Here is a 72,089-nt window from a genome sequence, read left to right on the forward strand (position 1 = left end):
GCTAAGGCACTGTGTAAGGGAACTTTGGGGCAAACATATCGCCATCTCAGTCAGATTAGTCTTATTAATATGTCATTTAGAGGAAGAGCTAAGAAAGATATTCAGGATAAAGTGCTGACCAAAAGCAGGAAGGGACTGTGAGCACAAGGACAATTAGTTAAATTCTAAGGGGTCAGCACACACATGCAGCTTTTGTAGAAATGCTCAAGGAATGTCTTTGTAGGAGGTATGCTTCTTTCTGTCTTCAGATTCCCAATCTACAAAAAAAAAAAAAAAAAGAGCAAAATAACAATTGCTGAAGCATGAGGGTTAGGTAACTGCTCAGGTTGCAAGAAGGCAATGCTCCATTTTGGAGAGAAGAAACAGCAAGTGAGCTAATGGCTGATTTTGGCTGGGAGGCTACAACAAGATTTTTAAGTATCTGTTCTGTTTAAATGTTCTAAATCAGATAAGTAGTTGATTTTACTTGAATAATGTAGGTGATAAATGCTAGCAAGATCAAATGAATAGGTTCTTTTAATTGTTTTTTCTTTTTTATCAGAAAGAAAGAAAGAAAGGTGGCTGATGATTGATCTAAAATACATATTGCAGATTTTTATTAATAATTTCAATAGAACCAGCACCCAGGTATGGTCTTCACACTGGACTAGCACTCTCTCTTTATAGTGTGGAAATACCTCATGAACTTCATCCTTAAAGTTTACTAATCCAAAAAAATAGAAAACTTTCACACCTGCTACAAGCCAAAAACAACTCAGGATTGTGATGGTAGTTTGGGGGTTTTCTCATGATTTTTTTTCTTCCTACATCATTGCAACTAGGACACAGGACTTGATTTAAGCCAGGAAAAAGGAACACTGTATCTGTTCTACCCAAAGAAGAGGTCATACTTTAGGTAAGAACAAAAGGAGTATTGGATAGTTAGTGTCATCTAAAGCCAAATAGGAAATGCCAAATAAAAACATCAAAGCTCACTGGAAATTAAGTGTTTTTAAGTGTGGAAGTTCTAAGTAAAAAAAAAAAAAAAAAAAAAAAAAAAAAGGGAAAAAAAGAATCAATTGCACCTCCTTGTGGTGTACCAAAAAAGTGATGAGTCAGACACATGGTTGTTGTAGAGCTTTCTGAATCAGATTACTGCAAGCGTGCAAGCGTGGTGAGGCACTGGCACAGGGCTGTGGAAGTGTTCATGGCCAGACTGGACAGGGGTTTCAAAAACCTGCTCTAGTGAAAGGTGTCCCTGTCCACCACAGGGACACAGTGGTTGGAATGGGGTGAACTTCAAGGTCCCTTCCAACAAAAGCCATTCTATGATTCTATTGCAAAAAATACATGAAATAGCCATCTGTAGTTTATTTGCTATTTGCATAGGAATTGGCCCACAGAAGGTATATTTTTGAGCAGTATGAATATATGAAAGTCAAAAATAAAATATTGTTACTATTACATAGAACTGTGACTGAAATGCTGGCCACTGCATCTCTCCATTATTCACCCATTTCAAGGGCATGTCTGGGTCTTTTTTTCCCCTTTTCTTCTTCCTGCTTTCAAATATCTTGCAGCAGACTATCTGCTAGAGATTGTTTAACTATACTGACAGCCACAGGTGACTGTAGAGCATTCAAAACTATAGTTGGGCTCCTTATGCATTCCTAGAATCTTCAAGGATCCACTAATTTTACCTTGCTCTCCCTTAGAGACTGTATCTACTACAGTCATGGTTTTGTTATGGTTTCACCTTCCAATCTGTGGACAAAACAAACATTTAATAAAACACCTCCATTCCTTCCTTTCAATGTCCTGCAGCACCTGAGCAGTATTCACCAAACCAGGTGTTTCCCTGGAGTTGTACGGGAGAGACTTTTACTTGGAAATCAAAAATTTCCACTTGTAAAGATGGATATTAAGATCTCTAAATTTATCAGTAAAAATTGAAATAAAATAAAATAAAATAATAAAATAAAATAAACAAAAATAAAATAAATAAAATAATAAAATCCTCAAACCCCAAAAAAATCAAACCAAACATCCAACCAGAAAAAAAATCATAAAAATACAGTTCTCTAAAGACTGAGTATGAAATCAAAGACAAATAAGACAAAGACAAATAAGAAAACAAAAGTATCAGTAGCTTTAAATTTAACTTTTATACATTTTTGTGTTAGGAACATTTAGGAAGACTATGGTGATTTTCTATTCTCTGCTTGCTTACTCCACTTGAGATCATGTGCATATGTGCATACAGAGTCATTTGTAAATCTATAATATGGTCTTAGTTTGAGTAGTCTCCTTATTGTTTGTTATTTTCAGATTAAAATGTATCTATCAAATAATAAATTCAGATTTTCTGAAATTGATTTCTGAATTTATAGAAACTTTATTGTGTGAAGGTTGGTTCCATGGACTAGGAAACAAATAAGGAATTATTAAAGATCTTGTTCTTTCATTACTGTTAAATATTGTTATCTGGAAAAGTACAGAATGTATTTCAGAATACTCTGTTTTTTTCTGAACCATCCTCTTATTTATAAAATACTGCAAAATAATTTTTCCAGCAGAAGTAAATAATATAGGTCCATTTTTAGAAAACACCTGCATGACCTCTCTATTCTCTTTAATCTGAAATGCTTATTTAAAAATAAACTTTTCTGTCATTTCTCATTCCCTGACCAGAAAACGTGAGGAAAGCCTAATTTCCACAAACAATATCCATTGAAAGCATGGCATAGCATTACTTGTTTAACATAAAAGGTGAAAAAAGGCTTGAACTCCCTTGAACTATCAGTCTTTGTGTCCAAAGTGGGAATGAAACAGCTTAGTATTAAAAATCTTGAAATATTTGATGTTCATAGCCACACTTTCATTGTCAACTCACAGCCATAGGATGCTAGCTTTTTTGCTGTTAGGACAATGAGACAGAGAATTACTTGTTCTGCAGAGGGCAAAACTTGTTCTTGCAGACAGAGAAATTTATAATCCATCGGTAACCCCTGGTTGTTGTTGCCTTTAGCACTGGTCACAGACTGTGACAGGAATTGTTTAGCTACTGTGGAGCAACTCTGTTCAGCTCTCCTGAAGCTGTTCAGAACTCCTATCTGGAAGTTGCAATTGTCATCAGGCTTCTTGGGAGTGGTGCGGGCAAAGTCTCTCATATCTTGCCTAGGCATGAGATTCAGTTTATCGTGACCTGACATAATTTCCAGAAAGACCATGGTAGGATTTGGTACTCCAGTACACCTGGAAATACAGGTTTTACCCAGGTAATCATGGGAGCTTTCAATTGAAACACTGGGACATTTAGAAATGCCTTAATTAATTGTGGGCTCTTAAATTTTCCAAATTAGTGTCTTTTCTTGCTTTGATAGATTGCTACTTTAATAGATGCAGCAATTCACTCTCTGTAGCACTTATTTTTGTATTTTTGTGTCTGCAGCCCCTTGTGTGAACTGGGTCATTTCTACATTAAAGAATGAAACACTTATGTGTGTAAAAAACCCTCTGCATTCAAAGTTCATCACACAATAAAAATTTTGGAAGAAAGTCAATGTCAGGGTGCCTCTTGAATATATAATCTTCAACCCACTGTAGTGGCTGGGTGCATGGCTGGGTGCCAGGCACCCACCAAAGCAGCTCTCTCACTCCCTTCCACAGCTGCAAAGGGAGAGAAAATATACTGAAAGGTCCAAGGATTGAGATAAGGACTGGGAGAGATCACTCATCAAATGACATCATGGGGAAACAGATTAAAATTAGAGATACGAATTGGATTTATTACTAACAAAATAGTAAAATAAGATCTTAAAAATACATCTGGAGTGAGTTGCAACCTGCTCCATGAAAAGCATGGATAGGTTGGTAGACAAGAGGCCAGAAGTCAGGGGCTCCAGTCAGCCATGCCTCCTGCTGCAGTGGGGAGCTGCTACCAGAATGAAAAACTGTGACAGCTGAACTCACTCATTCACTCAAGGATTTATTTGCTTGGATGCTGTTCAATTATTTATTAGTGCTTGCGACTGGCCAAGACTTGCCTAGGTGAGGTTGCTGATCTTCTGTCAGCGTTTCTGTTCTTTAAATGGCACCGGCTGTTGTATGAAGTGGGAAGGCCATGGTACTGGGTATGACAGATAAATTTTACATGAAAATATCTCTCATTTTAAAAACAGATTTATTCAGGGTGCTAACATTGCTGGTAGCAAGTCAGAGAACAAACGGTGTGTGCAAATTAAGTACAGATTCTCACAGCAAACATCTGATCTTTCTGCAGTCTGATCAAAGTTTGTCCCCATAGATTCAGCAATGTTTGTTTTTGGAAGACACTTCTGCCTCTATGAGTATCTGCGTAAAAGAAAGCTCATGAGGCATGCAAACTAGAAGGGAACAGACTCTTCCTGTAAAGAACATAAATTTGCTAAAACAGACTGGTTCTACTGAGGAGAGTCTCTTGGTTATCAGTAGCAATCTAAATGACTTTAAATACAAATTCTGATACTTGTACTTCAGGTCCCAGAGAGCCATCAAAATTTTAATGGCTCTCCTGAAACTGAACAGCCTGGACAGCATCTTTTGCTGATGGTTTGGAATATGTCATCCTTTTTTCCTCAGCTGGGACATTTTTCCTCCAGTTGGGGTCATGGGTTAGTTTTGTTTCCTTTCAAAAATAAAAGATTTTGGTGTTTAATGGAATACACATACATAAATACTGGGTGAGCATGTTTAGTTTCAAACTCAAATGGTTAAAGTGTAAAGTGCACACTATTCACTCATTCTCACAGAAGTACAAATCCCCTGACTTTAGGGAGAGACAAAGCCTTTCTGAAAATGGCTGTTGTTACAGCTGGATTGCACAAAAAGTGATACACAAATAGGCCATGGTTTAATTTGGCATCAAGCACACATTGATATTTTGTTTACGGTTTGAAAGTAGGGTTTGTTGAAGTTTTACAGCCTCTCATTTCTGCCATAGAGGTAAATTTTGCTTGTGTCCAATTTAAAAAATCACCCCATATTGAGTTTTGACAAGTTAAAATATCTCTTCAAGCAGATTAATCTCTTCTGATATCTATCTATCTATCTATCTATCTATCTATCTATCTATCTATCTATCTATCTATCTATCTATCTATCTATCTATCATCTATCTATCTAATCTATCTATCTATCTGCAGATATCTCTTGGGACTCTACCTGGTTGTTTGGACTGAGGCACAGTTCAGGGGTTATAATTTAGACAACTTTCCTGCCTCAGGGTCCCTTGGCACAATGACATTTACTCATATATGCCAAGCACAGCTCTATTGCCGCAAAATATCCATGAGACTTTGCAGATTTTGTGTTTTGTCCTGGTTTTGCATATGGTCTGTGTCTGTAGACTGACTTATTAAGCATTTAGACTGGGGATTTTTGAAAGTCAATATTCTCTTTAATATAGAGGGGGAAAATGAGAAAACTAAACAAGGAGATACATTAGTTTATATTTTCATTCTTTCTGTGAAAGAAAGTTTAATATGGCTTGCTTGTCTAGAACTATTTATGTCAAATGTTATGTTGGTGCGGCGTCTATACATGCCTGTCTCAAATGAGCCATTTATGGTCACTTAAAGTATCTCTGTCAAAAATATTAGCAGAAATGGTTTTAATATAAATTTATAAAATGCAGTTTAACAAAGTTGGATGGCAAGGCTCACGCTATTACTTACTGTATGGATGAAACATACAATGCAAATCGAGTCAGATTTGACTTAGAATGAGACTAATGCATAAAGGTAAGGAGACTCTCCCATTGGATGATGGATGAACTTCACAGTGGACACCTTGCTTTCTAAACTCCTGATAGAACTTAGTCTCATGGATGAACAATGGTTTATGCCTACAGATATCAACTATATGGATTTCATTAATATTAATTCAGCTAGTTATCAGTCATTTACCCAGGATTTGTTCTAAGTAAGAACTCTCTCTGCCTTGGGTAAGAAAGGATATCCCAGTCTCAAGTAAGGAATCTCAAAGTCTGGGAGGCGTGCTGCCTTACAGGGAGAGTCACTGGAATGTTGTCCTGATGCAGCTTTAGAGAGGGCTCAGATTTGACTTACCCCAGAGACCTGTTATCAGTAGAAAGTCTGTTAGCCTTGAGGAGCAACCTTAAGAGCTGTCTCGGCTCAACGGGAGGTTACTGTCATGCAGCCATGTTTCCTTGCAGGCAGAGCTCAAAGAAGGCTCACTAAGCGTTTTGTGGGATAAAGTGGTTGGATCAAAGTCAAAACACATACAATGGGAAAGGAGGTTCACTGCTGCAGCAGGGCTCAGGGCTCTGCAGCAGGACCATGACTGCCCAGGGTATTGTACCACCGGCCTCGGCCGTGCAGCACTGGCCACCCTGTGCACACTGACCCCACCACACCTGCAGGGTGGCTGCAGCAGCACTGACCACCCTGTGCACACTGACCCCACCACACCTGCAGCAGCACTGACCACCCTGTGCACACTGACCCCACCACACCTGCAGGGTGGCTGCAGCAGCACCGAAAGCCAGATTCCCCAGGCAATGATGTGACTGTACTGACGAGTTTTGGCTATGCAGAGTCCCACCAGAGAGCCTCTGGGGTCACTCCTTCTCTCAGCAGTGGATCTGCAGTTGCGAACTCTTCCTTTGGGCGGGAAGGCCACCCAGAGGAACCTCTGAAGGCTGAGACACCTTGTCATCTTAAAAGGAGGAATTGTGCATTTCCGGTTACCCTTCTAAATTTCAGAATTTTTTAGTCAGCTATTTAAAAGCATTTTTTTTGACATCCCATATCTATAATCAGCTAATAACGGAGATTTAACTGGTTTTGTAAAATGAAATTTTGTTTGGTTAATTATTTTCCTCAATTGATAAGTCTCTGCTACAGTTAATTGTACACACATATAGTGGAGGTGAAGCCTCAGCAAAGCTCTCACCTCACTTAGTTGAATACGTTTGCTGAGACAGAACAGAATCAGGAATAACACGTTTTGAGTCTTATGGAATTAATAGTCATAGTCTGCAAAAAACCCCCCACATTAGCCCGGGTAAGATAAACTTCATATAAAGAATTGTGCATATACAGATAATCTATTCATATTTTTACAATTATTTGGTTTTAATAACTTGTTTATCTCTGGATAAACTATTGATCAGAGTTCTTAAATGCTATATAGTTGTATCATTTTGTTTCTTGATAGTATATTAATTAAGAAATATTCATATAAAAACATTCAGTTAGAGAAAAGAATATTTCAGGAATTTTATAATTTCATTTGTTTCATAACAGTATATTAAATCATAAATGTTCGCATAAAAACATTCAGAGAAAATAATGTTTCAAGAAGATTTTTTTATGTTTTTAAAGGCTTAATTCTGTAATGGTATGCTATTTGAATTTCCTGGGGTTTTTTACTGAACTGTTATATACTAATACATCACATCCTGCATATGTTTTTTGATAAGAACAATATTGTGATGGCAATGAAAACCAATGTTAGTTAACATTTTCAAAGAAAGGAGAAAAATAAAAAGCATAAAATATGTCTTGTGGGGGGCAATTTTTGATAGGAACAGACTATATTTCTGCTGTGAATTTCAGAGTTACAAAGTGGAAAAAGATTAAAGCAAATTGTTTGTTAATAAATGGATATTGTTAGATCACCTTAGATGTGAGGGTAGCTGAAAAATTCTTAAAATGTGTTACTGAGGATCAATTTTTCTTTTTCAGGTGCTTGCATAGTGTTGCAGGAGAAAACCAGATAAAAATGAAAAAGATAACATCTGCAAATTCAGGTATTACTTTAAATCCGCAATTTACCTGTATAATAGCTTCTGCTTCATTTCTTTTTCCAAAAATGAAAATTTTGAATTTCATATTTTTGTTAAGCCTGTGTACCTGCTGAAGTATCTCCAGAGGTGAAAGTTGTTCACTTTTCAAAACATGGAATGTACCTTTTTTCTTGTTTAGGATGCAGCGGCATGCGCCAGGGCAGAAACCACTCCATGCACCAGCACAGGCTGGGGCTGACCTGCTGCAGAGCTGCTCTGTGGAAAGGGACCTGGGGATCCCAGTGGACAAGTTGTCCATGAGCCAGCAGTGTGTCTGTGTGGCCAGGAAGGCCAATGGTGTCCTGGGGTGCTTCAGGAAGAGCACTGCCGGCAGCTTGAGGGAGGTGATCCTGCCCCTCTGCTCAGCCCTGCTGAGGCTCCTCTGGAGTGCTGTGTCCAGTTCTGGCCTCCTCAGCACAACAGGGACATGGAGCTCCGGGAATGGGCCCAGGGGAGGGGTACAAAGATGGTTAAGGGACCAAAGCATCACTCTTATGAGGAAAGGCTGAGGGAGCTGGGCCTGTTCAGCCTCAAGAAGAGACAACGGAGAGGGGTCCTCATCAGTGTGAGTATCTGCAGAGAGGATGCCAAGGGCACGGAGCCAGGCTCTTCTTGGTGGAGCTGAACAGTAGGACAAGGGGCAAGGGGCAGAAACTGATGCGCAGGAAATTCCACCTGAACATGAAGGAATAACCTGTGTAGGAGATCATGCACTGGAACAGATTGCCCAGGGAGGCTATGGAGTCTTCCTCAGTGGAGATATTTAGAAACCATCTGGACACAATCCTGTGCCATGTGCTCTGGGATGACCCAGCTTGAGCTGGAAGGTTGGATCAGATGGACCCACAGTGGTCCCTTCCAGCCTTACCCATTCTGTGAATCTGGGATTTAACCCCGAATTATTCTGAATATGACTTTAACCTACCACATTTAAAAGAGAAATATCTTCAATGGAAGTTATGGATTTGCAGGTTAATTTTATTGTGTGCTTCAGCTTTTGAAAGATATCATAAATAAGGAGGCAATAAAGGAGTGCTAACCCACAGAAACTGCCTGGCAGAATTTTCCATTAAAAGAGGAAGTTGCTACTGTTGGCAACTTCTCTTTGAAACATTATGTGCAGATTCAATCTTCAGTAAGTTATGATTTTTTTTGTGTGTGTGTGTGATTTCGGATGTAAAGAAATGGTGAAATAAAAACAACAAGCCCATTTTAGCACTAATTGTTGGACAGTGCAAAAGTCTTTTGTCATGGAAGTAAAATTAACATGTGAACATCTGGTATGAGCTTTATTTTAATATTTTCAGTATATTCCTTATTACTAGTTCATGCAAATACAATTACACAATGTCAAGAAGGCACTACAGTAACTTTTAATTTTACACAAAGAGAAAAATTTAATAAATTTAGCCATTATAATGGAATCATATATTTATAAATATTAGCTGCCAGTTTTTAATATAATATCAATGTCTATTTTAAAGAAAAGAACTCATGCCTCTATGATCAAGCATGATTTCACATCAGAAAACCTATTAAAAATAGCTTCTTAAGTAATTTATACTGTAGAAAATCAAACATAATTACATTCAGTTGGCCTCTTTGTACCATAAAATACATTTAAAAATAAACTTGGGTCTTAAAATATATCCTATTGCAGTCTCTGTGTATTCTAGTACATTTCTTATTAAGGCCATTAAAATGACACTTGAAAGCAAAAAAACCTCATTAAAACTATTTTTTAACAACTAATTCCATAACTTACTTCAACCATGATAGTTTGTTGTCTTTAACTGATAGATGATGTTTAATGTCTTTAATTAATCATCAAATTTGTAAATATGATTATAGCTAATGAGACATATAAAGTGCTTACATAGGAGTTCTTCTTTTATTCTGCATCATGATGAATTTAGCCATATTATTTTCATGCAAAACAAACAAGATTTGCATACCAGTAATTTTTAAATTTTATTGTTATTTCAACTTTTTTGAAACACCTACTGAACAGTTTCTAATTGTCAAGATGAATTGGTACAGAGCATGATATTTATTGAAAATTCTCATCAGGCTGAAAAACGACCAATATTGGGTAATTCTTGTGCTTTTATTATACACTACATTTTACTATATTTAGATCTGGCAACTAGCCCATAGTTCACACTCGAAAGCTGTTGTCTAAGTCCTTAAATCTTACAATACTTTTCCTCAAAAGTGGTGTCTAACAAATCCTTATTTTTTTATAGTACATTACTTTAAATAAGATTTCAACTCCACCAGCAAACTGCTCAACTTTGCTGGTTAACCAGCTAAAACACAAAACCACTAACTCTCTACTCCCACAACAAGGTTCAGTACAGAGTATGGGGTAGAATACAACAACCATGCTTAGGGGAGACAGAATTAAAGGCAAAAGAGAGAGAGAGAGAGGTAAGCTCACAAGTGCTTAGATCCCATATTAGTCCTGCTGCTAAGATGGTCCTGGGCTGAGGTAGTGAGGAAGAAAGCAAAAGAGGAATAGTGGAAAAAGAAAGGGGGCCTGATCTGCTTCCTTTACAGTTAACCTCCTGCAGCCTGCGATGTAAACTATTCTTGTTCTGCCATTTCATCCTCAGAAACACAGCCAGCCTCATGAACCCTCTTCCAGGGAGTGAGTCAGGAATCACAATGATCAATGACAAGGATGACAACAGAACACAGGTCTCCGGGTGGAAAAGGAAGTTGGTTCAGCACAGCACTGCCCCACGTCCAAGACAGGGTTTGGGACGCTCTCTTCCAAACACAGCTTTTGTGTAGCAACAGTCAAAATGTTTGAGAAAAAAACATGCCTATGCCTGGTCCTCCACACTGATCATTGACATTGTAAGTGTAATTTTAATTAAAGGTGCAATATAGGATTCTATATCCAAGTCTGACTTTGTGAGATACTTTTCTGATATGTAGAACACTCTGTTCCATACCAAAACCATGCTTTCCATATAAAAAGCTACCTACAGGTTAAATATCAAAGTTCAATATGTTAGCCATATCCATAAATGCAAATTTGGATAGTAAAGTTACAATGTAAAGTCACTAAAAGGGACAAATTTCTTCTTCTCTTTCTTTTCCACTTCCACCGTATTTGCATTGCACAGGTAATATAATGTCTATGAAATTTGCATTATTTTTATTTTTTCCTGTATATGTGTTGGGTTTTGTTTACATGCATGAAACTGATTTCTGTATTGCTAGCCAAATAAAATTTTTTTAACAAAATAACTGTAGCAATATATCTAATGTAAAATATAATGCTTAATTTTATAGGTTTGGATTCTACTACAGCTAGATGTATTCTGGTGCTTAATTAATTTTTTTTTTCAAACTCAGAGGACTCTACAGCAGGAAACTTGTAAATGGTCTGAAAACTTTTCTCTAAAAAAATATTTTAGACATAGATGAGGTATGATCTCTTTAATTTGGGAACTTCACTTAGACATATGATTTAAATATGCAGTAAATTCCTTCTGAAGCATGCCCCTCATTTCTCTTATTTCTCAGTGGAGAAAAGTTAACAATTTTAAAGGACTCCAGAGGCAGAACTCCAGACAGAAGACTTTAACACATTCTTTTTGAAACTTGTCTGTGACCTGTCCATGGCCTTTTGTAGAATAGCATTGTGTGAGCAGAAGAAAAATGGGGAATGAAATGCATATCCTGCATGTGATGCTGTGGTTGTGGTCAAATGGTAACAATGCATAGTAAGTGGTATACATAATAATGTATTTTTATACTAGAGTATAAGTACCAAAGAATACAGGGGGAAAAAAAAGAGAGATTCATTTGGTGAAGCTATGTATCTGGAAGAGGCAATCAAAGATACCTAAAAGGATTGGCGCTAAAAGTCAGCAAAAAATGCAGTTGTCACAGCAAAAGACCTGTAATTTAGAACAGACACATGCCATCTCTGGGAGCACTCAAGAAAGCAGTTCCACCAAGAATCCTTTGTCTGCTCTGTGGGGGATTTGCTGGACTTGCAGAGTGTACTACTAAGGTCCTCACACGTCAATAGGATGGGGTGGGTTTAACTGCCAAGTGCCTCTAGACAATTTCAAATCAGGTTAAGTTTTGTCTGTTTCAATGAATTAAAAATTACTCATACTGCCAAAGCTGCATGTATGTCCTTTGCAGAAGGGATGGTGAAATGCAGAAACAGGAAAATAAAATGCCCGGTGAAAATGAAATAGAGACAACAGTAGGAACTTGGTAAATAAGGAGAAGGCAAATAGCTCAGACGCTGAAACAATGAGATAAAGACAAAGGAGGTAATAGGAACAGAGGTTTCCAATGCACTCATATTGCATTCATTGCACAAGTGAGGACTGGGAGGATTAACCTCTGGCATTGACCTTGAACATGCCAAAAAAATTACCACAAGCAGAAGCACAGAGTCTTCAGTAAGCAGTAGCCTCAGCTGTATTAAACCACAGAGAAGGCTCAGGCTGCCCTGTCAGCTAGGTGCTCAGGGAATGAGAGGATGTTCCAGTCTCAGCCCATGGCCACACTGCCTCACTCTGCCACCAGCAGTGAGGGAGCGGGCACAGGCAAGCCTGAATTTGGCCCAAATGTGGTAGGGATGCAACTGGCTGCTCTGTTTGTTGAGGTCAGCCCAACACTGGAAACACTGCAGGTACATGAGCAAAAAGTGAGGCAAAAACTGCCACTCACTTTAGGATTATATTTGTAATAAAGAAAATATTATGCTTGCAGCCTTTGGACAGGCTAATCTGCCTGATAATAATTTTCAATTATGCACCTTTGTCTACAGCTGCCATTTTGAGAGTAGATAAATAATAGTGCATGTATAAGGCACTATATGACACTGCTGATGTAGCCTGTAAAAAATCCTCATAACTATTACTTGAATTTGCTGGGATACAATAGATCCAACTGTGCTGAATGAAATCAGGAGGCTATGCTTTCTCATTTATTAGCAATCTGGGGTTTCAATATTTATTTCATATCATAACCGAGTAATAATTTAATAATTTTTTTCCCTGAAAAAGTATATGCTAATTTATTCAGCTTAGAGCATCCCACATGAAGCAGAGGTCCTGGAAGGCTTGGGAAAACACCTGAACACAGCCTAGACCAGTGCACTTGCAAGAATTTCCTTAACAGAAATGTCCAGAGTTCTTGCAGCCCCAAGTCCCATATACCTCAGATTGAAGTGAAGCCTACTAGTTATAATGCTTAGGATGTCATGAGAAAGATTTTTGGATGAAAATGTATCCCTTTTAAAATTTTTTTAAAACAATTTCAGTGACATTTCTAATTTTCTAAATATTGGCAATATAAAACCCACAATTAAAACAAAAATTCCAGATTTATCAAATAGTAATAGAAAGACATTTTTTGAGCTGTTAGGCATTGATAAAGTAATTCTGTTTTAAATTGGTGTTCATGAGAATGTCCTTATTTTAGAATAGGGAGTTTTAGCCGGCATTTTTGTGGGTTTTTTTGTGTGTGTTTTTGTATGTTGTTTGGTTGGTTGATTTTGTTTTTTGTTTTGTGTTTTTGTGCTGGTTTGGTTTTGTTTATTTTTGGGATTTTTTTTTGTTTTGTTTCTTTTTTTTCCTGTTTATATAAAGAATCATTACAGCACATTCAAATAAAATTTCAATAATAAGTTCATGTGATTATATTTTACTTAAGAAAATGTCATTATTTTATGGACAAGATAAAAAAATTCTATTTGATTTTTTTTTTTTGCAAGACAAAATAATAGATGTGCTAATTAGAGCTATACGGAAGTTTTCTTAATGAGTACTTGACTTGTACAGCTAAGATTCTTCCCTGATGAGGGAAAATAATTTTTAAATTAAGTTTCTGAAAGTGATTTTTCTAAATAATTATTTTTTGTTGTACTCTTCTGCAATTTAATTAAATTACTTTTTAAGCTTTTTATTGTTTGTTTCCATACACCAGAGGAATAGTGAAGTAAAATTATTAGGGAGAGTGCCAAGTGCTTTGCATAAATCCAGGTAGAAGGTGTCAGTTGCCCTGCCCCTATCCAGTACTCTGTCCCCATCACAGAAGATCCCTAAATTTGTCAGGCATCATTTCCCCTTTGTAAAGCCATCTTGGCTGATACCAAGCACCTCTTCATTGTCTGTGTGCCTTAGCACAGCTCCCAGGAGAATCTGCTCCATGACCTTGCCTGGCACTAAGGTGGGACTGACCAGCCAGTGGTCCCATGGGTTTTCTCCTTTCCCCCTTTTATAAATGGGGGCCGTTTTTTGCTTTTTCCAGTTACTGAGGACTTCACCTGCCTCTCACAATTTTTCAAAATCGATGGAAAATGACTTAGCAACTATGACAGTTCCCTTGGGACCCTTGGATGAATCCCACCAGATCCTCCCATGGAGGTGTACATATTCGGGTTCCTTAGGTGGTCTCAAACATGATCCCTTCCCATAGTGGTCTTGGGGCCATCATTCTCCCAGTTCCTGATTTTGAGTTTGTTCTCAACTCTAGCAGTGTGGCGGGAGCACTTCCTGCTGAAGACTGAGATAGAGCACTCATTGGGAACCTCGCCCTTTTCTTTGTTCAGGGCAGTCAGGTCTCCTGTTTCCTTCTGCAGAGGGCCTGCGTTACCTCTAGACTTCCTTTTGTTTGCAACACACCTATAGAAGCCCTCTCTTTTACCCTCAATATCCTTGGGGTTCTATTCTAACTGGGCCTTAGCTTCCTTAACCTTGTCCCTAGCTTCTTTTGCAATTCCCCTGTATTCCTCCCAGGTCACTTGTCCTTCTTTCTACTTCCTGAAAGCCTCTTTTTTGCTCTGCATTTCCTCACCAACTCCTTTGCCTTCCATGAGGCTTCCTGTCATTTTTGCCCAATTTCCTCCGTGTTGGGGTCCATTGCTTCTGGACTATGATTCTAAAACAAAATGACACTGTTTTCTTATTTTTGTCACTTATTCTTTATTGATTCAACTAATTATATCTGAAGTATGTAATGACTGGTATATAAAACTATATTTTTGGGATAATTTTAAATACAATCTAGTTCCCAGCCTTAATGTTGACATTATAAGTAAGTAAAGGCCAATAGCCTATAAGAGAAATCATTCCTTTTCTCTTTGTCACATAATTAAAAACAGATATAAAAGCCAACAGCTTGCACTTGACACTATGAAATTGCTTCAGAAAACTTGCATAGACATGAGATTAGGTGAGGGAAGGAGCTGAATTATTAGCTTTGGAGTCAGGCATTCAGAAAGGTTAAGAAAGGATAATAATTGTGCCAAAATTTCTTCATAGTTTAAATATTTTCACATGAGGACTCTAAATAGCTAACATAGCTAAACAATAAAGTTAATAAAAAAATTTTAAAATTTTTTTGAATATTTTATTTTACACTTCTATACATAAATGTTCAATTACTTTGCATTATACAGTTCGATAGCTGAACCACACCTCAAAAATCTCCTTTCACTTAAAACAGTGTTCTGGCTTACTACATGACTTCCATTCTTCAAAGCTGATTTAAAACTGCCCTTAACTGTCTCATTACCAAAAAATCAAAATTCTAACAGCCGTAAAAGTCAAACAGCGTCTATGTGTATATCCTGCATATAGATTGTATATAGCTTTTATAAATATTTTGATTTTATCTCTGTCTCTGTGGTGGACAGGCTCAGTCCTGTCTAAACCTGGGGCCGATCAATGTTGATGCATCTTGGAGTGGCATGTTCAAGCAAAGCACTCAAGATCACCCTCCCTCTCCACTCTAGCTGTTTTTCTCTACAGCATCTTCACCATAATACATCTACATTTCAGCGACGTCTAAGTCCTTGTTTCTTTTCTCTTGCATTCCCATCAGATAGTTTCACAGTGCACTCTAAGATTCAAATGCAAAATGCCCTGAGAACAGTAATGGCACTCAGAAACAAACATCGTGTTCCCAGTACCACAGTTCCCAGAAGGACAGTTCCCACAAGGACAGTGACAAGTACACCTCAATTTGTTTGCACAAAAGCACTGTCATAGGGATGTTTCATCCATACAGAGTGTTCTTTCTGGATAGGTAATTCAAACCTAGAAGATGCACCTTATGAACTGACAGGCAGTAAAGAAAAAAAATAAAGCTTGTGGATGTTACTATTTGAATTATAGATCAGTGCTTGAATACAACATTTTTTCAACTTATGATATGGTACATGATGCAGCTAAGTAGTTCAAATAAACCACTCAGCTCCAGGTACACATGCTTAACAGACAACAAAATAATCTCAACCCAACTCTAAAAGCACATATTTGGGATTTAAATTTCCAGTGTGCATTTACTTCCAGGAACTTAGCATTATCATCTTCAACAACTGCTTGTTAGAGACAAGTTGTTGTGTTCCACAACCATCATCATCTTCACATTCATTTGCCTCTTATTAACATGACATTTTAGAAGTTCATATTTTTAAAGTTTTCTTCCTATCTATGACTTTTTTATTCTAATCTTTTATTTAAGCAAGCAAATAAACCAAAAAATTAAACAAACAAAAGAGAAAGTGTGAACAGTTGGAACACATACCACGATATAAAAGGCAGCACTTTAAAACAATGGCTAAATAATTTGAAGTAGGACAGAGCAAAGTTAATTTTGGAGGTTTGTGCTTCACAGGTACCCTTTGGGGCACCTCTCTGCAGTATTGCTTGTGGGGGCATGTTAAATGCCCTAGTTTAGACAGCAAAAACTTATATACCCCATCCACTTGCAACAGAACTGTACCTGTTTGACTCAAATAATCCGTTGCTTAGTCACAGACTTTCAGGTCATTGCTATGCTGGTTTTTTTTGTTAATTTCCTATAGAAGATTTCTTAAAAATGTTTATTAAAAAGCATAAAATTTTTAAAACTTAAATGCCTGCACAAGTTTTCTGATTTTTAGTGAACCACATGTATTGAATGCTTCCAATTTTTTGGAAGCATTCAAAAAATACTGCAGAAAGTGCTTTTGTGTGTCAAGCTTTCTCTCCAGTGCTTCTCTCTAAAACAGGGAGCTTGTTTCAGTGTTGGTATCTTCAGTGGTTCTTCATTACCTGGTAAACCTACAAACTCAAAACAAAACCAAGCATAAAAATGCAACAGACAGCAAAATTAAAAATTAGTAAAAAATATAATTTACAATTTTTATTCTATATTTACCAATTGAGAACTTCTCTACAAGAACTTGACATGATGGATGTTGTCTTAGTGTCTATGTAGTGTAAGCAATTATTTAATGTAATTTTGAACCTATTCACTTTGGAATTCAACAACTGAAATATCATAAATGCATTAGTGCACTCTGGCTTTTGATGCATTTTAACATATATATTTGGGTCAATTTCAGCAGAGAATCACAGAATGAGCCAGATTGGAAGGGACCACAATGGGTCATCTGGTCTAGCCACCCTGCTCAAGCAGAGTTACCACACAGCACATGGCACAGGATTGTGTCCAGATGGTTTCTAAATATCTCCACTGAGGAAGACTCCATAGCCTCCCTGGGCAATCTGTTCCAGTGCATGATCTCCTACACAGGTTATTCCTTCATGTTCAGGTGGAATTTCCTGCGCATCAGTTTCTGCCCCTTGCCCCTTGTCCTACTGTTCAGCTCCACCAAGAAGAGCCTGGCTCCGTGCCCTTGGCATCCTCTCTGCAGATACTCACACTGATGAGGACCCCTCTCCGTTGTCTCTTCTTGAGGCTGAACAGGCCCAGCTCCCTCAGCCTTTCCTCATAAGAGGAAATTGAAATAGATATCAAGGGCCTCCGAGATGAACAAAGACTTGTACACAAACAACACAATAGATATACAGGTGCAAAATACAATATGGGAATCCTTTCTTACACAGAAAACTGTAACCCTGTAATTCACTGGTTAGCAAAACTATGTCATTCTTGGATGTAAATGTGCTTAGACATCATGGAAAAAGAGCAAATCTCAAATCCCTTAAGAATAGCTAGAAAAATGATCACATTATTAATAACTTATTTAAAACCATGTGGAGGGATACATTGTAAGGTATTACCTTGATTTCCATTTTAAACTTCAGCATGAGTTTCTCGGAATGGTGACTCTATCTCCTCAGAGCATATTGCAGGGTCTTCGGGAGAGTTCCCATAATTATATAATAACACAGGATCAATACATAACCCAGTAAATCTTCTAAATTAGAAATAATATTTTTTTTCAAATACAAGAACACATCTGCCTTCCTTTCCCTAAGTCACTAGATCAGACTTTGTGTTGCAGAATCATAGAAAAAGCAAATCAAATATTTGAAAAAGATTTTCTGCTAGTCCCACTGGGAGAGAACAGTGTGTTAAATGCATGCAACGGGTGTTTTTAAGTTTTCGTGAAAGGGGGTTACTGCCTTGTGAATTCCACATTTTTTATGTCATTCAGTGCATGTTTGCCAAATCTGGGCAGATTCTGGGTGCATCTACCTAGAGCATGCACTGAGATATTTAGACACAATATAAAAAGACATCTAGTATCAAAATGATAAAGATACCAAAGAAAAGATGCATGGTGGAGTATAAATTCAGAAGCTCTGTGTTTACAAGCCATTACCCATTATTACAATTCATACAGTAGCTCACTAAAACACACAAAATGGAAGATGTGGCATAGAAACCCTTAAGGCATGGCAACAACATGCTTTTTACTGCTGCACTGTTGTTTTATGTATTCAAAAATTAGTTGGGTGAGGATAGTTAAGCTTCTGTGATTTGACAAAAGGATTTCTCACCTGACCAGGTTACATAAAGACAATCACTCGTAATCCAGTTGGGGATTTCTCCTGTCCGGATACACTCAAACACAATTTTTTCTGTTTCAACATATTCTAAATCAGACTCTGCTTTCCCAATGTTTCTGAAAAGCTTTGTTGGGAGGTGTGTCCTATCATTAAAAAGAAAAAAAAAAAAAAAAAGAAAAAAAGAAAAAAAAAAGAAAAATAGTAATTAAAAAAACCCCTTAGAAGTTATCTGTAAGGAAGTTAATTTGTAAAAAGGCTAATTTTAAAGGAACTTTCTGTAGAAAAAGTAGGAAGAAAAGATGATGATGTTGTAGCACAGGGCTGTCAAATAAGCTTATTCCAGCATATTTTATAATACAATGGAAAAAACTTGCACAAGCCAGTTAAGTTGAGATGTTTTTCTGCTTTTTATACAAGGTATTTCTAAGTTATTTATTTATTTCAAAATATAGATGTAGACCCTACTTCAATACTTTCCCCCTATAAATAGACATAAAAACTGTAACAGCAGTCTTAAAAATACATTTTTCTCTCTGTGAAAATAGCTCATTACTTTTCTATGTTATTTCTACCTTTGTTTTATTAACTATTCAATATACCTTGTGTCATCCATATGTTCATTTCCACAAAATATTTCATAGGACAGAATGTCAGCCTGAGCATTATTAAAAACTTCTTCCAGATCAGGTCTTTCATCCTCATTCTGCCTGATAAGCTGATGGATGCATTGCTGTGCCCCGGGAACATCACAATATATGGTGTGAACCTAACATGGATAAAAAGTTGTAGTTCATGCAGTTCACATAATTGAAAGGCTAGGAAAACACGTTTTTTCCATGATAGCATTCTCATGCTTCATTACCTTTAAAATTTATCTTTAAATAAATTAATTTATAAAGACAAACCAAATTTATCTGTAAAAAAAAGCCAACTAACGAGTATTCAAGTTGGTCTTTAATTATGTGAAATAGTCTGAAAGTCTTACCAGTAAATTAACGTATACAAAATAACATTTTGCCATTTTTAAGACTATGACATTGATAGATTAAACTGCATTCTTTTTCTTTAATTAAGTTTTTAGAAAGCCCATTAAATAAATAAAATTTTATCTTTGCCGAAACCATATTCTTACCATCTTAATAAGAGATTTCAAGAGTATTAGCACAGTCACTTGAGGTTTCATTGCCTTGTTAAATCTCCTTTCACTTTGTAAGAGCTCAGTGACTTCCCTCTCTCGTTTCTGTAAAGATTCTTGTATCTCTTGCAGGATGGTGTGTGCTTGCCAAAGATATTGCTTTTCCACTGACCAGTCAGTCTTCCTTTCCTCATCAGCTGCCTGCAGGCACAAAAGAGAACTCTTATACACTAAACCAAGATCTAAACTTTGATTGCTTTCATACAAAACTACCGAGAATTTAATGAGTAAGGTGGAGCAGAAATGAAGAAAAGCAAATGAAATACTGAATAAGATTATTTCTTTGGTTCCAATGTTTAGAATATAGTCATTTTACATCAAAGAAGTGGATACTTAAAAGTATTTTGTGTCAACTATCAAATATATAATGACAACCATAGCACACTACTGGTGATTCCAGATCCAATGAGTTTGTTTCATTATTGTGATGTTTTAATCATTCATTATAAATGTATCATTCTCAAGCCATGTATATGTTTGCACACCTTAATTACTTTCAGTTAGATCCATGGTTGATTTCAGTTTTTGAAAAAATCAGCCTGATTGACTTAGAAATACCTGCTATAATCCCATAAACCGCCAGTTAAAATTACATTTTTGTGCTCACTTGGTCTGTTTTTAATACTAAAACCTCTGATATATCTGAATTTTCTCCTCCTGCCTTTTCAGACTTTTGCTGAAGATTTTTTATCTGGAAATTCATGAGGTCTTGCAATCTTTCCACGTGTAAATTGATGTTGTGTAGTTCCTGTAAAGCTGAATTGAAAACAATAGAAAACCAGGTAAGAATAACTTCAGCATTTCTAATCTGCAGTTCCAACAATACTGTCTCTGTAAAATTATCTCTCTTTAGAAATCAAGAATTTGTCACAAGCCAATATTTTTTAATAATTAATATTTCATTTTCATCAATAACTCATTTTTATTTATTTAAACTCAAAGAATTTTTAAGCACTCATGCTTTGTTTTGCTTTACATTTCAAAAGAAAGGCTATAAGTGTTGAAATAAACCTACTGAGAAATTATGCTGACTGTAAAAAGCAAGGTGTGCTAAGCAGTTTGGAGTCACTACAGGCAGTATTTGTAGTTTCAGCATTCTTTTATTATTCCACCTGCACACACAGTATGGAAAAGAAAATAGTTATATTGACTTCAGCAAGTATGCAGCTTAGTTAGTGCAAACAAAAGAGCAAACAGGGAAGAAACAGAAACAGATCAAGAAACTCTGCATCTGAAACACTTACTCAGTCTGTGCTGTGCATAAAGGTAATCTAGCTTTTTACACAAATTTTCTATAATCCAGACCTGCAAGACAAGAAAAGAAGAATAGCAGGAAATAACACTCTACCAATTTTCATTATATTTCCTTGGGGAGCATAATCAATGATAAGGAAATAATGTTGTTTCTGCTTATGTGTAGAACCAACAAAAATGGGCTACTGAGCAGTAAAATTGGATGTCGCTGGACAAGAAAATACGGAAATAAACCAGAGACAGCTCAGGCACCAGAGTTTTCTCATGAGCCTCAGTCAAGGGGTCCTCTGCTTATACTTTCTTAGGCCTTTGTCCACACTGCTTAAATGATAAGAGTGACAAAATGATTGATTCTCCTGAAACAGTTGAATCACAAAAGCTTTTGGAAGGATTCCTACGGCAACCCTGAAGAAAAGGTTGTGTGGGCTAACACAAAACATTCCTTCTTCCCACAAGCCTTAGTACATGGTATCCTCATCACTTTTAACGCTTCATTATAATACTTTTGCTACATTTCCTAGACACATAATAATTAGGTCAAAAGATTTGTAAGCCCCGCAGGTTTTATGCAGTTTCTCCATAAGGCACAGGATATTACAGCGGTGGGCACGGCTCAATGTGTTTGGAAAGTGAAAACCCTCACTATAAATACTGGTGCCATGCAGAATTCAAACGGAAGGTGGTGCTAGGACACTTGAGAAGAGAAACTAAAAATCTCGCCCGAGATCTTCGCTCAGAAATCACACAGAGCTCTGCATTCAGTTTCACAAATTAAAGAAGAATCTACCTGGCAGACCGGGCCCCCAGAACCCTGCCAAGCCCAAGGCTGGGTAAGATCTTCCTGAATTCGTGTCTTGGAGAACTGCAACAAAAGCTGTCTGTAACAGGGCAGCGTTGCAAAACTATGGAGAACTGCAACAAAAGCTGTCTGTAACAGGGCAGCGTTGCAAAAGTAAAGGGAGAGTTGCACATATTGAACAGAGCAGGGCCCTGGGCAAAATAACAAATATCAGGCCATGCTTACCAACGCTATCTATCTACGACAAACCCAACAAATTTCTTTTTGTTTTTTACACCTAGGCGATTAATGAATTGGAGTGTCATTACTACAGATAAATTTGGAAAGCTTCAGGAACTTTGAGTTTTTAACAAGAAACACTAAATAAGGTAGTTTTGCTGCTATCAGCCAGCTGAAATGCAATATTGCAGTAATGTAGACAATGACATGCTTTTGTTGTTTTTAAATTTTAATTGCTAAACAAGGAAGAAGCAACGTGCTGTATTGTAATTTCAAAATTCTTCAAAAAAAGACATAAAATATGGAATGCAGGAGAAATTACCATCTAATAATTTTAAGTGGAAAGAAAAATATAGTAAGACAAAACAACATATGCCATCTTTTTTGCTGTTTAGGACAAAAACATAAAGTTTTTATCCAAAAAGAATAAAGCATGTGCATAGTAGTTTAATCTTCACCAGTTTAGATGTACATATCTAAAAGTATACATGCAGGTAAACAGCACACCCTGGAAACAATAGCAAGAACACCATCTGACTCCAAAAAGAAAAAGAAAACACAAACTCTGTTTCTTTACCTTTTCTTTTCTCCAGTTCTCTGTTCTTTGTTTCATTTCGTAAAGAATATCTTCATTCTCTTGGATCAGTTGTCTGTTTTTTTCTCTTAGGTTCTGAAGGCAGTAAAATAGGGCAAAAGGGATGAGAATTGCAACACTATTTTTCAGAAAGGCATCCAGTTTCATTTTTTTTGTTCTACGCCTTGAAAAGTCATAATATTTGGACCAGGCTGCTAAGGCCTGTGGATTTAAAAAAATTAAAATTCCTCATTTAGCAATGACCATCCATGGCCAGAGGTAGTGTGTTTCTAAAGACTCTTTCTAAATGCTTGAGGACTCTGAACCTTTTCCTTAGTAGCAAAACAGAAATGAGGAATAGGATAAACCTTAATATCTATTCATCACCAAATAAGCAGCACACATCCTAAATTTTCTAGGAATATCCTTCAAACATTATTTACATGACAGCAAAGCTACTTCCAAGTGCATAGCACAGCTAGGCCAAGCTATGAAAACTGATTTGAAAGTATACTGTGCAAAGCTGTATTCATCTCCAGAATGAGAAAACCATAGCTTATTTTAAAATAAAATTTTACAATTTTACAAACTGCATGTCTTCATTTAACTGTCTGTCCCTAACAGAGCATTAATTATAAGGCCTGTTCCTGCAACCTCTGTAAATACCTGCTGTGCTTATCCTCATGTGAAACAGAAATACTTGTTTACCTTAACTGTATCTTGCCAGTGTATGTTGCTCTGGTTCATCAGCTCTTGGTAAGCTTCTAAGTGGGATTTCAGACACCTCATTTTCTCACTGTAATGTTTCTTTATAGTAGTTATAGTCTCCTCCTTTATAACAAAATATTATTGAGAAAATTAATAGTGAATGAGAACAGAAAGTCAGGCACAATAAAGGAAACAGTTTCCATTTTGGGTTCTCTTTTTTTCTTCATTCAATGTTTTTTATTGTCTGCAAACATTTACCAGTGATCACAGGAGGTTTGTACTGTCATTCATTGCAGACTTCAAGCAAACCTTTCTGCTAAAATAATATATATTCTATGTATTTTTCTGCAGAAATAAAAAAACAAAGCCTTTCTCAGAGCAGATCAGAATGTATTTGCCTAAGCAAAGTTAAGCAATTTTAAAGAAATTAAACTTAGCTCAGACAGGGAAAGTGTTGAAGTAGCATTAAAAAAATTCCACACAGCAACCAAAATGACAGCAGTTCTGTGAAGTAAGATCATTGCATAGTGTTGCATCACTGCATCTGTGTTCCTCCCTGTTCACTTTCTCTTCCCTTAGTGATCTGTGGTCAGCTGAGAGTGGAAGATGTGACTGTGTGAGGGTTACATCCCTATCAAAGTTCAGAAATGGATTTACACTGGTATACAATGCTTGTACAGATGTGACAACCTGAGAACAATATGAAGGGTATACAGCCTTTGTACATGACAGACAAGAAATTCTCTAGATTCTACACCAAAGGGTATACAGCCTTTGTACATGACAGACAAGAAATTCTCTAGATTTTACTTGACAGTCAGAAGAATTTGCTCACTCCCCCTTGGTGGCTTTAGAGGAATTTCTGAATCTCCTCTTTCTGAGTGCCCACAGTAAACTTTAATTGTGTGGAAAGCATTGTTCTCCATAGGAGCAGAATTCCTGTCTTACTGTGGATCAGAAAAGGAGAATGTGTGACAAATAAACAGAATTGTGAAGCTGTAACTGTGAGAAAACATTCCGGGACAGAGCAGCGAAAGATGATGTAGGTAATTCCATCTTTTTGGGAGAATTATTGACTGATAGAAATAATTCCAGAAATCATTCTACTATATAAATAGAAAAAAAAATATCCTATTTTTAGAACATTTTTCTAAAATATTCTAAAAATATTTTAGAAATATTTTTAGAGAAATAAATACTTCCAGTAAGGATAGATAGGTATTGTGGAATTTAGGTCACAGGAATGGCACCTCTGGATCTTTATTGTCACCTTGAAGGAGTTTACAGGTGAAGAGATTCTGTTGTGCTATAAACAACATTAAAAAAATATTGCTAGGCTAAAACCAAGCTAAGTAAAAAGGTGACAAAAAATACACACAGAAAAATAAAATTGCCAGGCAATACAGCCTGGCACAGGCCTTAACAATGCAGTCTTTCTTGAGAGGCACAGCCTACAGAAATGCAAACGTTGAAACCATGGTGCCAGTCATGACATGAAGGTGTTATTAAGAGAAAATTTTAGTAACAGATAAATTTTACAAAAATGTCTGCCATTGTACCAAATAAAAAGTAAAACCAGACTTCACAAAGTTGTAAGATAAAATACACTTCAAGATACACTGGTATTATTTACAGACGTGAAGAGTGGTACAGGAATGGATATTTAATTGTGAATGAAGGAGATTTTATCTCTCTGTATCACTGGTTAATGTTCAAGAGTTCTAATGCTCCAGTATAATTACCTGCTTTTCTTTCCTCATATCATCTAGTTTTCTGATTATCTTCATGTGTCTGTTCTTCATTTGCTGCATGTCTTTTACAATCTGTAGAGGAAGAAGGAAATTGTGAACTCAGAGCAGAAGGAAGAAGGAAATTACAAACTCAGAGCACTACCAACTCCAGCTGCAATGAACCAGAGATAAGTGCCCAGTGGAAGTACAGGCCAAAACTTTCAGCCTTCAATAACAGAAACTATGTTATGCTATTGAATGAAAGTCTGGGAATAACTTGAAATAGAATTTCTCTTTTGGTCCTAACATTGTACCTTCGCTTCTTCCTTTTTAATGTTGTGATCTAAATAGAAAATGGAAGACATAGTCATTATAACAATTCTTAAGTTTTTGAAAAAGAAGAATAGCGTTATGAGGCCTATAACGGGAAAAAAGGCAATCAGTGGGGAAGATTGCATTTTCTCATTTAAGAGATAGAAAAGCAAAGTGGTTAAAGAATACACTCTATGTTGTATTTCATTAAAATAATTTGAAATCCTACAAAATTGATATAACTTTAGGTACACTGGCAGTTTTAATGACTAATAAATACAAATGTGTACATCAAGGATGGACAAATTGAGCATTTTCATATTTGAAAGGGAATAATTTAAGCTTTAAATTGCATCAGGTTCCTCTTTAATGAATTTTGGTTTTAAATCAATTCATAATAGTCACTAAAGGAAAATTCCACCAGCTCCTGTCCTAGCTTTTGCTGTCCACCTTTATTTGATATAGCTATCTGGTAGGTACAATGTCAAATTGCACTGACACATGAATGAGATTAACAGATACTGCTCAGTCAATTACAGCAGTAATGAACATGACCATATGTAAATTATAAAAATCTAGAACTTTTCTAGAGATTTCCCTGGTTTCAGTTCTTCACTTAAGCTTCACATGATGCAGATTCTGCTGGCAGTGAGTAGCTCAGCCCAATCAAAACAAAAATAATAAAATCTCAGATTATTTATTGCGGCTGATGCATTATTTGAAAATAGTTGTGGTTGTTGGCATGAATCTAGGCTGACTGATTAAACATTTATTAATATTTACAAGCAGTTGGCTTGGGGGTGAGGAATCTCTACCACCTGACACTGTCACAATTCAAATGGCATAAAAGTAACCAAGCAGCGATGCAGTCTTGAAATATACTCCCCTATTTACACCTCATCCACAAAAACTACAGTGGAAGTAGAGAAATTTTAAAAGAGACACAATCAAAGAAAAGCCTCTTTGAGAGGACTGAAAAGCTCCAGATGGGCTCCAGATCTCATCACCCACAGAGGTCTGAGTCATTTTAGTAATTTCCTTCAGGTATTTAACTTGTGTCTTACAGCTTGCTCAGCAGTCATTATTGTAGTCTGTACAAAAGAAATCACCACTGAACATTTTTGATTCATACTAAAAGACCAAGAATACAAGACCATATCTAGTGGAAAAAAACAAAGCAAGGAAACCTTTAAACCAGGATATAAGTACATTTGTTTTTATTTTATATACAGACGAATGCGCACACATGATGTTCCATAAATTAAATAAATCTAAATACAAAATCAGAAGTTATTGCAGTTTCTGACAACAAAAATATTATAATAGGAAAAGAACCCTCACACTTCCAGTCACATACCACTTCCGGCAATGAAGAAAAATGCTGAAAAGTGTATATAAGAAGGCAAGGATTTCCTCCAAACACAGGTACAAGGGAATTTTCATCTTTAGACACCAACCTGGGAAAGGCATTTAAGCAATTTACAATCTGATCTAAGTTAAGATGGCACTTTGATATTAGTGTTTGCATTTTTATACCAATATTCAAAATTTAACTGCAGGCTTCCAGATGCAAATCAAAAGGCCATCCTGCGGAGCAAAAGGTGTGAATTGTGTGAATTGCGTTTATTCCATGACAGTGATTATGACAATTCATCCAGTTTATCCTAAGGAAAGAGATTCTTGCTTATACTGTCAATTTTTAAAATATTGTAAACTATCCAATCACTGGGGACTTTCTTTGAGGGAAGGGGATGTTTGTTTTAATTTTTTCTTACCTTGATGATATGCAGTGTAGCTAAGCTGTATGGAATGTATGGCACTTTTTTGGTTGTACATTCCTCCAGCTTAGTTGCTTTGTTATCAGCAGCAGGAGAAACTCCAAATGTGGTAAACTGATCTGGTGTAAAACAAAATTTACCTTATCAACTAAAATGCACTGCAACTTCACATATGCATATTACATTTAAAATTTTTTATTAAAGGCATTGACTACCTTTTTTTTTTTTTTTTTTTTGTTTCTAATAACAAAATAGGCCCCTGGGAGGAGAAATACAGCAACTCAGACTTGTCAGCTTTTGTCTTGGGACACCATACAAACTTACGTTTCACAATTACTTGTTCCTGAATACACTGATATTCATTACTTACATATATGTATGTCATTAAAACTAAAAATTAAAAATCAGGTTTAAAAACCCATGCAGAAACATGTTTCCTCTTAAGAAAATTATCTTTTGCCACAACTAAGATGACACTTTATATCCCGAGAAACTACCTTTTACAAGTTATTTGATAGACAAATTTTTTTATCAGAGTATGATACAAATTTTGTTTTTCTAATCTTTCTTTTTGGTAAATGAGAACATAAAATTACTTTTTTTTTTTTCCCAATCAGATTGCTCTGGCTTAATACAGAGCTGACTTTCTATTGGAATATTAATTTAAGTATCACAACCCAGTATCATTATTAACTAACAGGAGTATAAGTTAAAAATTATTGATGTAATTACCTGGAATAGTAACTTGTGTATATCTAAGCTAAAGAACTTTATTTGAAAATCCAAATAACACAGGTAAATTCAATCAGAGCTCACATTCAAGGGAAAAAAGGAATAAAACTCTATTTTTTCTTTAAGTATTATCTGTTCCAGAAAGCAAGAATAATACTTGTTTTGTAAATATACCTTTGTTTTGAGTTCTGTCTTCTCTCCATCCAATCAGGGAATTCAGAAATGACCACTTGTTTATATTAATTCCAAGCTTGTGCAACCATGAGTTTCCCTCTACATCTGTTAACAAAATTCAAGTGCTAAAATATTGTGAAAATCATTGACATTCTTGCTTTGATTGTCTTTGTCTAAGAAGTGTTTTAAGTAATTAAAAGGGTTACACAGATGTCAGAGTCTGGGAAGTAATTGAGAAAACCAGAAGCATAAGAAGGCTGTGTGAAGACTTGTGTGAGACTTGAATGGTTCCACGTGATCCTGAAAATAGAGATTTTGAATGCAAAGCCTATATTCTGGACTTCTTTCTCATCTTCTGTAGAAATGTTTTCAAAATGTTGTTCTGAAAAATTACAAAATAAACTGTATTTTGCCTAATATCTTGGAAAATGTGATTGTATGTGTGTGTGTGTGTTAAGAGGTGGGGCGGTATCACATTGTTACATGAGGTGTGTCTGACAGGTATGAGAGCTCTGGATGCACTCAACACTCCTGCTGAGATAAAACCAAGCCACAACACCTTCAAGTGCTCTGATGTGAAAGAAAACAGTGTCTGAAAGAAGTCGTCTGACTCTGAATTGGTCAAAGAAATTATCAGAATTTGAGGAATTTTTTGCACTGGGGAAATATAAATGTATACCTTTCCTGAGTTCCTAACACAATTCTAGTTACATACTGCAATGATTTTATACTAACAAATACCTGTCTCAGCATGTTTTTTTTTTTTTTGACTAGCTGAACTGTAAGTGGATGCACCATTCTAAAATGCAGTCTGTCCAGCTACTAGGTGGATCATCAGTCCTGTTCGGGTACAGCCATAAAAGTCTTGTTTTTCAAGATCCAGTTTTGGTGATTTATGAAATGCATAAAATACATGTTGAAAAGAGCACCCTTGGCTCAAGCTATTATTTTTTTCTGAATTCAGTCTTTTCATTGCTATAGATTACAGATAAAAAAATGTCAGCTTTTGTTCTGAGAGTAATGTCTTTGAGGGACGCAATATCTGTATAGAACGGCTACTTTCAAACAGACTTGATGTCTTGCATCTGCATCCTTTTGGTGCACATTTTGGTTTTTTTCTGCCATCTTGGAGACTCTTAGCAGCCCTTCACTTTACATAATCCTACTTTGGGCAAAATTAGCTACTTATGCATCAATGCTTTCAGGCTAAGAGCATAGGGTCTATATTTTCCTTAGTATGAAGATTAATCAGACATCCTGATTTCATTTCTAAGTTAAAAAATACAGTACTATATCATGTACTGCTGCAACTGCAAAGTTTGTCTTCAATTTAGACAGACCATTGGGAAGAAAAATATTGGAAACTCCAACTGGTTAATTAATGAATGTTAAAATCAGTCTGTATGTCTTCTGTTTAACTTAGCATTTCACAGAGCATGTGACTCTCAAAGATACTGGCCATCCCTTTTCACACCACTTGTGTGTTAACTCACACAGAACTCTGTGGAGTGGCAGGGATGAGACATCTGTAGCAGTTCCTTGCACTTCTTTCCATTGCCTGCAGTCAGACTGCTCCCAAAGGGCACTCTGGCTACGACAGCTCCTTGCAGTTTATTTCCCTTGGAGTGTAAGGCTCCTCAAAACAGAGGCCTCTCCTTTCTCACATTACAGCTACAATGAAAGCATCCAGCAGAGTCTAGGCAGCCACATTACTATTTCTGAATAACTACAACTGTAGGTTTTGACAGTTTTCAGAGAGATTGCACACTTTGTTTTAGAAGTTACCGGTGTAGACCATATAAAAAATCTAGTCCTGTTCTGATGGCTTTCATTTTAACAGGCACAAAGCCACTATGCATCTGTTGTACATGAGGAGCTTGAATATCATGTCCAAAAGCTATAAACTGAATCATGACAGGAACCCTTCCACTTAGTCCATACTGACTTTTATCCATATTCAAGGTATATCAGCACTGACGACAATGTGGGCTATAATGTTTCTGCAGTTCTGCTTTTGTGACCCTACAATACAGATACTACCACCAATTTTTGTGGAAAGCAGTGAAGTACCATCTCATTCCAAACATCTGAGGCACTACCATTACTACTTACCCTCCTCAGGTGTGTCTTCCACCACGCTTTCAATCACACATGAAGGATGTTCCTGTACCTCCTCTGAGTAATCAATTACACTGCCTGGTAGAGGAACAGTGGAGTGCCTGGTGGTCTGTGGTTTAGTTCTAGGATCAATTCGTAGTGAATCTTTAACTTGCCAGCCTGAAAGGTCGTCACTTTGAACCCATGCTTCTGAAAAACAAGCAACATAATTGTTTTTAATAAAATGCCAGGACAAGGCATTAAAGAGTCTTAAATAGAGTCTTAAAATCAAAATTGTGAAACAAGACCAGATCTGTAATATCACACACCAAAATGGATTTAAGATAAAAATACTCCAAACTGTCAGCAGTTTAATTAAACCTGAGTGACTTTTTTGGAAATTGATCAGAGCAGAGCTTTAGTTTTGGTCTTTCTTTCTGTGTTTTTTTTTGAAATCTAACATGATGTGGTGATTTAATCTTGGTTTGACTGTCAGATTTAGCTGAATTAGTAAAACACATTGAGGTCCATGATATCAAGCAGTCAGAATTCACTGTCTATCCTGAATAAAATCTGTCAAGTCTCATGCAGCTTCCATCCAAAAGTGCATCTCAAACACACTCCTCAATGCATAACTCTTGGCCAACTTTTATCTCTGGATATCACTAAGATATTTGATTTCTTTTTGACCAGTTTTTATTTACCCAGAAAAAAAAAAAGTTTTCTTCATTAGTTTTAAAGAAATCAAAGATATTTGTGACCAAAAATTTTATTTTTTAATACTTTGCCACCTCATAAGTTTCATAGAGAAACATGTTGCTTTTCCAGCTCTTCAAGGTTTATACAACAGCCAGGAATAAAATGAATACTGGATTCTGAACATGAAATGCAAATGACAGGCTTTTTGGGAAGCAATTAGAGCACATGCACAGTAATGAAACTGTAGGTGACTGTAAGTTCAGCAACTGAAGACATGTCATTGCAGTAATTTCAACTATCTGCCTAGGGGACTTGTTGCTGCCTGTCAACATCACGCAAAAAGTGTTAAAGCCTTTAAAACTTGGCTTGTGCCCACAGAAAAGACCTGAAAATTACACCTAAAAGTGGTTATAATGATAGCAAATTTATTACTGAAATGACCGTGGACCAGTTGAAGTTCTACACAGCTAATGAAGCTGACAGAATGTTTTCATATCAGGGATTGAGAAATGCAGCTTAGAAATGCAGTATAACAAAGATGAGTCTGGTTTAAAAAATCCTTCCCTCCCTCCCACTGTCACCACAGTCTGAATTTTTTTTTTAATGCTTTCTTGATCAATTTAGTAAGTAGTACTACCCAAAGAAGCAGCACAAGAATATGTTGCTAGATCGATAGCAGCTTCTGCTGTGGTTTAAGCCTGTCTAGCAGCTCAGGTCCCCACAGCCTCTTCCTCACTCCCCCACAGTGATGGGTGAGTGAATAAGAAGGATAAAAGTGATAAAAATCATGGGTTGAGTTAAAGAGAGTTTAATAGGTAAAGCAAAGGTCTATATGCAAGCAAAACTTAATAAGTAATTAATTCACTAGTTTCCATTGGGAAGTCAATGTTCAGTCATCTACAGGAAAGCAGGGGCTCCATCACATAAAATTGTTACTTAAAAGACAAATTCTGTAGCTGAAAAAGTCCTTTCTTTTTTATCTTAAGGCTAAACTTTTACTGCAGCACACAGTATGGTATGGCATGGGATATCCCTTTGGACAGTGTTGTGATTTAGGAATTGTAATCCCCAGTGCCTGCACCAAGACTCTCCTAATCCACACACCACTCTCTCTTAATGTAAAACAAAGGCTCTTTTAATAACTTTGTGTAGAGAGGCTGTCTGAGAGCAAGTTTCTTTCTTGCTTCTTGTTACAGCACTTCCTATTGATGCATAAACTCTCTACTATTCAACATTACCCATAGTGAATGCATGCACTAGGCTTTCTTGTAATAACATCAGCAGACTGAACAGAGCCTGTCCCACCCTCTCTGCTCTGATGCAAAACAAAGAACAGCAGTGTGAGAGTGGAGTGGTAGGAGTGTCCTTAAAGTGTGGAGTGAAAAAGACCATTGCTTCTGGACTTGAGCAGAGAGATATAAAGAGCGTTTGCTACTTCATCATGTGGAAAATAGAGAGTAACTGTTCTCCCAATGTCCTGACAAGCAAGACCATATTGTTTCCCTTTGTGGCTTACAAAAAAGGGGAAATTGTCATTTTTATCCCTGCTGCGATCATGCAGAGAAGCAGAATGTAGCAACAGCAGTTGCCACTGAAGTCCACTCCTTCCTCATTAGTACTACATCACACTGGTATCAACTGGTATGAAGATTTGTACCAGGATATCTTTTATAACTCCATCTCATCCCCTGAAAGTGATTTAGCAATGAACTTGGACAGCATATTACAGTGAAATCCTCCCATCCTCATACAGGTGTTGTCTCCCGTGTAGGATCAAAGTCCACATATTACAAGTAAAGGCTTGTTTACGTTGTTACAAGCTACAACTCCGTTCTTGTCCAGATGGAAATGTATTATGCAAACATTTTCATTTTACTCTGTCTGGTCAAACCACATTTTTATCTCTAACATTCTCAGGTTACGCTGCCTTAAGTAACAACCTTGCCCAGTTGTATTGCCCAACAGAGCTGACAATCAAACGTGTTTAACTTGTTATTCTTCACTTCTGGTGTGAAGGTGAAAGAGTCAGGACATATATATGTACATATAGTATATTAGCAAGAAGAAGAGAATATGTGGCAGCTATTGCCTGATATGTTGCCAACACAGAGCAAAACATCCATATCAAGAGTTAAAATTCCAGCTTGCTACCCAGACAGCAAAGCTTTTCTCGCTGTATTTTGCTGATCTTTCATCTTGGAAATAAAAATAAAGGCATGCGTTTTGTACTGTAAGTCACAGAGATGCTGGATAAAATGCAAGAATGTAGATTTACCTTTCCTTGGAAAAAGATGTCTGTTTGTATATGTACTGAGAGACAAAGATGCTCCTTCATGTTGGATAGACCTGAGATTCCATGGTATTACCGGTCTGCTCATTCATTAGTCAGCTGCCTGAGACTACACACAGACCTCAGTGCCCCACTAATCTTGCTATTTATCTCTAAATCAGACATGGCATTTCAATGTTAATCTTTGCTATTGCATTTAAATTTTAAACACAATGCTTATGAACTATGTTTGACATCTGAGGAAAAACTACTTCTACAAATATGTGTGGGAAGGCCTAATATTAGGTAAGAGAAGACTGTTCCGTCATGATTTGTGGTCAGAATCTGCAGGTTGCATAGACGAAGCTGTAAATCTTCCTCATGTTTCCCTATACTGCCTTTCAACACCCTGCTTTCTAAGGTAGGGCAAGACAAACCACCTTCTGTTTTTCAATGCCTCAAATATGACCACATTGGGGTTTGTATCAGAAAAAAAAAAAAAAAGAAAAATCACAATAGTTTTTGTAGGAGGTAATCTGCATAACAAAAATTATTTTAAGAGTACAAGTACAATTTGAAGACAACTTTAAGACGTTACAGTTAAGATACATGTTATCTCTGTGGAAAATCTATGAGGAAACCTGCAACTTTTGGCTCTATTATTTCTATTTGGTTGTGACCGCATCATCTCTTCTTTGAGGCAGAATCCTCTGGGAAAAATTATTTGCCTTGCAGGTTAATTTTTTTCAACAAACAGGAGTTAACATTTCAGGGAAGAAATAAGCAGCAGGGATGTAAGTATTTGAGAAAAGGTCTAAGTTTGCCAAAAAAAAAAAAAAAAAAAAAGTCCTAAATAAAATAATGGTAAAAAAGAAATTAGGACCTATTTAACCCATTTTTAATAATTTATGGTGAAAGTGGTTTACGTTTAAAATCCAAATGAAACTCTTTTTCCTTAAGTTCATAGCTTCCTGTCCTACAATCAAATAGATAATTTTTTTTTAAGATTTCTGAATTCAGTCTTCTGAGAAATAACTAAAAATTCTTCCATTATTACCATCATTCCACTTTTCAGACTTTCACCAGAAGCCACATTTATCAGCCCTTTGATGATTCCCCTGTACAGTCTCTCTTGCTCATCTTCTAAGACTGCATTTTCTGAAATGACATGAGTGTCATGTCTGAAATATTCAATAACTTGTTGAACTGTGAAAAGTCAGGCCCGTTTTTCTAAAAAATCACAAACTATTTGTAAAACCTGCAGTGACTTTACTTAGAATGGTGACTTTTCTTAATTTATGATACTTTCCTAAATGTTTATGAAGACACATACACAACTTTCCAAATTATCCCTATGATTCAAAACCATATTTCCTAGGTTAGCAAGACAGCTTTTGAAAAATAATTAGCTGTGTTTAAAACTATTGTCACATTCATTGTGATGTGCTTATCTTTCTGCTGTGTAAAGGACTTAGTTCTTTCAGTATGTATTTCATATGAGTGAGTTCTTTTCTTTCCCTGAAAAACAGATGGTTGTCCTCTTTACACTTTGCACTCAATTTATTTGATGAAATAGTAGCCTCACTCCACCCTTCCACTCTCAATAGCTGTGTGTCATAACGTAACATACACAAACATTTCTCGTTTTTACTAAATACGCACTAAGTCTCAAATAATTACCTTCATCCATGGTTATCCGCCTGTTTCTCAGTGTTTCCAGAGAGATGAGAGTTAACTTCTGGTATTTTCTGAAAACCTCCCACACTGTGTACATAAATATTTAACCTGCAAAAAATGCAAGAGCCTCACTAGGTAACAAGATACCTACAGAAAGTAAAATAGATGCAGATCAGGTTTCTTCTCACTGACTCCTGTGTCAAGCAATGTCTGTTTCACCAGCAAACTAAAACTTACTATAAGTGAAAAAATATAGATTGGTTCTATGTATCTGAAAGCACAAACACCCACAAGATGAGAAGGGTTTCACTAGAATAATTTATAAACATCCACACTTTTTTTGGCTGCAAGAATGTGAAACATGATTCTCTTGCTACACTTCCAGGAGTAGTTAAATTGATAGAGTTCCAAGGGGTATTTTATACAATTTCAGGTCTAATTTCATATGAACTGAGTGATTAAATTAGTCCAGATAAAGCTGTTTCTGCATTAGAACAAAGCTTTCCTGCTTTTCACAATTTTTTCAAGGAAGTGTATTTCCATTTCCCTTCTCTGCTAATTAAATGCACAGCAAGCCCACACTTTTATCACTTTTATGCTGTGACTGGCCTCAGCTGGGACAGGCAGGTTATTCTGAACTCTAAGTCAAATATGCTGCTCTCTTGGAATAACTCCAGGCACAAAACTTCGGATATATTCCTAGATAAATATGAACAAAACAGCAGCAGAAACAGGGAGAAGCAAGTACTATTTAGCAGTTGCAAAAAAAAAAAAAAAAATAAAGGAGAATGAAATCTGCAGGCTGACATGATCCAGCCTAGGCAGGTGAGATCAACGGCTCAGGATTTCTACCTCACTGCTATTGTTGTGTACCCCACCCTTATGACAAAAAGGACTAAACCCAGGAACTTGCCTTTTGATTATAGTACAAAAGAAAGGCTTTTGGTATCACTAACTCAACAAGCAGTTTCACTGTGAGTTTACAGGAAGCAGCTTTATTGTGAACCTTGTACAACTAATCTACAGCTAATTTAATTTCTATAGCTTTTTGCTCTACTGTACTAATTTGAACATTTTATAGCTTCACTGGGATGTGAAGAACACATATAACAATGTGACCTATACAAAAGGCTTTTTTTGAGAAAGTATTTTTATAAAATGAATGATTTTGTGATATTTCTTTTTATGATAACAAAAGGGATTTTGCCTTCCTTTCTCATTCCTCTTACCAGAAAACAAGAATAAAAAATGGAAAAAGAGAGAAAGAAACAATAGAAAAACCAACCATCTGAGCAAATGAGGGTGTTTCATTTTTAATTTTCACAATCTTACAAAAGATAAAAATATATTTGACAGATTACGTTTCCAAAATATTTTTTAGAGTAATAAATTATGTAAGACATATTTGCACTACAACTACTGCTAAATGAAGAAACTGGCAAAGCAAACAGAAAATAACAGACTCCCACTTGTATTTAAGTAAGGTATGATAGGCTTCTACTTAGATTTTAAATTTTCACTGTGATGTTTCTTGCTTTGTTTAATCTTTGAGGGCTGTGTAGTAGTCCCATTCTAGAACTAGAATGTGACAGTGCTAGCTATTAAATAAACACAATAAAACAGATTGGAAGTGACACAGATATCTTGAGATCACTCCTTTTGGTACGTTTGTTTTGGCCGGTATTACTAATTTTACTTTAAGAAAAATCTTTACCTCACAAACATTTACATTTTTACTTCAAACACCCTTCAAAAAGTCCTGTATTTTTAAAGTTACACTGTATGTCTTTTTCTTAAATTAGTGTCATTGGGACTCACTACTCCACTCTTGTCTCATATTTCGTTATCCATGATAGCTCATGCATAATTATGTAAAGTTAAATTTCTATGGCTAGGAGTTTCATGTTCCTCTTTGTATATTCCCAATGACTTTGATTACCTTAAGAAACTTATAGTAGCTCCTGGGATAAATAATTTGCACTAGTATAGAACTGGGCTATGTTTGAAGCGTTGCATCTGCATCTTTCTCCTCTGAGGAAAATCAAATGCAAATCAAACTCTGAGTTATGTACCTTTAGGCAGTTCTATAATGGGACAAATTACAACAAATACAAACACGCCTTGAACCTTGTTCTCTCTCAAACAGAAGCAAGCTTAAACTCTTTAAGGTTTCCCTTCAATAACTGTGACTTGCACCATTGTGCCCTAGTGGTATTTCTTCCCCAGCAGTTTGAGGCAATCCAGTCTAGAGTAAAACGGAAACAAAAGAACAGGAGTTTTTAAAACAGAATTTTTACCTGGAAACACAATAGGGAATTCTTGTTCAACATCACAATGCAGGAATTTGAAGGAAATCTCCTGGATACAAATCATATTTTGTGGAAAGTCAACAATAAACTTATATTTAAATTGAGAGGAAAAAGAAACGCATAAAATGGAGGAGCTTAGGAAAACTACTTTTTCAAATAGAATACTGCAGTTTAGATTTTTCACTATCAACATTTTGGTTTTGTGTAAATTTGAGGGAAAGGCACATGAAAAGTTTTATTTTGTCTGAGGTTAAACTGCTCTGATGTTCCACAGAAGTAAACTGGTTTTGCAATCACTGACTAATTGTGAATTAGTTCTGTCTCCTAATTTTGGCAGGTAAGCTGCTGAGTGAAATAGTGACAGCCAAGCAGCCTCCAAAAACTTCTAACCACAAACCACCCTCAATATTCCAGGAACAAGGTGTTACAAGAGTGAATGGAATGTATAGTCTCCTCAGGTTTTTTATGACTTTTCTTACCCCACCTTCAACGCACACAATGAGCAAAACATGATTTACTATTATGCACTTATTACGTAATTCTTGTTTCTTCATAGTAGTGAATTCTTGTTTCTTCATAGTAGCCCCAAGTCAGGGCTATGCCGCTCACAACAAATATGACCTTGACTGAAGTGATTCTGAAGATTCTGAAGATTCTGACACTTGCTCCTCACTGTAAATAGGGAATGAGAGATGTTTTATTGTTTTATTGGTTTAGCCTGGACAATTTTTGTTAATAGATCTACTCACTGGTATGTATTTCAGCAGCAATGAAAGGAACACAGTTTGCTAAGGCCATATTTATAAATATTTATAATATTCATTTTCTTTGAAAGGAAAAGTGGCACAAGAAATGGCAGTAGATGTAAAGCTACTTCAAGGAATAAATTTCAGAATGCCAAATAAACTGGGAAATCCCAGATGGCTAAATTTAACTTGCAAATTGCAGTACCACAGGTGGTTCATCTGCTGGTTAATTTTTTGTTAATTAGTGCTGTCTCTTTTTTCTTTGAAGTTACAACAACTTAATTGTGCAGCAGGGTTCTGTCTCTTGTAAATCGCAGGACTGCTCATCCTGCTGCATGGTTTCCCTAGAAGAGATGGCCCAGTTCCCTTCCTCCTCAGATCAGTTGTGACACACCACCAACTCTCTTGTTTTGGTTTGTTTTTTTTTTTGTTGGGGAGGACGTTTGGATGTTTTCTTCATTAAGGACACTGACATTTCCACAGTTTCTATGTGCAGTACAATTGTTTAAATTCACTTGTGTTCCCTTGACCTGAATGACTCTTCTGTTATTATTTACAGCCTCTGATTAGCATTGCACACTGCATAGGACTGTGAAAAGATTATGCATTCCCACTTTTTCTTGTCCCCTTAGCACTTTCCCCTGAATGTGCGCTGAGTTTTACCTTCCACTGTAAGTTACTATTTTTGTCACAACTTAATCATCAAACAGGTCTGTTTTGCTCTACTGTGATTTGGATGAAGATTTGTAACAAAGACTTCCAACATTTTTTTCCTAGAGGCTTCCTAGAAGGTCTACATTTTCCTCATCTAAATTACTTTGGCATTATAGGGGGTTTTGTTTGGAAGGCTGTCTGAGACATTGAAAACCTTCTGGAAGCATTTCTCTGAACCTGAGTTCATTTAAACTGAATGGGATTTCTAATCTCCAAAATTATGTTACCTTGACATGATTTCTCATGCAGCTACTTGGCTTGTTTCTGTGAGAGGATGGGCTATTTTTATTTCTCTGTGCAGGGGGCCACTCATTAACATTTTGTGTCTTCTGGATAGCCAAGCCATGTTTAACCATGAGACTCAGAATATCCTATTACACTTCAAAAAATTTATGGAACTGCAAAAAAAGTATTTACTGCAACTAAGAGAGCAGTAGTATTAAAACTGATTATAGAAGCAGATGTATGTTTGATTAAATAATGGAATTCCTGCTGCCTGAGAATTATTGCTAATTCAGTATTTCATGAAGCAATAACAAAATGCAAATCCATGTTAAAAGACAGAAGTGTTAAATATTTAATGCAGTGTAAATAAAATGAATCCTTATTAGAAGATTCCTCAAAAATATTTATGATTTGTTTTGCATCAGCATCAACAAATGTTGCCCAATCTTTCCACTATTTACAAGCTTGCAAAGAGGTTCAGAACTGAAACATGATCTGAATGGGAAATACAATTAAAAAAAAAAACCTTAACAGAGAATCCATAAGAGGTATTACGCAGTTTTGAATGTCCTATTGTATCTAATGAAATTTTTTTTGGTTTAAGCATGAAGCTAAAAAAGAAATTGCATGTCTAGATTTTAATCCATCCAGCCCATAATGTAGTATCACAGGGATAAACATAATCACAACCTAGATGGACCTCGCTTGAACCATGGAGATCAGGTGCAAATGAATAGCTGTTCTCAATGAATTTTATATTTTATCTCTTGTATATGTCAAAGGAAGAAATGAAGGTCCGAGGAGGCCCTTTACCTCAATATGCAGGAAGTTATTTTCTGAATAATTCCTGAAATAGGATTTGTACAGAAATTGGTAAACATATAGTAAAACCACTGCATTTTCTCTGGATGTCTTCTTGAGAGTATTACTGCCTTCAGTAGGCCTGCTATAAGTCATACATACTCTTAGATCTGTATCTTTGACATTAATGTCTCTGTTGCCTGTAACCTGAGTAAGGTGCTACACTGCAGGTCCTGGCTGCCTAAGGAATTGGACTAATGTGTTCCTCCTCAGTTTTTTAGGAAATGGATAAAAGCTACTGAAGATAAATGAAGTTGCAAGGTACAAAAGATCAGAGAGGCTGATTCCAGTTGGCTCTGGATTGCTGTCAGATAGTTCAAAATGGATGGCTTTCACGGCATGAAACAGGCAGAGCTCTGTTCTATGTCAGTAGCTCCCTCAGAATAATGTTATTTCATAACTATGCAATTTGTGAGCATCAATTTTCTCTTAAAGTTTATCTCATAGGCAATCTGAAGGTCATTTGTAAAATGTAGTATTTGGGTTTGGGGAGGTAGAATCATCATTTCCTAAATTTCTCCAGCCTTAACTCTTTAAGGCACCTTGGGTGGAAAAAAACCAGAGTTACAGCAGGCTGCTAGCAGCCTCTGAAATAGATGTAAGGGCTGCTGCTCTTGCTGTCAAACTCCATGAAAATTCCTGACTCATTTTCCTGTCATTTTGTGTAGGATGGATTTTTTGGGGAAATCCCATCTTCCCAACTGAGCTGAGTAATCACTAGCCTTAGGAGAAATATTTGGCATGGCCAAATATGGCAAGTTATCAAGTGACCATTTTTCTTTTTTATTTCCACTGAACACTTCTTTTTCTCTCAATTGCATTCCATGCATTGAGTGTTCTAAACAAATAAACTTATTTTTGATTTTTGTCATTTTTGAGGCATTTGAATGTCTACAACAGTGGCTGCATGCCTTGCCACTTCTGAATAAACAACATGCAAACTGTGATAGCTTTATGAAACAGAGTAACAATTAAAAACTTAACAATAAACAATTGTTAAGAGCTCCATCCAAATGCAAAACTGCAATTTTTTTAGGTGGCAGCATTTTGTACAATAGAACACTCTAGTGCAGATGGTGACTCAGTTGAGCTCCAGGAAGACAGTGAGTCAACCAGCATGTGTCCACCCATTAAGAAGGAAAAGCAAATGCAAACAACTTCTTCTATGACTAGTAGCAGAAGTCATTGTACTTTCTTGTCATATCACTCTGAAGGTGGAAACATGGGCTGAAAGGCAAAAGAATTAGATTTAGAAAAAAGCCCAAAAAAACAAAAGAACTAAATCAGAAAATAGTATTAAAAAGCACTATTATAAAAACGGGGTAGTAATCTGATTATGGGAAGACCATATTAGAAAAAAGAGTCAAGAGCATGGAGGAGTGTCTTACTATGCACTTCTAGCACACTGATTCCTACCCTTAGCTGTGCTCATTAATAGACAGGGGAAACATTCCCAGAGAAAGTGTAAAAACAGAGATTCTGGCCAATACCTGAGTCAAGTGAAATAAAACTGCCAGTGTCATTCTGATATGGAATTTGGGTGGGCTAGAGTAATCTGTACATCACACATCATAATTAAATAAACAAATCAACATACACCTGACAGCTTGCTCAGTATCATTTTCAGCTGGTAGGTGCCTTCAATTCTTCAGTTTACCAAAAACATCTAAAATACTTTTGTCAAATGATATATTAAATGCACAGGGGGAAAGGAAATTACAAAGCATTGGAGAAAATTTCTCTCATAGAATCAGGGCGGCTGGGAACTCCCTGGGGACCAGAAGTGTTCCCACGGGGGTCAGCAGGCAGGGCCTAGCAGCCCCTCCTATCCCATCACCCCAGGAGGAGCAGAAGACCTGGGGTACTCAGTCCAGGCATCTGGCACCTCTCTGGGGTGGGAAATGTGACAGGCCATCAGTCCATAGGCTGGGGGGGTCCCACTTTCACTCCCAGCCTTCTGTAAGGCAGCAGGGCAGTGACTCAAGTGGGGAAGGAGGGCTGAGCCCCCAGCTGAGGGCAGGTCCTGGGGCTGGGCTGGACTGACTGCTGTGTCCTTAGTGCTCCTGGAGATTCTCTCCTTAGGCTGCTGGGATGGGGACCTCCTTGAATGTGATGAGCTCGAGATTACTCTGAGCAGCACACATTTTGGTGCATAGAGAAAGATGTAAGTTGCGCTGGAACATCCATGTGTGTTATTTTACCTTTGAGAAATTTGTGAGGATTTCCTCTAATAATTACCATCAGTCTGTTCCTCTTTCTCCTCATAGAATTAATTGTTAGACATGGGTTTCAAGGGCAGACTGCATTTCATGTATGCCCATGTGGGGCAGATCAGCCATACTGGGGGTACGTGTGCATTGCAGCCTGTCAGCAGGAGGAGGATGACAGTCTGCTGGGAGCCCTATCTGCTCACTATAAACACTTCTGGCTCAGCAATAGGTATTTCTTCACTGGGCATCATGCTCCAGGCCAATCTGAGATGTTAGTGATGGTGGTGTGCTGTGCTGGCTTGGCAAGGAAGTGCTTGCAGAAAACCTCTTCTAGCAGATATACCCTCATCTTGGCAAATCACTTTTATTTTGAACTTCAGAGATTAATTTGATTGTTTCAATCTCTTTCTAATGATGTAGGTACCAATTATTTCCCTTATATTAGATATGCCTTTTTCCATGAGCTTTTTTTTCAAGAAAAGAAAAAGTTATTTAATTAAATACTAGACATGGCTTATTCCTGGGTTATTTCTGCATGGACCCATGGGCAAAAGCTGCAGAGCTGATAGCCCCTGGATCTCCGTTAAGTGAGGATGCTGCCTTGACTCTTCATTGTTTCTTCTCTCAAAGTTTCACTGAGCAAAGATGTATGTTAATATGTTCACTTTTGAAATTATATCACACATTAAAATGTGAAGAGAATTACTCAAATTTTGTTTTCTTAATATTTAATCATGTGATCCCAAAAGATTTATGGCAATTTATTAAAAGTGGGTATGTGGCTAGGGCAGGAGAGGAGAGCTACCCTGGCATTTATTCTCTTTTCCCTTCTGAAATTTGCTCATACTTTCGCCAGCGCATAGTTTCGCAATGACTTTTTTTTTTTCCTAATGTTTCTCGACTTTGGGTGGCTCCCAGACCTAGCTGCTGCAGATGATTACTTGGGCTGTGGAAACACTGGTTGCTGGGTGGAGTTTCCTGCACAGGCTACAAAAGCTTTGAGAGCCCTGTGCTCCTTTGCTCCGGACTGTGCAGCCCTGCGAGGCAGTGAGGAGGAAGGTAGGATTTTGTAGTTCATCATTGCTCTCTGTAGACCCAGCACTTTAGGAGTTGTATGCTGAATTTGTCAAGTGACCTGGTGCAAACTTTCTGTGGGTTGGACTTGTTGTCAGGGAAAAAGACGGGTGCGGGCAGGAGAAATTCTTTCCATTCTGAAACCTTTTACACAAGGGCTTGGGCAATGATTGCTTTTATTTAATGCAATTAAATAAAGGGAATAAAAAATGGGTAAATCTTCAAAAGCAAACTTATTTGGAGTAGACAATTTCATATGCTTTCTCTTTGCCTTTTTAATAGGCTGCTATAGAAATCTGTGGTAAAACCAGAGTTCCTAGAAAACTACTGTCCTGTGTATGTAAACATGAAAAATAGAAACAGCTGTTGATACTTTAACAAGAGTTTGCTGCATTGTGACTGTAGAGGAATCATTGTTCATGAAAGTGATGAGAATCAAATCTCTTAGAAATCAAAATAGAAATAAAATTTTAGAAATCAAACCAATGTTTTAGAAACATAAGAGCAAAATCCTACTTTTCTAGCTAAGAACTTGGCAAAGCCATGTAAAAGCTGTATCATCTGGAGTTCTTCCTGCTAAATCTTTCCATAGAATTTTACAAGGATGAAGCTGTTTTTCTCTCTGATGTTTCCATATTCAGCAGATTTTCCACTGCAAAGTAAATGACTATATTAGATTTCCTGCCTATTTTTCTTACTGGGTGACATGATTGTAATTTACATCAAGATCCTGTTATTGAGGCTTTGAAAGTAACCAGGCATCTAACATGCTTCATGATATGGTTAAATAAGCATAGAAAAATGCTGTCATTTGACACAGACTGTAGTGTAAAAATCTAGTTGTGTAAAAATCTAAATCTAAAATTTAAATATGTTTAATAAAGCATTTTCACAAAATATTAAAAATTTGATTGGTCCTGTTTAAGGGTGCATCTTCAGGGGATTAAGAGCCAGGCAGAAAGCAATATTGTGGTGATTTTTGTGAAGCAACAGTTAGGGCTTTCAGTCTGGATGTCTGTCTGCTTTTGCAATCCCATTGTGATGTTGGTCATTCCAACTGGGAATCAGTAGCTTTAGTCCTTTTAATACCACATGAAAGTGGTATTTGGATTGAATGTATCCCTCCTAAATGTACGTATTGTTTACATGACCTCTTTGCCTTTTAGAGTGGCAGAACAAAGTATTGGGCAAGACCTTGTCTCCATTAGGGGACTGGCTGTCTTCCTAGATTCCAGCCTTCTTTTTTCTTATCGTCTGTAGTTTCTTTCAAAGCAGAAGAAGAATTTTATATTAAGTTGGTTTCTTACCTGGCGAAGCTAATTTAAGCAGACTAAGGTCTTCAGCTTCCCCCAAGGGCTGTTGGCTACTTTGACTTATATTAAAATTGCATTATTTCTTTACTAGATCGAAATAGATGGATCTGCATGCCAATGTCTTTATTTCAAAAGAAAAAAAAATTAAAAGTTTTTAAGGCACAGACTTCTTTTTCTTACTGTATCATTTAAGCCAGAAAAGACATGAAGTTTTAGAGGCTTAATAAACCCAATTTAGTGTAGTCTAGTAGCCTTCTGCTCCAGCAAGCCCCAAAGGCATGGAAACCTTTAGAGCTTGGTGTCACAGGTAGGTGTGGGAATATGTAGAAGAAAGGGATGTGCTTCCTGAAGCTAGCTCTCTCTGAATAGGGTTACTTTATCAGGAAAACACACTTCTTCTCAGATGTGGTGCTGGGAGACTGAATCCTGTTGCATAGTTTGGAGCGGTTCTCTGCTCTGTGGATCAGTTAGTCAGCAGACATAGCAGGACATGCCAGCCTTGATGACTCAGTGTACCCAGTATGGAGACTGTGTAAAATGTGTTCCCACCCCCTGCATGTGGCCTCCATGTGTGCTGCTACAAAATGGAGCAGAATTCTGGGCACCATACTGCTTCATCTGCCCCTGATAACTTCAGTCCACAAAAGGGTGCAGGAGTCACTCTGACAGCTTGAGAAAAGGGCAGGTTGCAATTGTGATGTGAGCATGCTTTTCTGATCCTGAATAAATAGTTGGTCGAAAAAGTTGATCCTTAAATCTGACTGAATATTCTGTCCATTATTTACTCGGTTAAGACCTACTCTAAATAGCATACAAATACAGATTTTAAATCAGTTTCAGCTTTTCTGACAGCACAGGCAGAGCTAAATTTCTTCCCGAGGGAAGGAAACAAAAGCAAGAGTTTTTTGGGGAAGAGAGAATATGGCTGGCTCTTACTTTGGAGAGAGCTGCAGGCAGGCTGTGTGAGGTATTTGTCACTTTTTTGGCTGCAGTACAGAAGCAAGCTTTACAGTTTTGCTGTGAAGGAAAGAAAGAGGTGGGCTGCAGCTACACTCCCTGGTCCTCAACTTGTATCAAGTCAAAAGGCTGGTCTCTGTCCTTCCTACAGGACAGTGGGGATGTGTTAGCAACATAACTAACGTAATTTTTTATAATTGTGTATATGATCTGTACTCCAAGACTGCAAACAGAATTTTGTCTTTTAACACCAGTTTCAAAATCAGTCTTGTTTACTCAGCAGCACTATCTCTAGTTATTACTTACATGTATGCTTAAAAACCAAGTCTTCCCTAGAGCTTGCTGAGGAAGAGTGTTTTTAAAAAAAAGTCCAGTTCGAATAACATTATTTGATAAACCATTTCTTTCTTCTTTCTATTTCCTCACTATTTCAGTTAACAAACAGAATATTCCCCACACCAGCAACTGAAGTTGTTATGAAGCAACCTATTCATTATTTTTGAGTACTTAATGTCACATCACCTCTCATTTTTTCCTTTTCTGCATAGGGAAGAGTTTTGGGAAAGCTGGGTGGACTTTCTTTCTGAGTTGTAAAAAGCAAAACTTATTTTTATTTCCTCTTCTTAAATCGATAATGATTTATTATTATTATGTAGAAATTGTAGAAAATATGTAAAAAAAGGCAATGTATATAAAACTATCCAGATTTACTCATCTTCCTTAGAAAATGTCTAGTCAAAGAAATTGCATGAAAGTATATTAACAAGGAATTTCTTTTTCCCTAACGTAATACACAAGAACTTCAATGTCTGTAAATGATGAGACAAGAACCCTTGCTTACCAGTGAATTTCAAAATGATCAAACTAAATGGGCATAGATGATAGATTAACTAACTGGTTTGTAGTAACTTCCCTTTGCAATTAAGTGCTAATGCTAATGTATTACCATAAGCACATATATAGTACTACTGCTGTTCTTATCTAAAACTTCTGAAAGTAGCTGGGAATGTAGGGGTGAGCCGGCAGATGTGGAGCATCACATCACTCATGAAACATCAAAGTTACCTGCCTGCAATAGCACAGGCCAGTCACCATGTGGGACATTAACCACGACAGGTCATTGTGCTAGAGAAGTGGTTTTGAGCGTAGGAAATCTTGAGTTGCACTGATGCTGAAAATGATGAAAAATTGTTTGATGCATCTCTTCCCAGAAACTCTGTCAACATGGCTATGGTATCAGAATTTCTGAAGCAGGCATGGTTCATTGACAACCAGGAGCAGGAATGTATTGTAAGTATTATCAGCTTTTGAGACCACCGTGTTTATTTGCTTGTAGTCTTACAAGTGGTTTAAAGACAGCCAAATATGATCTTTCATACATGCAAATGGAGGAAAAACAGTGGCAAAACTCCAGCAGATTAGAACCGGAACCTAATTTTATTGCAGTGTATAGCCTAAGGTAACCATATAATATAGGAAGTTTGCTACAGGATGAAAAATTTTTCTTATTTGCACCTCTCAGTCCATTTATCAATTCCTCAGCAGAGATAGTTAGTGTGATTAAACTGTAATTCCCAGTCACTGACTGACTCAGATCAGCCTCTTTAATGTACTAATCTGATGCTGAGTTGTGTGAACATGTATGAACGTGTCCAGGTAATGTATGTGAAAAAACCAGGGACTCTTTGGCTGAGGTCTAGGAAGCCATGAGTTGGAACCCAGGAATGTAAAGGAGGAAGTAAAGTCACTAGTATTTATCCTAGCTTTCGTATCATATGTCATGCTCGTGGTAGAACAAGCCACAACATGAAATAAAAAACCTCAATGAGTATGGTAATACATTAGAAGGGAGCGATAGGTTGTGAGGAGTCAAGAGTTACTCTGCTAGGATGATATGGAGAATCTTTGTAATAATGAGGTGGAGATATGAAATGAAAGCAAAGGTAAAGCAGTACGTTGTGAAATCACACAAGTTCCCAAAAAAAATTACAATTTGAAAACAAAATTTTCTAGGGTAAATTTCAGTAAACAAAAGTTTTCTGCTCTAGGCCCTTGTAGATTTTGACTCCATAACATTTTGTGCACAAACCTTTGGCTCCACCGTCCTATTCCAATTCCATTCCCAGGGTCCTGAGTCATTCTTGGCTACAGTGGTTACCAAGACTTTTGTATTGCTGGTAGATAAGTTTGGCATGGAAACCAGCATACAAAGGTTAGCCTGCAAGATTGAGAAACAGGCAGTGAGACAGTCCCACTCCTTTGTTGACTTAGCAGACAAGACACAATGATCTCTTGAAAAGTATGCTGGAGACTAAAGATGCCCAGATTTAAATAAGAGAGTTAAATATGATGTTTAAGTACCTCTATGCTAGAGTTTTAAGTATGCAGTCTGTCTGCTCTCTTACAACTCCTAGTGAGACAATTGTGTAGGGAGATGAGCATTTAATCATCAGATGCCAGAAGTGTACAAAATTCAATGCAAACTGTTTTATGTAAAATATGTACTCATAAAACCTTGCCCTTTCTTTTGGGGTATTTTATTTTAATCGCAAAGGATTAAAGAATTTGAAATAGTTTTTGAAACAAGAGAAAGACTATAGGAGATTCTGAATCATCTAGCTAAACTAGTGGTGTCTTCTAATAAGAAACCTCATTGCATATCACAACAATGGGAATTTTCTATAAATCTTTCATCCAAGAATCTTTGAGCATTTTATGATTCTGTAATAGTAGTTAATCAGTTAATAGTAGTTAAATCAGTTATTTAGTGCTGTTGAGGTGAGTGCTGTATGAGTTATTTAGTGCTGTTAGTCCTACCTGTAACTTGATGTGTCACGTTGCTGACATGGGACAAGCCAAATGATCTGATGTACAGTTCCCAGAGATCTTCAGACATTGACTAGGGAGTGCCCATGTAGGAGCAGATTCACCAGAATCAGCTAGTGAACAATGTTTTGCAAAGGCTGTGGCTTATGTCCAAAGTTTCAAAGAGGCTGGGCAAGAGGTCTCCATTTCCTTGTAGGGTTAGGCTTGGACACTTCCCCGAGATCTTGAATGCAAGAAATGTTTGAAAGCTTAGATATGAATCAGCTGAGGACACCTGCAATGTGATAACACAGTCAGTTTGCATAAGATAAGCAAAGAAAATAGCACTTTACTGGAAGTGCCTTTAGAATTTAATTTTGTGTTTAGTGTCTTTAAAATTTGAGCATAATTTCCTAATTATGATAGGTAATTATTTTCCTATACAATCCAACTTACACTAAGATATAGATGTTCAGGTACCTAAACTAATTTATGAAGTACTTTTTGTTTAATATGAGAGCTGTGAAAGGAATAGATCCAATGCATGTCCATTATTGAACCTGTTCAATTACCTGTAGCTACAAAACTGTATGTTCCCTGATGATAAAGGGCAATCCCAAATGCGTAGTTTATTTGGGCATTCAAAACTGCTTCTAGACAAAAATATTCTTTGGTAAGAGCAATATTTTTCTTGTTTCTGTTTTAAATTTTACTTTTTATTTTCCATCTGCAGAAGAGCTCAAAAGGTATCCGTGGAGTACAGACATACCCAAATTTTGATCCATCAGCTGATGTTGTTGCTTTGGACAGAGCTATTACTGTAAAAGGTAAGAGGAGTAAATATTTAACTTACTACATTAGGACTCTTCCTTAGAAAATTTTGAGAATAGCACTGAATAAAATATGGGAGCAAGAGGCAGTGACAAGTGGGAGAGGTGCCTCTACTTTTAAAAGCTTGGCAATACATTAAATTATGCCCCTTGGTGAAGAATCTCAGCTCTTTGATAGCCTGACTTTGTATTATGCTTTCAGACCTTAATGCTGTATTAAAGTTCTTGAATATGTTGAAGGAAGGATTGAAAAAATGTAAATTCTAGGGAAGGAAATAATATTGCAACATACCATACTAATACTTTTTGGCTTGATTTCCATAGAATTCCTGCAAGAGGTGGTGATTATGCTGATACTATATTGTATGCTTCTGTTACATATCTCTCTTTTAATGAAAATCACATTTGGTGCTTTGTGCTTCCAAAGATTTTTCAGTTTGACTTACTGAGATTAAAGGAGAATGTCATCTAATTTGCTTTTCAATGTGGGTTCTGTTTGTTTGGGGTTTTTTAGGGTTTTTTCAGTTTAGTTGAAGATCTACACTGAGAACACTCTAAGACTTCTTGTATGAAATTTCTGTGTTCTACATGGATCTATTTATTGGGTTTCTTAGCTACATAACTAATCTTGTTAGTTTGTAGACAATAACAACTTTTCCTTTGGTTGAATTTTGAGTTTGTCAAGAAATCAAAATATGAAATAAAGCAGATAAAATAATTTAACTGGCTTAATGATGTATATATTTTCAATATATTGGAATTTTGTTTGTTTATTTAAAGGTGTGGATGAAGCCACCATTATTGACATCTTGACAAAGAGAACAAATGCTCAGCGACAGCAGATCAAAGCTGCCTATCAGCAGGCTAAAGGAAAGGTAAAGTATATCGAACCAAGCTTAATTTTCACTCAGATTATCAAAGTTTTTCCTGGCTCAAATGGTATAGATGAGCAAAGATAGAATACTGAGTAGGATAGGAGAATTGTAAGACCGTAACACTCTTCCACAAACCTACCAATGCTGCTATAGGGAGGGGCTTCTAGTGATTTTAGAACAGTTTTGGATAGACAGTAGAATAAACCAGATTTTAATTTTTTTTCACCGCACTTGAATTTAGGTCAAATTAGAATATAGCCTTTACCTTCAGAACTTGTGGTTTTGTTTAGGGTGATATTACATATGTTCACTTCAAACTTCATGCAATAAACAATGAGTTCAAATGTTACACAAACAAACAACTCAGCCATAATTGTAAGAGTAATATGACATTATCTTGTCTGAAGAACGAGCAGCCTGTTTTGAGAGTCTTCTTCTGATGCTGTAAATATTTCAATGCAGTTGAACTGCAATGTGTGAAAGCACTCCAGAATACTTACTGAAAAACCCTGCCTGACACTTTAATTAATGTAAAGTGTCAAATGTGACAAATTTGAAACTTGAAGTAGGGCTTCATATTTCTTTCTGTTATATATAGGAATGATGTAGACTTAGATTGATCAGAGGCCAGACTTATGTTTGGACTGCGACTGAACAGCAGCTACACTTCCACCATTCATTAACTTGGTGTCTTTCTTATTCTTCCTGAAACAGAGTCTAGAAGACGCTTTGAAAAAAGCTCTGAAAGGCCATCTAGAAGATGTTGCTGTGGCCTTGCTGAAAACTCCAGCTCAATTTGATGCTGAAGAATTAAGAGCCTCTATGAAGGTAAGGCAAAATCTTCAGAGAAGAACTTTCCTAGAGAACATTTGTACTGATCAAGGCCTGTAAATAACACTGGACATAGATTTCAAGGTTTGTGTATTATCTTTATTTTAACTTCATTTTGTTAAATAAAATTTTTGTATTGGCAACTTAGTTTATGAGAACAGGACCCAGTAATCCCTGCTGAATTTCAGAGTTAGAGGAGATTAGTTTGAGAGAATGAACTCTTTCTTTCCTTCTGAAAACTGATTGTTAATGGGAGCCATAGCACTTTCATTAGTGTTTACATAGGAGAAAGAAAAAAGGGAAGGAGGTATTTTCTCTTCATAGATTTTACATTCTTATATTTCATGTGCACTGTTTGATCCTTTTAGCACTTCCTTTTGACACCAGTGTATTGAATGTGATAAAAATTTAATTCTAAAAGCGCTGAAATTACATAATATAGAAGCACAACGTGTTTAATTTTTATTTCTCATTCCATGTGGTGTCTTCAAAGCCAAGCCAATGATTTTCATCTTATTTCTGTTACAAATTTTAAGTTTGTTCTATTGAATAACATCTCTAAAACTTCAATCACTTTTATCAGGGGCTTGGAACTGATGAAGATACCTTAATTGAGATTCTGGCCTCAAGAAACAACCAAGAGATCAGAGAAGCCAGCAGATACTACAAAGAAGGTAATTCAGAGCAAGAAAGAAGTATTAAGAAGAAAGAAAGAAGTTATACCATTGTATAACCCTATAGCAGACACATTGGATTCACAACCTCTCTTAGTATGAGGAGCTGAGAACAAAATGGGAGGCAAATGAAGCCTCACAAAAATTTGACAGGGCTGCTGTGAGGGAGATCAGGGTGACTTTTGCTGAACTATGTCAATCCCAATAGTGAAGGAAAGGATACATCACCACTGCTGGGATTGTGTTGGTCTCATGAATTGTGGAGTCATACATTCAGATGTTTTCTTGTATGCATGTGAAGACAAACTGCTTTTCTTCACCCGTAACTAAACCTTGGCTGATATTTTAAGATAAAAGCATAGGCTTGAAAAAAAAAATCTTACTGAGTCAGCGACACAGACGTGTTAGCAGCCAGTGAACTGCAGGGGGAAATCACTGGAAGAAATTACTACAATGTAATGTGGTGTCTCTATGTATTGTCTAATTGAATCCTGTTTTCTGAGATTATGAGGTAACTTTTACCAAGACATTTTTTCTTAGATGCCTATATTAAAAGCTTGATTTTTTGGGTGAGTTTTGTGTTTGAGTTCAATACTGATAAGAGCAGCCAGAAGTAAGGATGTAAAAGAAAAAGGCTCAAAACAAGGTTTGTGTATTTTAAAAGCAGAAACCCGAGGCAGTGCTACCTACAAGACCTTAGAGAAGGACACTTGTCAGCACATTTTAGGTTTAACCTCCAGTTTCAAGCACATCTCAGGATTTAAAGGATATGTTATAAATAAACTCCTTTACTTGAAACCAAATTAAAGGAAAACCATATTTCTAGTGGGCATTTTAAAGTGGGAAAATTAAGAAAATACTTAAGAAGATCATAGAGTGGTTTGATGGGACCTTTAAGGATTATGTAGTCAACTTAGTTGATAACTTCAAAACAAACTATTTGATTGCAGTGCTGAAGAGAGATCTGACACAAGACATCATCTCTGACACATCTGGAGACTTTCAAAAGGCTTTGGTTGCTCTAGCCAAGGTATGCTATGCTTAAGCATTTTGAGTGAAAATATCTATAATCCAAAATCAATGTTCTCAAGACTACTTTAGAGTGATGTGTAATGAATAAAGATTTAGGCAAAATTTATTTATTTATGTTGCTTTTTTAAACTCTCAAATCCTAGACCATTAGAAACTGTCCTTAAACAAAATATGAGATTTTATCTCAAATGCCTTTTAAAACTTTATTGTAAAACAATATTTCTTTTTAATCGGTTATGCTTTTAAGACTTTTTTGTGTTATATTTAAGCACTAGAAAGAATAACAGTCATCCTGTCAGGTCAATTGACTAGAAAAAGAATATATTTTTAAAATTAGAGAAATAAAGTTCTTTTCTTTCTTGTTAATGAATGTTCTGGTAGTTAGATAATGGGACAAGGGCAGGGAGTTAACAAGTAGATTATTTATTTCGTATATTTGCATTCAAAAGTAGATGAGTTCAAACAGTGGATCTTCCCAAGTAAAATACCCTTTTAAAATGAATAAATATTTGATTTTTGAGTGCACGTATATGAATCTTGTACTTGCATACAGGATGATTTTTTGATACATCCATGTGCATGGTTTAGACTTCCAGTTTTAAATTTCAAATCAACTTGAAAGGATCTATTGAATGATCATCAGGGACCAGGTCACAGGTTTGAAGCCTGTAGTTTTATGTCAAGAAACAAATACTTCCTGTGGATTTTTAGGCAGGAATTAAGGAATAAGTCACTGATGTATGTAGAAGTATGTTCTCTAATTACAAATAAAACAGTTTTATTCACAGGATGATTCACGTAACAGCACCTATTTCCAGTTATGTATTGGATTATGTATGAGAGTGGTGCTGCAGAAGTCTCAAATGCTGAGTGAACTGAATGATTGTGAAAACCAGTGAAATTTTATTTATTTCTTTATGCAGGGTGACCGATGTGAAAACCCTCACGTGAATGATGAGCTTGCTGACAATGATGCCAGGGTATGGTCATGGGAACTTTGCAGAACTTTTTCTGACTTCTTGAGATTCCTCTGGCTGTCTGAACCCTCTGCATTGCAGTCCTGACAGATTTCAATGTCATACAGCAATCATTTCTGAGGAGATAGTATTTTACAAAATTCATGAAAGTTAATTATATGACAGAAATTAGATATTCACCCTGATATCTAGCTTCAGAAACATTTCTGCAGGACTTCGTCTAGCTAATGAAAAACATGAAGACCATTTGAAGTTCAAGTCAACAGGTGGAGGAATCAGACCCAGTCTTGCTTCTGTATAAAAGAGTTCTTGAATCAAGTAACAAGGGTGTGCTCATCTATATTCAGATCAGCTACCATACACTGGCCATTGTGAACTCCACAGTATGTTAGATAGTGGTATTGCTTTTTAGTGATGGATGTTTCAAGATTATTGGTAAACCTCACAGTCATTTCTCAATAATTCTAAAATAAGCATCTGATCTTTTTCTTACTTCTTCCAAATTAGCGGGACTATCTTTGCTAAAATCTTGATAAAACTCAGCAGTCCTTGCTGAGTTTTCACCAACAAAATGTTACATCACAGTTACAATTTAAGTTTAGATGACTTCAAATTGATTTTTTTAAAAAACCCAGCCAAGAAAAGGCCATTGAGAAATATTGCTTTAATTCCTGTTACATAAGGAGTTTAGTTCTGTCATGAGCCCTGGATGTGAAAGTAAATTAATACTTTTCCTAAGTTCAAAAGTTCATCATTGTTTATTTTGATGCAGAGTGTTAAATCTTCATGCTGTGTGGAGGTCTTTTTACCCTTAGAGAGGTTTGAGGAGGTGAGGAAAATGGAGGATACTGATTTGGCTTTTACTTTCCTGAAAGTAAAAGTGACTCCTGGAAAGATGAGGAAGTACTTAATAGATAGGTTTCTCCTACATATTGCACCCGATAGTTGCAGAGATAATTTAGTCAGTGTTATGAAATCCTACCAGTCCTGAGGCTTTCGTGCAGACTGCTGTCATGACGAGTGAAAAATAACTTCGTTCAAGAATGTAGTACACCAGGAAAGCTAGATGATGGTTGTAAAATGTCTGAAAATATGTTTTCATATTGTTGCATAGCGTTCTCTAGATACTATTAAGACATAAGTGAAGTATGAAGTGTTATTTGACAGAGCTGGAGTTAGTCTGAGGTAGAGTTTTGATCTGGATTGGATCAAGGCCAGTGTTCATTACTAACAAGCAATGGCCCTCAAAATACAGTATTCCTGTTTGAGTTTTACTATATCGATATTGACCTTGTGACCTTCTTTTCTTTATGAGAGGCCTTGTATGAAGCAGGAGAGAAAAGGAAAGGAACAGATATTGGTGTGTTTGTAACTGTTCTTACTACGAGAAGCTACCCGCATCTTCGAAGGGGTAAGTTGAACAAAGCTCCATGCTTCTCTGGGATGATTTTTGAACATTGTCTCGTCATGAATTCAGAGAAGATGCAGATTTTCCAGACATTGAAGTATGCCTGCAGACTAAGGGTGTGGTTGGCAGCCTAGCTGTTCTTTCAGTAGCAGAGATGAGCAATATCATTTAGGCTATTAAAAAATCTGAAGTCTCAGCTGGGTTGTGATCACAGTGCCAAGCAATGGCAGCTCCCCAAAGTGGTCTTGCTTCTTAGCCAGTTTCCCCTAGACAGGGGGCTATCACACAGTGTCACAGTGTCTGGGCCAGTCAGTTGGCCACCCCTACTCCAGCCAATGGGAAGTGAACCCTTCCATCCTACCAAAGTCCCGTTCCGTATGCCGACTCCATCAGCAGTACCTGGCGTGCAGTTACACTGCTCTTTACACTGTGCTGTCTGAAGAAAGTGAGAAGGGTGACCCACAAACAGTCCTCTGCTGCAGCAGTGAGGACAGAATAGGGCAGAGACAGAGCAGGGAGAACACTGTTCTTTCCATTATTTAGTCTTTCAGAAGTACACCAAATACAGCAAGCATGACATGAACAAGGTACTGGATTTGGAGCTGAAAGGTGATATTGAGAATTGCCTCACTGCCCTTGGTAAGTGGTTCTGCACATTGAAACCTACTGTATGTTCTGACTAAACCTTTTATTTTTGCCATAATTGCTCTGATCAGAAACTGTTCTGTACTTACCCTGCTTCACTGAGCTGGCTAAATAATACCTTGTAAAGTCTAATCTAGTCTTGGTGACTAGATTACAACACCTAAAATAAGTTGAATGAATAAGATGAATGAGTATAAATACCTCTCCCAATATTTGGAAGGGTCTTTTAATGGGAAGAGATGAGCTGTTCAACATAGGAATAGCTTTAAAAGAAACCCGTATGCCAAAAATGCTGTCAAAACAGGTACAGTTTGTATGAAAAATCCAATAGTTTTAAACCCGTCTTCAACCAAAGCCACTCTTCTCTAAGTTTCATGTTGCAAGAATACTTATAATACTGGTTATTAAAAACATTAAAAAACAAAACCATTCCTTCAGTGGTTTTGTTCAAGCAAATATTCATACAAAATTAGTGACTGTTGTTCATGAACAGTAAGGTAAGGAAGGGACTCCCTCTTACCAGTGGATCAGGAATGTGATTGGGAACCAGGCCCTCATCTTGTTCTTAGCTTTTGTATCACAGTCAAATATACTTTGGATAAAAGAATAATTTTCATCAGATTGCTCTTAGTATCAAAATTGAACTACAACTTGGTTTACAGAATATCAGATTTCAACTTCCAGCTCTGCTATAGGAGGCATAAATGTTTTCACATTTTTCTTCTTGGGAATTGCAACACGTTTATTAATTTTAGGGCAGTAAACTAGGGAGAAATGTGTTGTTTTTATGGTAATTATTCTCCCCTGAATGAATTGCTTTCTGAGTAAACAGAGGAAAGGATCTTACTGTCCTCATACATTATGAAGAAAAGTAATAAAGAAGTACATAAATAGGGTATGTGGGTAGGAAAAATGAGAGGGTTTTGAAAGTGTTTTATTATAATTTTATTACATGTATAGCAGAAGTGACTTTGTCTCATTGCTTCATTACAGTAAAGTGTGCCACAAGCAAGCCAGCTTTCTTTGCAGAAAAACTCCATTTGGCAATGAAGGTAATCTAAATAAAGATGATCTCTTTGTAAGCATGAGGTGCTTTATAAGCTGAAAAATAAAAAGTTAGCTAGAGGTCTCTAGGCCCTTTGTTGTAGAAAAAGTTGTAGAAAAAGACTGCAGAGGGAAATTCAGAGTATTTCTCTTGCTCCTTTTATTCCTTTCTTTGAAACTGGAGACTTTCTGTTGGAGGAGTTGTCTGTCTGCTGTAATATGCTCAGGAGGGCATCTGTCCATCCACACATATCTTTTACTGTTACAGGGACAGGAAGCAGACTGGAACCCTTCTTACGAAACAACAATTATAGTAAAAAGGGAAAAGGAGAGCAGTTATAGATGTTAGCAGGAACCGTGTGGAAGGCTAATCTGTAATGAGAAATCCATGATCCTTCTGGCAAGTTTGGAGCCCATGTTAGTGAGGCAGCTGATGATCATGAAACAGTCCAGTATGTAGGTATTGTCATAACTCCTGTGACTTGGTTAGGAGCCATATGGGAAAAATTAAGTGAAACATTATGAAAATGCAGATCACTGCGCTATTAAAAGAGTAATTTAAAAAGGCAGTAAAGTCTAGGCTGTCCCTAATGTCGAGCAAGCACAGTGAAGGACATGTCTGTTTTTAGGAAACAGCCAAGGAAATGTCTAAAAATAATAAAAACCGTAAAAACAACAGGGTGGAGGTAGCCTATCAGGCATGTTTTGTGCTCATAGGGCAGATATGAGACCTCCCTGTTACAAGAGATACTAAAGGAACAGGAAAGGGGTATGTTCATCTATAAAGAAGTCTGATGGATTAACCTAACTTGATCAAAAAGTATTTCAGTGGTAAAAGTAGCATAATTCTTTTCCCTCCTTTTTCTCCCCTGTTCTTCTTTGTTTGTTTTAACAGGGTTCTGGGACCCGGCACAAAGACCTCATCAGAATCATGGTTTCACGCCATGAGGTGGATATGAATGAGATCAAAGGCTATTACAAGAGTCTGTATGGCATCTCTCTCCGCCAAGCCATCATGGTAGGTGTTCTCCCATGTGACACGTGAAACACAAAGCAGCCAGATGATTTTTGAAGTCCAGGAAAGATCTGTTAACTTTTCTGCTCCTCAGTCACCAGTTTGTCCTGCACAGCTCATTGTAGACAAATACCTTACGTTTCCAATGGCCCACAGGCTGGGAGACTAATTGCTTTTCCAGGTCAAAGTCATTGTTGAAAGAGCTGTGGAATTAGTAGTGATGCATGTCTCAGGATATCACCTTACAGTAGAATCCAAGTCTCAGGATATCACCGTACAGTAGAATCCAAGAGCTGAAAGGAGAGTACAATATCCCCAAATTCTTGTCCTTGGCAGGAGAGTGGAGATGATTGCCATGACAGCTCTAAGGGAGGTATTTGGCACAACTGGATATTGTCTTTTAACATTTAGGGTACTCCAGCAAATGAATTTTTAATTTTATTAACATGCATTTGGCCTGTTTCCCCTATGACCCAAGTAAATGGGTTAAACTAACAGAAATACTTTGTTAAAAGGGACTGACCATCCAATGTATTTTCCAGAAAATTCAAGTGGTGAGGGACTCGAAGAAAGCTAAACTGGCAAAGCATCTTTGTGGAGAGTAGTAGACATTACTGAAAAAAAAAAAAAAAAAAAGATGCCTTGATTGGAGTAGAAACATACTCCCTACATGTATGAAAATGCCTTTTGGATTTTTATTGATGTCAGCTACTTTTTCAGTTTGGTGCCATAGGTCACTTCAAATCTTCCTTAAGCATGTGTGTTGCCTGTAATTTGGTATGTAATTACACCACCTCATCATGTTCCAAAGTGGTGATTGCATCCAAATGTCTTGAGGTATACCTTGGCTACACTTTTCATATACCTCTGAAAACTACATTAAAATTAGAGAAAACAAGAAGTGGATGTAATAATCACACTGCATACTTAATGCATATTACCCATTTTTACCAAGTTGAACAAGCAATCCCATGATGAGCAGAGTATCACTGCACTGTTGGCCTTTGTTTGAGATGCTCCTAGACATAATGTGTATAAACAGTGTTTTAATATTAATGAGCATTAGACACCACTGATTAAGAAAGAAAGTTTCCCTTTATTTAGAGTAAATCTTAGATAAAACTCTTCTATGCATCTCTTCCTCACTTATGCCACTAAACCTCTCAACATTTTTACTGGCCTCATCTATCTGTGCTCCACTCTGGAAATGCATGTATTTATTTCTAGATCATACAAATAACTTCAGTGATGGTGCTTGGTTCCAGCTCAGTCTGTGGCTAACTTGTGTTTTATCAAGGGATTAATTTATATAGATGGAGCACTGATATTTGATCAATGTATATTGAATGTTAATTGAAATTTATTTTACTTGAGACTATTATTCTAACAATTGTCGGGTTTTCATGCTTAAATTTACAGGATGAACTCAAAGGGGATTATGAAACCATCCTGGTGGCTTTATGTGGAAGTGATAACTAAGTTTCATGTTCCTGAAATGCACTCAAGCCCAGTTGCTGAAAATCTTTATGTTTGCATGTCTATGTAAAACACAGGCTTTACACACAGAGGTTTCTGTGGAATGGCGCTTAGTACATACATATTATGTTGAAAACCTGTAATCCAGAATGTTTTTTTCAATATCCTTGCTCTGAACAGCATCATTATTTCTGGTTGCTGTTATTTATCCTAAGTGAAAGAATGTCCTTAAGTTTCTATACATATGATTACTTATGAAAATGGCAGAGTTTTCATCTATGCTAAGCAAATAAACTTCTAAAAACAAAATTCATCCATGTGTAACTTTATATATCCTTTGCTGCTATTCTGCATTTAATCTCAAGCTGTGTGAGTGCAGTGTGTGTAAAGGGGAAAATCACTAAACAGTTTAATCAAAAAATAATGTAGTAATATCAAGTATAGCTCTGATCTGCATAAGATTTCTTTTTGGCAGAGTGCAACAGGGTTTCAGCCAAAATGTGTCCTTGGTGAGAGCCCAGCCTAACTATTCAACTTCACAATGGGAATGGGGAGCATGTAGAATTTTAATTTAGGGTAAAGGAGAAGACAAATTTAAATATGCTAATAGTATGAAAACAGTTGTTTCCTGTTTACAGGGGCATTGCCAGACAACAGAGGAAATGTTTGTGCATTGCTGCATTTCTCCTACTTTTAAGGCATTTCACTATTTGTTAAAGTATGTATGCGTCTTAGTCAGGGGTAATTGCATTTTGTTTGTAGTCTATTTTTGTCTACTTCTAAAATGCAAATGCTGATTGTTTTGGAGAGGACAGATTGGTTTGTGTAGTGGTGTATCAAGGAGAAATCACAGTTTTACTGCATGTGAGCTCAATCCCCCTAGATGTTCACTCTTGTCTGAGAGGCATAAGTTTCCCTACAGTTAGGGAACTACTTCCTTAAACATTTAAAAAGACAGAGGTTATTTAGAAAATTCCATTCATATGGCTCTTTCAAATGGCTGTTTCACAACTGTTTTAAATGTTGTGATCTATTTATTGCCATGGAAACTTGCAGCCCTTTATTATAGTCTGGAAACTTTCATACTGCAAAAAATAGGACTGAGGTTAAAGCTTGTGAAACAGAGCACCATCTATTTCACTGCCAGAAGGCCCCGTGATGCTCTGAGTAGAAATGAGAGGTCCTTCTAAACGAAAAACAAAACAAAAAAACCCCAAAGAATTTTAGGTATGCTGACATAAATGGAAGGGTAATTTCCTGGCATCATGAAGGACAGTCCTTGTCTTAAAGAGCTATACTGCAAAGTAAAGGGGAGAGACAGAATTAAATGGACCAACACAAATAATTTTAGTTTTCAATGAAAATTAATAACAGCATCAGCATTGAAATATAAGTAAAAGTCTACATATGTGTCATGGTTTGATGCTGGTACAATGCCAGTGCCCCCATGAGAATACTCTCTCCCTGGTGTCTGCTGTGAGATGTGAATAAGCAAAGCAGGCCCCCACTTAGAAATAAAGAAGAGAAAACTTTATTAACTAACCTACAGCTATGTGTAAAAAGAAACACACAGAAAGAATGAAAACCTTCCAAAAACATTTCGTCCTCCCCCCACCAAATTTCCAATACATCCATCCCTCAGATCAGCAACTCTCGGTCCATCACCCCCCTTTAGATAATCAATTCTCAGTTCATCAAGAGGAGAGGAGTCCTTCGTGTGCCAGAGGCTTCCCCAGCAAACACAGTTGAAACCTCGTGTGTTTCCATGTCACTCGTGGTACCACCCGGAGATCATCTGCCATCGTGACCTCTTCCTTCCATGCCAGTGCTCTCGCCACTGCACATGGACCAGAGCTGCTTCTAGGGTTTTCCTTTCCAGGATGCTTTGTCCCATTCCAAAAAGAGCACAGTCTCTCACCTTTGGGACATCTGTCCCCCCCAGATTTCACCCTCTGGGGTCGAGGGGCCTCAAGAACAGAGATCTTCTTCTCCCACTGAAGATCGAGGGCACCACCACCCTCCTCACCCGTTGTCTCTGTTCATGCACTCTTTCACATAACATCACTGCACTCTCTTGGCTCCAAGCCATTGCCTTCCCCTAAATGCAGTCTCTGTCACGGGAAAAAATGGTTCCGTCCATGGCTATACAAGAAAAGTGCAGCTAAAGGCCACTCCATCACCTCCTCCCACCCAAGATGCTTCTCCACTTCTCTCGTGGCCCATTTCCTCTTATCTCATCTCTATCTCTCTTCTCATTTAGCTCCAGGAGGATCAGCATTTGTAAGGTTTCCATCATCCAAGAAAAGGGTTAAAAATCTCAGGCTCTGCCTGTCCAGAGCTCCCACAGCTGCCCTGCTGGGCACCTTCTCACCGCACCTCCCACCGCCCCTTCTCCTTTTCAGCCGGCCATGCTATCAGATTTCAAGGTGGCACTGGCACAGACACCAGCGCTCTCTCTCTCTCTCTCTCTCTCTCTCCTTGGGGGAGGTGGCTGCACAGCCGCTGGGCAGGGGTGAGCTCTTCCCCGCCGGAACCCAAGAGAAAGTTTTCCTGAGAGTTCTCTGCTTTTAACCCTTGTGTTCTCAGAGGCCACACCAGGTGCCTCTGAGAACACACCATGTCCTCAATGGCCACACCAGGTGCCAATATTCAAATATGAGCACCTATTGGTGACCACAGCATCCCAGAAAACTCACTTCCTCTCAAACCATGACAATATGCTAGCTCTTGTCAGATGGTCATTAAGATGGATTACCACAGAAGACTAGTAATCAAAGGTTTTTTTTTTTTTTTTTTTTTTTTTTTGTCCCTATCTTTTTGCATCAAAGGAGAAAATGTCACATAAAATCACTGCAACTGAGTTTTAATAAGTCCCTAAGGACACCATTCAGAAGCATGCTTCTCTCTGTGCTGAGGCTCAAGCATGGGAAAAGTCCACAGATTTGTACCAAGGAAGTATACCTACAAATTTTCTCATTGCAGTTTTCCCAATTAATATTAGATACTAAGCACTATCGTAAGGAAAAATAAAAAAGGCAAAATAAAAACGACATTTTTCTAAAGTTATCTCAAAATCAAAAAGTCAACTGTGACAGTGTTGTAAAGAACTTCTTAGTGTTTATTCAGGCTTTCCAGAGGAAGGTTTGCTGGGGCACAGTGCTGGATTTTCACCTCTATTTTAGTGAAACACGATTTATGAATAGTCCTTCTGAGAGGGGGCAGGTATTTCATAACAAGCTGCAAAAATAAAGAAGCCTTTGATCAGGTGTGAACATGGAATAGAAGGAATGTAGCCTATTATGTTTCAAAGACAGTAAGATATGATTTTTTTGGAAAGTCATGTATTAGAATTTGAATTGCATTCAGATGTGTGAGGAATGGTGATCCACTCGATGGGAATGGCCATCCAGCCATTTAAAGGTGGCAGAGGGGAGGTCAGTGGTGAAATCCAGAGGAGGTGTCAGGCGGATGTCAGTAAATACCTTACAGTAAAGACCATAGTGAAATTAATGAGAAGGGTTTCCTTGCAAATTGGTGGGAGTTGGGGACACAAAAGGGTCACAAGAAAGGCAACAAGAAGATTGAAATACGATTTTTTTAATCATTGTGCACTTGTTGTCTATCAACAGAAAACTACTGTGAGGCCACAGCTTTGACACAAACATGTAAATTAAAGAGTCACCCTGCATATTCACCAGGAAAATAAATATATTGGACAACCATTCCTTCAAATAGTACTAATTCTTTCACAACTGTTAAATAAAATATTCTGGAAATGCTACATTTGTCGCATTTAATTTATTATTACTTTATGATTAGCCATCTGCTGCATGCATTGGACAGATTCTACAGGTTCTCTTTCACTGTGAATGCTTATCTGACCCTTTTGACTTTGCCCTCAAAAACCAAATAATAGATTTACAGGAGGCTAGAAAAAGTATTACGAGTTTCCAATGGCGTTTCCAAAAAAATTTGACCTCTGGTGCCACCTTGTGACTGTCGAGAACAAGGACAAGGGACAGAATTTCAACAGAAATTCAGCCACAAACAGCGGAAGCTCATATACTGACGCTGTTTCTGAACTGCCATAATAAAGAGAGATAAAGTAGTTCAGCATAACATGAAAAACGGGTGTTTTCTATTTCCCCCCTGCTCCAGTGTCCATTTTTTCCCCACTGGTTTCAAAAAGAACAAGTAGAAAAAAAGGACTATCTGATGTGTTCTCAATGGGAGAGGCAAAGAGAAGTTTCTCAAATCGCTGACACAGTTGTAAAATATGAAAATAAACTCCAAACCCAACACATCACCAAGCCTCTTAAAAACGGTAGCAAATGTGCATGGGTGTTTACAACAAACCCTGTACTTGAAAGACTCATCCATCATGTGGTATGTCTCTCCTATTCAGCAGACCTGGGCAAAGAAAGGGGAACTTCTAATCTGCTAATAGACACCACTACAGAAGGTGCTATGGCAAGGTTATACAGCTAAGCAATCCTGTGTGTTTATCTAGTATAAAGATAAAATGACATAAATTTTCTTTGGGAAATTAGGCTGGTTTTCCATCTCCATTCCGAGATGGCTTGTGCCCAGTTCTAGCAATTGCTATGTGCTTTTATTGTATGCCCATTTTGCTTCAGATTATTGGAACAATGTAGACAAAAGGTTATTTTAAAATCTGGGCTTTAGTTTTAATGTCTTGTTTTCTATATTTATCAAGTGCCTCCTTCGTTCAGTGGAGCCAAATACAGAAAAGCTAAGTGCACTGCTTCTAAGGAGTTGAGATTTACAAAAGTGATGGCAAGGTGCCCATAACTATATTTATTATTGTTTCCTATGCTATTCTTCACAAACCAATGAATCATAATATTTCTAGCATTGTCTAAATAAAGAAAGGTGGAAATTAGATCTTTTATATTCCTTGATTATGCTGTGCTGAATTTTGCATTAAATTGATCACTGTGATACCAACAGAAGTTTTCTGAGCAGTTGCAGGTAGTAAGTATTACATAACATGCATTTGTGACTGGCAGTAATAACTTGGCAATTAAACTTATTCTGCCTCTTTCAAACTCTGTTTAGTCCTTCCCTCTTATCCACATAAAGTGGTTGTAGGTCATTATAAAAAATGGCAGATGACTTTTCAAGATCATCAATGAATGTAATGTATGAAGAAAAAATTTTAATTTCTTATTGCTCAGTTTTATCCATTTTAAATTTCAACACTTTCTTCTTTTCCACAACCACCTCTTGCCATATTCTAAGCTATGCTAGAACTTGGCTGCTAAACATCTAACAAGGATCTTAGAAGTTTCTTGGGAGGTTATGGCAGGCTTCAAGAAGTCCAGTTGAATTGTAAAGGTTCTTCTGCCATTTTACAGTGAAGCTCTTCACTCTTTGTGGAGTCATGTAAGTTTAATTATGGGGATGATTAGGAGTTTTTAAACATATTTTTCTTTGCACTGAACATTTCAGTTAAATAAGTTTATTGACAAATTGAATGCTTTTAATTTCTGAATTGGTAATATTACTTCCAAATACTTGCTTATTTCAAATAATAACTGGATATGAATAAATACCATATATTGCTAATTATTTCTGCTAACACTGGTTTTTCAAAAAATACTGGAGGATTGTGTGTGGACTTTTTTTTCATACTATAAAATTACCATTATGTGAAATTGTTCGATATTTAGGAATTTTTTTATAGGCAAATAGGATATTTGCCTCTAATTGATTGATGCAAGTGCTTCTGGAATATCTGAAAAACAGGATACTTGATATTATGTAAACTTGAAGGTTTTTTTAATCTATGGTTCATCTACCAGGTCTAGAAACAATGTGATAGTTAACTATTTTTATGATGCTCTGATATGAACCTGTAGCAAGTTACCTGAACTCGTTTACTTCCAGTCCACAAAATTGAAATCTTAGGATCTGGAATTTATATTTTTATCTATATGCATATTTAGCCTACTATTAAGGAAAATACACAAATATAGAATATGAAACTTTTACAAATATACATCTGAAAACTTACAAAGAACTTCCCGTCTCCATAGATTTGTTAGCACAAAATTAACTGAGGGGAAAAAGTACTTTCAGCGAAGCAACAGTGCTGCTACAAAGCTCTACACTGGAGAAGAATTTAACTTTTCTCCTTAATGGAGAATACAAAATGCTTCCCTGAGACATGGTTTGGCTGTGGGTAAATTGTTCGTACTGCCCAAAACCACTAGATGTAGCTGTTGGTGCTTGCAGCAGGAGGAACACCCGCCCAAATACACACCCACACCGGCCTGCCCCCTCCTCCTCCCCTTCCCCAGCTGGGCATTTGTTGGTGATGAAGGTGATGTTTTGGATTTTTACTTTTTAAGAATAAAATCTTCGTATTATGGCTTTCCTTACAATATTATCTAGGTCTTTTTGCAGTCTCTGAATTTGTCAGTCCTTCTTCATTAGACATGATACAAGAAGGTAGTGTAAAATTTAAACATGATATGACTGTTCATGAATTAATTGTAAATAATGATTATTAAAAATAAGTTAATACATATTTTTCCAGCAATTGGCCTGACATTGTGACTGAAGTGGTACAGGGCTGGTTTCCTTGCAGCGTTGATGCATTTTACATAGCTGGGACATTGCAGTAATCTGATGAGCTGTAACTGCCACAATACCAGATGGATCCCTGAAAATAGGAGTACTGCACTAATCTGTCTAGATTATTGAATTCAGTGCCACTTGGCAATATATCAAGGAATGCTTGTAGAACTGAATCAAAATAGATTATGAGGTTTTATTTTCAGTTACATCTATAAATGTTCTGTGTCCCGTTTTACCATTTTTGTGGGAAATGCATGTGAAAAGTTACCCATTGCTTTTATTTATATTGCTTTTTAAAGTTGTTTTGTTTTTCAGCTACCTGTGCCATGGTAATATTTAGAATTGTTTTGACATTAGCAATCTGTACAATTTTGCTAGAATTGCCAGTTTAATCAGGAAAATTATGAAACAAAGAAATACAAAATAAAATATGAAATTAAAAAACCCAATCCGGTTTCCTTATCAATAAAAACAAAGTATGCATGTAAGCATATACAAGACTTTTTTTGTATCATTTTCTTCTGCAATGATTAAGACAAGTGTGTTTGCCGGCACATGTATTTGCATTTAGATGCTTCTCTAGAATGTAATTGTAAAATGTACATTTGGGGAGAAAGAGACAGAAAAGATGGATAATGGCAGTGGAGAGAATCATGAATTTTTCTTGTTGGCATGCTTCTTTCATGCCTATGAATGAAGTACTGAAGCTAGGGATCTGATGTTACTATTAATTTGTGGCTGATAAATGTAAACAAATATTTAGTATAACAAGGTGTCAGTTTTAGAAGAATGTTAATGGCTGACTGTTGACAAGCACCCATAGCTGTACATTTATGAATGTTGAAGAACTGGGAAAGATGCATGAATTTTTGGGTTTAGTTTACTGTTAGTGAAAGTGTTTTATTGGCTATTAACAATTTCTATACAGGAATTGTTATACATACAAATGAGTAGTAGAAGACTGGCATCTACACTCCTACCTGAATGAAGTGAATACCCTGCAGATACAAAAAACCTACAATATAAGGTGTCACACACTCCCATGGGCACCTGTCCTTTGAGCCCATGTCCTGTTCTCACTGGTGCTTCTGTGACTTTGTACAGATCCTAAGGGGATTGCTGTGGTATAAATGCACTTACATCAACATTTGTATATTTGTATGTGCTCCACGGTTCACAGCTGATTTGTGCAGAAGCCCTGATAACTTGTCCAGACATTGTGATAGCTTGTCCAGACATCACATGGCAAATGCCTGGTCCAGGCAGCAATGCAAGTGGATCATCAATGTAAGAACCACAGTGAGAGGATTATCAGTATTTAGAGGAAATCCAGAAGCAAAGCTGCAGGAATTTTGCCATGAGATACTCTAGAACTCAAAGTAAAATTAATCCCTGAAGAATTAAGTTAATAACGAAGTGCACTGGTTTCTTAAGCACCATTCCCTGTTCAGCCAAGGCAAATTCACTGCAGTCTCTGAGCCAGGAGAAAAACAGCAGCAGTTTTACCCTTTCTAGTAATCTAGTCCCTGCTGCTGCTGACCTCAACATGGTTTTGCCCTCTCTGTGCCAGTTGTTTCCCCTCTCTCCTCTTCTTCCCTCCTATTTCCTCCCCTCCCCTCATGTTTAGGATAGCTGCTGCCATTGGGGAGATCTAGGTCTTAAAGTTAAGAGCTGCATTACAAAATATGTACACAGGCCAAAGAAATATTACAGGCACTGCCACAGAAATGTCTACCAAGAAAAAGATGTGAATCAGGGTATGAAAAGTAATTTCTTTACTTCAGTTTCCACCATTGCACTCAATCTGTTTTTCATAGCAGGGGTCTGCTTTCCTTGTGTTATGAACTCTGTGCTGCCCCTAACAATGGTACAACAAAACAATTTTAATTTGTATGTTTATGGTACAAAAGGTCATGAAAACAAGCTCTCTGTGTTTGCACCATTTTTGTATAGTCTACAAAATTATTAAAGTCTGGAGTGCCCAGTTTTCGTATTTTCTTTAGATATCTGGAAATGCAAACAAAACAAACCACTGCAGTTTAAAAGTTCCAGCAATGACTCAGTTACCTTTACAGTAACCTTTATTTTAACCAACCTCATCCAAATGTTGGGGCGAAGATGGGTGGTGTTTGGCTTTTCGGACTTTTGTGGGTTTTTTGTTTGTTAGTTTGGGCTTTTTTTGTATTTTTTTTCCCCATTGAACTAAGAGCAATTCAGTAAGAAATTTAAAAATTGATTCTGAAATAGAGTTGTTTGCTGCCACACAAAGCCATTTACTTGGAAAAGAATTGCAAATGCAATGCATTACAAATATTCTTGATTTGTTTAAACTGCCTACTCTCACTTTGACTACTGACCAATTTTTTAGGCTGCTATGATTATAATTATTGGTTCATCCAGTTCAAAAGAGGTGTTGGATTGTGTTTCATGTGCCAAGAAACAAAGAAAGTTTGAACATGGCTGAAGGTCTGCTCTGTCCCTTGTTAATTTTCTGGTCCTCGGAGTGGTGGAATAGGTGACTCTTCTTCATGGCACCAACAACCTACAATAGGAATCCCAGTTGCATAAACATGGCACTCACAATCAATGCTTAGGTGGAAAAAAATAAGGTGCAGGTAGTGTGATCTACTTACAGCTGCCACAGCTTAACAGAAGGGCAGCTGCATCCAGCATCGGTTTCAATAGCCTTTTGAGGATGTTGTAGGGAGTATGGAAGTGATCTGGCCTAAAAGTTACATGTGCCTGACCCACTGATGTGCCTGACCTTTGATAAAAAGCTTGTGAGATACAGGTCAGCAAAATGCTTTTAATCTAGAGAACCAAACAGAAACATGGGAATAGTCCAGGTTCAAAAGGCAGCCCTAAATTACAAACCTAGACTACCGTTACAGCCTCAAACAGCCTGTTGTCACACACTCCCCTTTTAGTTAGACCTACTTAATCTTCAAGTAGGTGAAAAGCCTTTTTGACCCTGGAAATTTTTTAATGCCTGTCTTGGACTGAGACAATTTAAAGAGGTGGGCAGTCTGAAATTAGTAACTTCCTCCTTGATTCCAAGCAATCTCTTTTCATCCATGATGAATGAGATATGACTAGATATAAGTTAAAAAATCAGCAGTTTAATAAACAGGCAGGGGAAAAAAGGAAAATAACAAATTCACGATCTGCCACACGACCAAAGAGACCCAAAATGCTGGAAATGCCCTTCCTGGTACCATGCCCAGCAGGGACGGCTTGGGCTTGTAGGACCGAAGGACGAGACAGCAACAGATCCGTGCCAGAAGGCAGAGCTCCCGGGGCAGGTGCAGCAGCACATGGAGATCTGGTGGCTCCCCAGGGCCGGCACCCTCGCCCAGAGGCCCAGTAGGGCGGGAGGCACTCGGTGTTCCCTGTCCCTCTGTCCCAGGGCACTTGGTGTTCCCTGTCCCTCTGTCCCGGGACACTCGGTGTTCCCTGTCCCTCTGTCGCAGGGCACTCGATGTTCCCTGTCCCTCTCTCCCGGGACACTCGGTGTTCCCTGTCCCTCTGTCCCGAGTCACTCGGTGTTCCCTGTCCCTCTGTCCTGAGTCACTCAGTGCTTCCTGTCCCCTCTGTCCCGGGTCACTTAATGTTCCCTGTCCCTCTGTCCCGAGTCATTCGGTGTTCCCTGTCCCTCTGTCCTGAGTCACTCGGTGCTCCCTGTCTCTCTGTCCCGGGACACTCGGTGTTCCCTGTCCCTCTGTCCCAGGACGCTCGGTGCTCCCTGTCCCTCTGTCCCGAGTCACTCGGTGTTCCCTGTCCCTCTGTCCTGAGTCACTGGGTGTTCCCTGTCCCTCTGTCCTGAGTCACTCGGTGTTCCCTGTCCCTCTGTCCTGGGACGCTCGGTGTTCCCTGTCCCCGCTGTCCCGGGTCACTCGGTGTTCCCTGTCCCTCTGTCCTGAGTCACTCGGTGTTCCCTGTCCCTCTGTCCCGGGACACTCGGTGCTCCCTGTCCCTCTGTCCCAGGACACTCGGTGTTCCCTGTCCCTCCGTCCTGGGACACTCGGTGTTCCCTGTCCCTGGCCAGAGCGCTGCCACTGCTTCACTGTGGGTCAGAGCCTCAGTTGTGGACAGGCACCTGCAGAATCCTCCCCAGGGTAGCCCAAAACCTCTGCTGCAGCCCCTCTGAGATGAGGAAAATCCCCAAAAACTGAAAAGAGAAGAAAAAACCATCTGCCTGAGCTGAAATCAAACAGCGCACGATGCAAGTACCATGCGGCAAAGAAGCTCCCCATGAGAGACAATTTAAAAATCGTATCATGTCTCTCCCCAGGGTAGCACCCCCAGACACATGCACAAAGTGTCTGACTGTAGGGTCTTACAGACACAGCAAGAATTTTTGGACATACAGAGATATGGAATATAATCACATTATGGGCCACAAAAGAATGCCTTATAACGAAAAGGAAAAAAAAAAAGAAATTAGCATGAGCAGACAGCTGTAAAGCTGTTGGTGATTAGCATGGACTCATCTGCTGGAATACATGGACATTATGATGTTTTAACCAAAATTTAAAGTATCTTTTTCTTTAATGTGTATTTTTTACAATTAGCATTGTTCACCAGAACTAAACTTACCATATTCTATTAGTGAGTATACTTTACAAGAATATATTTTTACAGTGTGGTTTGTTGTATTTGTACATTTAAATAGGCAGATCCAAGAAACAAGCAAAAGACCAGTGCAGCTACAGAGTATCAAGTTGTCTTAAAAAATAAATCTAAGCACTTATTCACCCACAGTAGTTATCCACTGATGTTACATAACAGATTGCATCCCCAAAATCACTGTCAATCATTCAACACAAGAACATCCTTAGAGTTCCCCAGCAGATGCCTTGCCAGCTCTTTGGCTCCCATTAGTCTCCAAAGTCTGTGCTTTAAAACATCTCACAGTTTTAATAATGAAGCTACTTAGCACATGGTTTGCTGTAGGATGTAGAAAGCATAGTTGCTTTCCTTTTGCTGGAAATATTCATAAAAGCATGAAAACACAACTCAAATCCAGAAAATATAGAAGAGCAACACGACACACTCTGTAACACTGCTAAGAACCGATGCTGAGGCCAATGACACAGGTGGTACAGGAGCTGAGAAGAGAACAGAATGGCTGTTCATATGTCTTTTACTTTCTGATTTCACTCACCTTTTCAAATTGGTTTCTAATTCCACTGAAAGTTTTGGAGCACATCCTTAAGTAATTTGAAGCCACTTCTTCTAGACTCACAGGAAATTTACCTTAAATCCTCTTTGCACTCATAGAGTTCCCCACCTTTATTCTGGAATTCCCACTGCTTCCAGGATGTCATCCTCTAGAAGCTGCAGAAGAGTTAAAAGCCTAATTTGTTGCACACATACATTTCAGAGACAAAAGCTGTCTAATTTTTTAATGAAGCTGTGTGTTTTGGCACTGAAGAAATATGACTACTTCCATAACTTATTCAGCAGGTCCATTGAATAGGGACAATGGTTCAAATTAATTTTCATTTAATTTTGTCCCTCTAGCCAAAAATCTTAGTTCTGTGGTCCTTTAGAAAGAGAAACAGCAAATGAACAAAACTGTGATAGTGAATATCATTGCTTATGAAATGTATCTCATGAAATTTGATTTTTCTTTTCAGATGAACAATAATGAAAAAATGACCTAATGGAGATAAAAACTGCTAGAAGGGATCTTCGTAATTTTTCAATTTTTCTGCATTCTTGAAGGAAAGCTTAAGACAAACAGATGCCAATAAAACTCGTAGAAAATACATATCTAACATTCCTACTGGCTTTGTAAGAAATGTATGTCTGGCTGTGTTCTAGATATGAAATACTCCCCCATCTCCCTGCCCCCTAAAGAGATGTTCAAGTCTTTTCTGGGTTAATCTGTCTCTTTTTTCCTAATTTTGTATATAAGTAGAGAAAGTCAGCATGCTTCTGATACATATTCAGACATTGTGTACAACATATTGGCAAACAAGCACATGCTCCTGAAAATTGCAGAATATTTAATGGCTGACAATTGATTGGAAAGAAAATGGAAAAAAGTAAGCACTGATCTCAGACTTTTCTCATCATCTTAAATTATTATTCTCTCTTTCAAGCCAACTGCTTTTACTAATCCAGCAAAGTCATAATGGCAATTAATTTGCAATGAATAAGCAAGATAAGTCTCCAAAGTAATATCTGTAGAGGTGAAGCAGCCAACTCTGTCTTTAAAGCTGAAATTCACAGTTCTGTTCCCACTTCTTCTGAGCTCACTGACACCAACAGAATTGCATGTGTGTAACTCTGCTGCTACTGAAAAAGCACCAGACTCCACATTCTAGTCTGTTGTGGGGTTTAGCTCATCTGCTTATTACTCTACTGAAGGATGCTTAGGGGATCACTGTATTGTGCTGTCCTGAGTTGTGTCTGGACTGATGCTTTCAAAGGGATAAAGGTGACACCAGTACTTGTAAGCAAACAAAATACCAGAGCGGGCAGAAGCTGTTAGTACCAAAATGCAGCAGGCTATAACAGGTAAGTCTGTCACAACTGCATTGTGCAAAAATATTTGCCATCCAGGGGAGAACTAGGTTGCAATGTGACAATAAGGGGCAGTTGGGGCTGGGGGACAAGTGGCAGTTTCTT

At 37.4% G+C, this 72,089-nt stretch overlaps 2 protein-coding genes and 1 long non-coding RNA gene across 3 annotated transcripts; 1 reads left to right on the plus strand and 2 right to left on the minus strand.

Annotated features, from left to right (window-relative positions):
* Nucleotides 1–16,680: 16,680 nt before the first annotated feature.
* LOC134431893 (uncharacterized) lies at nucleotides 16,681–17,959 on the minus strand. The gene is made up of 2 exons (XR_010031140.1): nucleotides 17,881–17,959; nucleotides 16,681–16,914 (listed from the first exon to the last, which is right to left on the minus strand). It is a non-coding gene; the product is annotated as an uncharacterized LOC134431893 (long non-coding RNA).
* A 609-nt stretch (nucleotides 17,960–18,568) lies between these two features.
* LOC134432263 (uncharacterized) lies at nucleotides 18,569–34,842 on the minus strand. The gene is made up of 10 exons (XM_063180784.1): nucleotides 34,833–34,842; nucleotides 30,200–30,394; nucleotides 27,179–27,300; nucleotides 25,104–25,184; nucleotides 22,657–22,749; nucleotides 21,052–21,112; nucleotides 20,415–20,563; nucleotides 19,745–19,948; nucleotides 19,212–19,378; nucleotides 18,569–18,755 (listed from the first exon to the last, which is right to left on the minus strand). The coding sequence occupies exons 1-10, from the start codon at nucleotides 34,840–34,842 to the stop codon at nucleotides 18,569–18,571; spliced, it is 1,269 nt and encodes a 422-aa protein (XP_063036854.1).
* Nucleotides 34,843–42,820: 7,978 nt separating this feature from the next.
* ANXA1 (annexin A1) lies at nucleotides 42,821–59,163 on the plus strand. Its single transcript, XM_063180316.1, has 13 exons — nucleotides 42,821–42,953; nucleotides 46,450–46,528; nucleotides 48,777–48,870; nucleotides 49,654–49,748; nucleotides 50,463–50,576; nucleotides 51,163–51,253; nucleotides 52,204–52,283; nucleotides 53,209–53,265; nucleotides 54,580–54,673; nucleotides 55,214–55,309; nucleotides 56,309–56,367; nucleotides 57,255–57,377; nucleotides 58,794–59,163. Exons 2-13 carry the CDS (start codon nucleotides 46,463–46,465, stop codon nucleotides 58,851–58,853), a joined length of 1,029 nt encoding a protein of 342 aa, XP_063036386.1. The 5' UTR covers nucleotides 42,821–42,953; nucleotides 46,450–46,462; the 3' UTR covers nucleotides 58,854–59,163.
* Nucleotides 59,164–72,089: the final 12,926 nt, after the last annotated feature.

Source organism: Melospiza melodia, chromosome Z, assembly GCF_035770615.1.
Source record: "Melospiza melodia melodia isolate bMelMel2 chromosome Z, bMelMel2.pri, whole genome shotgun sequence".
Lineage (NCBI taxonomy): Eukaryota > Metazoa > Chordata > Aves > Passeriformes > Passerellidae > Melospiza > Melospiza melodia.

Coding starts and splice junctions, on each gene's coding strand:
- ANXA1 (XM_063180316.1), top strand. CDS start 46,463: ATGGCTATGGTATCAGAATTTCTGAAGCAGGCATGGTTCATTGACAAC. Junction 52,284..53,208: donor CTTTGGTTGCTCTAGCCAAG/GTATGCTATGCT, acceptor TTCTTTATGCAG/GGTGACCGATGTGAAAACCC. Junction 53,266..54,579: donor TTGCTGACAATGATGCCAGG/GTATGGTCATGG, acceptor TCTTTATGAGAG/GCCTTGTATGAAGCAGGAGA.
- LOC134432263 (XM_063180784.1), bottom strand. Junction 27,301..30,199: donor GGAAGACACACCTGAGGAGG/GTAAGTAGTAAT, acceptor GTTTTACACCAG/ATCAGTTTACCACATTTGGA. Junction 18,756..19,211: donor GAACATATGGATGACACAAG/GTATATTGAATA, acceptor TTTTAATGATAG/GACACACCTCCCAACAAAGC.